Here is a 64,065-nt window from a genome sequence, read left to right as displayed (position 1 = left end):
AAGCAGTGGTATCAACGCAGAGTACTGAGAGAGTTAAATTTGAGGTTTCAAAATGCTTTTTGATTTTTTCTCTACGATAATTTTTCGCTAAGTTTCAGCGATTTCAAAATAGCACAATTTTTAGGGTATAAAAAAGTATTATCCTTATCTTTTTTTAATAGTGTACGATTTTTAAATTTTACATATATATAAATTGTTTATAAACAACTGTAAGTTAAATTATCACAAATAACTCGACTTAATCTTGATTTTTAAAAATATATCTTACCAGGAGACGTCACCAATGATGTCTTACCAAGTACTGGTTTAATAAGCAGTTCATATACTACACTCTTATCCAAGCAACTGTTATTTAGTAAGATGGCCTATAATGTCTCATACAAATTTATTAATTTATCTCTATTGCTTATTTATTTGGATATTACATATATTTTAACATATTAGATTGCAAAAAATTATTTAAGTTAAATTAAAGAGAAATCGCATTAATTGTAAAATTATAATATATAATACAGATATTTTTTTTATTGAACGTGTATAAAAGCTATTGCTCTACCTTTATTTGATCCGGCTCGTATATTCCAATAAACAATTTATTGCCCATCCAAACTTGAAACGGGGACGAATAATCTCTCGCAAACTCAAATGTAGGACCCAAAATTTCTAAAAAAAAAAATTTTTTTGAAACAGAAAAATATATTTGCCCATATGTATACTTTATTATATTGAACTAAATGCAATATTAATTAATTTTGTATTCCAAAATATCGAAATTTTGAGAGATTTTTAAGATGCCGATTCTTTTGTTATTTTATTTACTTCCTCATATATAGAGGAAGCTTTATTTTCGTAAAAAATATTTCTCTTTAGATTTCTATGCCGGTATATTCAAAATGTTCCAAAACATTACATGAAAAAATCATATTTTTATTTTAAATGTATGTGTGGGTGTATATATGTATGTATGTGCCCACTCACATTTCCGAAAATTCCAACGTTTCAAGAACTGTTTAAGCTCAATATGACATACAAGTAAAGTAGTACAATCCTTTTATTTATTGTCATTTTTATAAAAATTCAGACAGTGTTTTAAATTTTAATGCAACTTTTATTTTTCAAAAAATGTCTGTGGTTGCTCAAACTTCCATAAATTATGATATATCGGGATAAATTCTTTTACACGAATAGAGTATCAGTAGAAGATTTTTGATATTAAATTTGGCGAGGATCGGTGAAGGGGTTTATTTTTTATGAAATTTTGAATTTTTTAAAAAATGTAAATTTTCGAATTTTACAAAAGAAACATACATATGTAAGTACATACATATTATACATACACACATACATATACGTGACAAGAAATGTTATTTTATATGAAGAAAGTGTGAAAAATTGCAAACTTGCACATTACTTCCTTGCCATTCTATTTCACTCATTAAGTTTTCATTATGAGAAAGCCAAAATTGAAAATTCAATTTGCTTTTCCAATTTGCACACTTTTTAATATTATTTTTTTTTACAAATTAAACATATTATTATTGTCTCTAGTTACCCCGAGGATTTTTCCGTACAAAAGATAAGGCACTTCCGACAAGCGGCAAAGCCTTTGGACCGGGCACGTTTTTCACCATTTTGATGGAAACCAATCGGCGAATATTACAGTAGAGATAAATTATGGCGATACATGCAAAAGTCATTAACAGAATACTTTCGAATGCCATTATATACGTACTGGGCAGTGACAATGAACAAGTATCGATATCTTAATTTGCGATTAATGTCACTAACTCGTGTGCAAGCACCATCGAGCGATATTGTCGCTTTTTTCTTAGTCTTTCCCGCTCTGTGGAATATAATATTTACACAATGATCAAATATTGGTCAATTGTCAGATATATAAATAGCGAAAATAGCGGTGTATGTATTGTATCTATTAGATTGGGACATGTTTAATTAATTTAACTAGTTTGGATAGCTTTTAAATTATTAACGTTACACGGAAAAAACAGTATAAGTTTACATAAATCTCATTTACTATGATATCTGGTTGGCACGATCAGATTTATGTGTGAACCTAACATATTGTCTTATTTACCGTATAGTTTTACTTCGCTTTTACGATGGAAATTTTGTTACTTCGACTCTAAAGCTTCGACACAGCTAATAAAAAAAAATATATATATATATTATTGTATATACAATACAATATAATACAAATGGGGTGTTTCACTTTAATCTTAACAGGAAAATATCTCGAAATGACGGTATTTTAGAATAAAAAAATATAGTAGGCAAATGTTGTTTCGAATGGGGACCTATAATTCGTGAATAACGTGATCTAGAATTGCCTTTGATATTTTTCAAGATTATTTCGAGATTAATTTAGGTTTGTTTAAATGGCAGCACCCTAATTTTTTTACATAAATCAATTCTTCGCAATAATTTGCATAAAATCATATCAGGATAGGATGGTCAATAAATGAATGTTTTACGAGAGATATCTTATATTTTTTAATTTGATATAATTTTACATGAAACTATGAAATATATCTCCTAAAATATTCATTTTACGATGATCTCTTCAATATTTTTAAGCACAAAATAATCAGAAAGTATCAATTGGTGTAAAACGTTTATAAATATCAACTAGCAGCTACATATTTCCCTTTCTAAAAAAGGCATGTTAAGTCGTTTCTCGTAAGTATTGTTGCCTTTTTTCCACGATACTGATTTGCTATTGGCTGTCTCGATTCGTGTTATGCGTTATATTCGTAGCATCGAGACTGTCATCGCGAGGGTTAGTGGACAGTGTGTTAATAATAAAATTTCTTAGCATCGAACAGTTGTTATTGCGAAGGTTAGAAGTTTAAGAGTTTGTTCAAAATAAAATAAAATAAAATAATAAGTTTTAAATAATATGTTATAATTCTTTAAACCCGATTAATATTTTTGAAAGTTATATCAGCTGATTTCTGTTAAAAAATATTATTCGCGGATAAGGTATAATATAACATATTACTATTTTAACATATTATTTTAAAACTTAATTAACGAATCAATTCTTTATTAATGTATTTTTTTTACAGAAACCAGCAAGACATTAATTTGCTAATTAAATTTTAGGGTAAACTCGAGTAAAATGGCCATAATTTTTTACAATGCAAAATACGTAATTTATTTGTATTTTTCAAATATATTTGGCACATTACTTCATTAAAGATTAAAGTACGTGCTATCAAAATTAAACAATAAATATTTAATAGAAATTTTATATTATCAAAATATTAAAAGATGAGCAGTGGCCATTTTTCCTGACTTTGAGAGAAGATGGTCATAGTATTATAGGACGGTTGATCATACATACATTTCACGTTAAAATAATAAAAGAAACTTATGAGAGATTGTACATAGTTAGCTTTTATTAGTTAGTTTTATACATTGAACATATAAACATTAATAAATTTTTTAAATATAAAATTAAAACTTTTATAAAAGAAATTAAATTTTAAATATAATCTTTTAGATTGATTTTTTTTAACTATAAAAATAATCTTTGAAACAATTTTTAAAACAAAACAGAAGTAAAATTTTACACATGATTAAACAAAGTACATATTATTTTAATAATAAATATTTTAATAATGAAAGTTGGCTATCTTACACAAATTATAAAGAAAAGATTTATAAAAAATTCAGATTTGATCTTGAGGCTTTTTCCAACTGAAAAAAACATCAAGGTTAAGTAAATACTAGTTTTTTTATTTCGACGGCTTAGGATGGAAATTCCCTGATGGTATGAATATGATATTAACAAAACGAGAAATATATTTCTAAACAAGATACAATTTTTATTATATATATATATATATCCGAAAATGTGATTTAATAAGAAAAAGTCTTTCTAACGCATCATTAAAGCGGAGTTTCGAGCAACGTGTGATTACATATATACTGCCGCGAAGGGCCTCTAATATCGATACATTACATTGGATTTTAAGTAACAAAAAATACTTATCAGATATGCACGCTGCTTTCTCCGCGCTCTCTCCCGCTCCTTTCTGTCTCCTTTAGCTCCCTCACCTGTTCCAGGGTTTTTCCTGAATTAATAGGTCGATCTCTTCCTTTGCTTAGGGATCCACTTTGTCAGAGTTCACGAGAATCAGCGCAGCTAATCCTGAGACAAGATAATGTCTCTCGCCAAATATGTTGGCATGGTCAATGCTGTGTTCCTGACAAACGTGTGGTTACGCTTGAGTCCCCGGTAACTGTATATATAGGTAACTGCATATATATACATTTATAATACATCAAATTTACGCCGGTTGTGGAAATATCATCGATATATAGTATGGATTACGCAATCTATCAAAAAACTTGACCGACCAAAAAGAAGAGATAGCGACTGGTAGAGGTCAAGATCTGTCTCTTTCTATTTAGTAGCGTAGTAAAACGTTTGTACACTCCGGGATCAACAATTTCTTACGTTATTATTTGATTAAATGTTATTATTTTTTCCATTATAACGATAAATTTATTCTCATTATTCATATACTTTAAGGAGCATTTATAGATACTTAGTTTTATACAATTTTGGATGGCGAATAAATAAAGAAATGAATCTTGTGATTTGTCTGATCTTTTTCTGCAGATGAAACACGTGAACACCATTTTGAACAAAAGTATTTTTTTTCTTTTTTTAGAATTAATGAACGATAAATTATTCACGATAAATGATACTTTCATCGATGATCGACTTTGATCTTGACAGATCAAAAAGACGGGGTTCCTCGTCTGTCAATACATCCCTAATATCTTCTGGGCGGTAACAAAAGCAACCAATAGAAGCACTAGAAAGAGAGAGCAATTGACCTCTACCCCGTTTCCTCTTTGTTTAATTCTGCCGGACACTTTTTGAAAAATTTTTCAAAGGAAGGCTCCTTTTTATATTAATTCTGGTAGATGGATCGACATGCGCATTTTGGTAATCACGAGAGAGAGATTGCGACTGCCGCGAGCGCGTCTTCTGTTCGGTTTTATACCTGGAATTTTGGAGTCTTTTGAAATTTTAGTCTTTTATCGTCAAATATTTTTTTACATATCTTAATCTGATTGTATATAATTAATTCAGTGTAGAGTAAATATAAATAAGTATGTTTTTAAAATAATTAATTTTAATTTTTGAGCTTTTTTATAAATGTATTCATGAATAAAAATTTTAATTTTTTTTTGCATATAGTTGAATTGATAAGATCGGCTCTCGAAACGATGGTATAATATAAGCGGGCAATATATTGCTACTAATTTTCTCAAATTCATTGCCATTAGATTCGTAAACTTGTGCAGAAACATAACATGATGCATCATAATTTATATAAATACACTAGATAAATACACATCGATAAAATAATATAATGTTATATATTGTAACACACAACAATCACTTTTATTCTTTTATTTATTACAAATCGTCGTTGAGCAGTCTAGCATTAACTACGAAGCTCTTCAGAACACAGACCATACAATATTAAACAAATTTTTGCAGTATCGTTGTTGGTAACCGCGATAAACCGATCTTACTTTATTTAAAAAAAAATATATATACATATGAATACATTTTACTATTAATAATATTTCATTAATAATAAAATAATGAAATAATAACTATATGTTATTATAATTTAAACGTGAAAAAAACAATTTTTAAATTACATAATTTTAAAAACATTTTTGTCGAGACGTTTATTCTTATTGGTTCATAAACGGTTAAAAAACTTTGGCTACATCTAGGAAACATATCTGAAACGAACATGTGCTGCATATGATGATGATACAATCAAATACAGCATTTCAGTTGTACAATTTAGTGTGATTGTGTTGCTTATATATATATATATATTGCTGAAAAGCATCCTATGAAATATAATAGAATTCAGAATTTTTGAATTTACAGATATTTTTTATAAATAATAATAATTTTAGAAATAATAGTACGCGCAATGTTCACAAAAAGCATAAATGTATATTTGTAGTAGCATTAATAAGGCTCCTGGGTACTTACCGCAGTCATGTTGGATTGTAAGGTTGATGTTATAATTTCAAAACATGACTGGCGAAAGCCCTGGAGCCCTAAAAGTCGATCGTTTAGAATATTAAGTTTATATATTTTAATTCTTATTTTTTATACTATTATTGTATTATTCTATAACTCATATTTATCTTTGTTCATATCTGTTTCTATCGTAATTATTTTTTTATTATACATACTGCTTTTATATGCAAATATTGTGAAAATACTTTTTCAGAAAAGATATCAGAATATGTGATATCATGAAAATATTCAGTAATGAGATATTTTAAATATGACAAAAATTTGCCTATGAAATGATATCTGATTCAAGCCTGAGCCATAATTTGCTGCGTGGCTTATAAATTATCTTTGCTTAAATCTAAATTGTGATGAAACTTGCCAATCCGGATTGAGAATGCTTTGTTAATGATTATATATGCATCTATGACATTCATCCGAATGTTAATAAAAAGTTGTTGAAATATACTGACGTCAAGACACGATTAAATAGGCGCACGTGCTATGAATTAGCACTGTTTCTTTTAGCAAATAATCACTAATTATCAGAATATTTTTATATTTCCTGATCTTGGATTCTTCTGTGTACAAATTATTGTCTTGATGTAGAAGGGATGATATCTCACCTATTGCTGACGATAAATTTTAATTTACCTCATAAATTGGTAAATTAATTTTCAATATAATGTTGATTGTCATTGCCATAAGAAAGAGCATTAGGCATTATTATTTTAATAAATTTAATTAGCCTTACCGAATTTTAAATGAATAGAGTACGAGCACAGAAAAATGTTTGACATTGTGAACCCTGGGTAAATAAGATAAAAATATTAAAAAATATAGAAAAAATGCAATCGGAATCATGAACTGATCAAAAAATACGATCCAGGGCCAAATGCAAAATTCTGCCATATATTTTTTTCATAGATGACGTACAGTCGCGGATTAAAAGGTTGTCCGCTGAATTATAAATTATGAATTATGAATTATGAATTATGAATTATGAATTATGAATTTTATGTACATGTGTACGGTTATGCATAGAAGATTTGATATTGTAATATTCATATGTTTATTATCTTATTGTTATGTATAAAATATAATTCCTTCTAATAACCAGACTTCGACTTGTAGTTATATGTTTAATAATATATTATTGTTATTATGTGTCACTTTTGTACGTCATGTATATTGAAAAAACGAACAATACAGAAGCAACTGTTATCCGTTTAAAATTCAACTTATTTGAAATTTTATCGATATTTGTTTCGTGAACAAATCCAACTAAATGCGAATAAAAAAACGCAGACAAATTTTCATTACTTTTATCGTTATATTTATACATATTTTTCTATTAAAATCCATTTTTTGTTTCTCTTTTACATTTATTACAAATTTAATTCCACATGGAAGACATTGACTCTAGACTCTAGATGTTCATTACGGAAAAATATGTATCAAAACAAAGCATACGAAATGTGTTTTTAATTTTTAATTTGTTATATATAAAAATGATCAAATGGTGATGCTACAATTCACGCCTAAATATTAACTGTAAGATGTAGAAAATAATAATTGAAGTAGATAGGAACATATAAATGTTTCCTTCAAAATTAAATAATATATTTTAAAAAATTAAAATTTTATCGTATCTTATTTTCTCACATATTTTTATATATTCAAAAAATATCTAAATGTCTTTATTTAACTTACCTTGATTATTGAAAATCATGACCCGTTTCTAATAATTAAAAATGCTCTCACTTTTGATCTGATTGCTTTGCCGGAAGACCACCAAAAATTGACTATTAACGACGTTTACGGTATGATGACATATGAATAAATGTCATGTAAATAACTATCCAAGATATATGTAACAAAGAGTGTTATTCGATCATTACTAGATTCATGCAAATCAATATACATACCTTGAAAACGGCGGTCTTCTAGATATATTTTGGGTTGTATATTTAAAATAATTTTTCTTGAATATATAAAAACTTAAGAAATTCAATCACAGATAACGCATTATATGTTTTTAAAATGTAAAAAAAAAATATTTTTTACTTTCCCCTGATTTTTATACAGAACTATTTTATTGTGATAATAATTAAGGTTCCTGACTCCTCACCGACCATGTTAGAATTGTGACGTCAGAGGCGAGAAAACATACGTACGCTAAAAATTCTTAAATGCCAAATTCTTAAATGCCAATTTCGAAATAAAAAAATATTTCGATGAAACAGCACTTCGGATGACTTTAGCACACTCTTAAAATACCTCGAAAATTATTCTTTTATCTCAATCAGCAGCTGTAAAATGACTGTAATATGAAGCCCAGTCCGTCTGGTCTTTGCACATGCGCAGTCATTTCGCATGACAAAGTCTGATATCACGATCATTTATTTACGGTTGTTGATTGATTGTCAAGGGAAAAGAATAGTTTTCGATGTATTTTAAATGTGTGCTAAAGCCATCTGAAGTAATGTTCAGATCGAAATATCTTTTCATTTAAAAATGACATCTTACTACATAGTCACTTAATTTAGACAAAAATGGAGCGAAACCTAGAAAAAAATCTTGGCAAGATGAATTTTGGTGCAGACCTTTGTTTTTGCATAAGATTGAAGGGGAAAAAGTTTACCATTGTACAGTAGCCGCTAAGAAAAATAATTAAACAATTAGGACTAAAATTCCGTTTTTTTACAAATATCTCGTTAAATATTGATTTTACAAAAAAAATACAAGAGTAGAAAATTAAAGAGTGGACAATTTTGCATAAAAAATGTTGTATAAGTTTTTATCGTACAAGCAATACTTTTCACGTAAAAAATTTGCAAGATGTACGCTGCGCGGTGAATTGACGGAATGCGATGGAGTGCACCGATAGACGTTACGTGAATTGAAGCGCCACACGCGCGCACAAAAAATGTCAACTTTTGAATAATTTATCATAGAGAAATGAGCGAAGAATCATTGAGATAAAAGCTGAAGATTTCAGCTTTTTAATGCATTTTGTTTCGTTATTCTACGACAATTTTTAAAAATTCTACGATGGTTTAAACAAAATTTTTGAATTCTTTTATAAAATTAGTAACAAATAGATTCCAAATTGTTTTTAAAAAAATGCCTTTAGGATATTATAGTATATACTTCATATTTTGATTCCACGAAAGGAAAAAAATTACAAAATTTTTTTTCTTTAAAATTAAAAGCTATTGACATTTTCAATATTTTTTTTTATTTATTTACAATCTAAACTGCACTAAATTAAATTGATAAAGATCCTGATAAAAATTTTTTTATATACATCATATATAACAATATAAAATTATATTGAAATATATAAAATTGTATATATGTATAATTATATATAATTCTATATGACTTATTATATAACATTAATATAAAATTATATATAATTATATAACAAAGTCATATAAAATTATATATAATTATACATAACTTATGTAGAATGTTATATATTTCAATATAATTTTATATTGTTATATATTATATATTATACATGTATATAAACAATTTTTACCGGTGAGATATTTCTCATATACTTTAACAGGAAAAGAGAATACAAAAGCATATCGTATTCTTCGAGTCGTTATAAATATATAGAGAAAAATTAAAAACTTAATTTTACGTAAGATGAGTATATAATTTCACTCCTTCAAAATTATAAATTCAACTATAAATTTATAAATTCAACTATTTATCTGTTTTATGTGTGCAAAGTTTGTTTAAAATTAGAATTTCAAATTCACGAGGTTCTATTATGTGTATGTAGCTTATTAATAATATTAATATTATCTCAAAATACATTAATCAACAATTTTGATAAAAATTCTCGTTTTGCTTTAATTTAAATCTTTTCATTTATTGACATGCAGATAGATTGAATTATAAAAAACATTGTTGATCTCTAATTAAGAAAAATATAGATTGTACATAATAATAATAAAAACATGCATAATAAGATATTAAAGATATATATAACAAAAACTTTCTAGTGAAAAGAAATTTTTATCATTAATACTATGTAAAATTCTTAGAGTTCTGGTATTTGATTAATTGAGTCAAATTCTTAATGAAAATGCATTCAATGTCTTTCAAATAAGTAATTAAAATGATTAAACTTATCACACATCTAATTTAATAAATTATATAAATATTCAGATGAGACCAATATCGTAAAAATGAAACTATTAAATAATTAAGCAAGAGTCAAATTTTAATGAAAATGCATTCAATGTCTTTCAAATAAGTAATTAAAATGGTTAAACTTATCGCACATCTAATTTAATTAAATTATATAAATATTCAGATGGGACCAATATCGTAAATATGAAATTATTACATAATGAAGCGAGAGTCAAATTCTTAATGAAAATGCATTCAATGTCTTTCAAATATGTAATTAAAATGATTAAATTGATCAAACATCTGATTTAATTAAATTATATAAATATTCAGATAGGACCAATATCGTAAAAATGAAACTATTAAATAATGAAGCAGGAGTCAAATTCTTAATGAAAATGCATTCAATGTCTTTCAAATAAATAATTAAAATGATTAAATTAATCAAACACCTAATTTAATTAAATTATATAAATATTCAGATGGGACCAATATCGTAAAAATAAAACTATTAAATAATGAAGCAAGAGTCAAATTCTTAATGAAAATGCATTCAATGTCTTTCAAATAAGTAATTAAAATGGATAAACTTATCACAAATCTAATTTAATTAAATTATATAAATATTCAGATGGGACCAATATCGTAAAAATGAAACTATTAAATAATTAAGCAAGAGTCAAATTTTAATGAAAATGCATTCAATGTCTTTCAAATAAGTAATTAAAATGGTTAAACTTATCACACATCTAATTTAATTAAATTATATAAATATTCAGATGGGACTAATATCGTAAAAATGAAATTATTCCATAATGAAGTGAGAGTCAAATTCTTAATGAAAATGCATTCAATGTCTTTCAAATAAGTAATTAAGATGATTGAAATAATCTTAGATATCAGTTATTTAAATTATATAAATATTTAAATAGAACCAATATCGTAAAAATAAATTTATTACATAAGGAAGCACCAGTCAAATTCTAAATAAAAATGCATTCAATGTCTTTCAAATAAGTAATTAAAATGATTAAACTTATCACACATCTAAATTAATATAATTATATAAATATTCAGATGGGACCAATATCGTAAAAATGAAACTATTAAATAATGAAGCACGAGTCAAATTCTTAATGAAAATGCATTCAATGTCTTTCAAATAAGTAATTAAAATGATTAAATTGATCAAATATCTAATTTAATTAAATTATATAAATATTCAGGTGAGACCAATATCGTAAAAATGAAACTATTAAATAATGAAGCACGAGTCAAATTCTTAATGGAAATGCATTCAATGTTTTTCAAATAAGTAATTAAAATGATTAAACTTATCACACATCTAATTTAATTAAATTATATAAATATTCAGATGGGATCAATATCGTAAAAATGAAACTATTAAATAATGAAGCAAGAGTCAAATTCTTAATGAAAATCCATTCAATGTCTTTCAAATAAGTAATTAAAATGATTAAATTGATCAAACATCTGATTTAATTAAATTATATAAATATTCAGATAGGACCAATATCGTAAAAATGAAACTATTAAATAATGAAGCAGGAGTCAAATTCTTAGTGAAAATGCATTCAATGTCTTTCAAATAAATAATTAAAATGATTAAATTGATCAAATACCTAATTTAATTAAATTATATAAATATTCAGATGGGACCAATATCGTAAAAATGAAACTATTAAATAATGAAGCAAGAGTCAAATTCTTATTGAAAATGCATTCAATGTCTTTCAAATAAGTAATTAAAATGATTAAATTGATCAAATATCTAATTTAATTAAATTATATAAATATTCAGATGGGACCAATATCGTAAAAATGAAACTATTAAATAATGAAGCAAGAGTCAAATTACAAATGTTTTGGTCTTAAACGTTTTGACGGTAGTGTACATACAGCTATATAGATACAGGTGTATACATATAGCTGCGTACATACAGCTGCATACATACAGCTATATAGATACAGCTTAATTATATTTAAGTGAATATAAAATGATATTTTAATTGAATTACATCTGATAACAAATCGAGCATCTGACACAAATCGGATATTTATATCGTTATCTGATAACAAATCGAACATCTGACACAAATCGGATATTTATATCGTTATCGTGTATTAATTAGCAAAGTTTTGATCGACAGTGACGCGATAAACAAGCAACGATTTAAAGTATTTGATCATCTGTGACCTTGTGTTTTACGAGAAATACACCACGCAAAAAGTGATTGATTTCGATATTTTACAACAGAGGCGCCTCCACTAATCTGTCTGATAACTCATAAATAATTAATAACAACTTAAGAGTAAAGTACATAAACCTGCTTTTAAATTTTCTCATGAATATGACGCAAGTTAGGATAGAATTAAATATTTTACGAATAAGTTCAAATGTGTATGTGCATTTGTTTCAAATTCTCTATGATTACTTCGAAAAAGAAATACTTTTAAATAGACTCAAATCTGGACGAAATAGGTTCTCTATAAATATCTCGAAAAAGCTACTTCTAAGTACATTCGATCCTAGATCAGGTATGTTCGCAGCTTTCATATGTACTTTGAAGAAAATTGAGGTAGGTGTGAGAGTGGGATCTAATTAAAATTCAAATGTAACTGCCAGATTCGGTTACTTCGTAAGTACTATATATAAAATATTATTTTTTCTGAATTATTCGAATCCTAGAAAGTAGAAAGTAGAAACTTGATTATTGGATTTGACTCGGATTTTTAAGTATATATTGAACTTGATTCTATTTCTAAACACGAGATAAAGATGAACCAAGTTCTTCTAAATCTAGCTTCAAACGTTTTCACGATCGCGACACGAGAACAATATAATAGCGCAAAATCCGTCAATTCAAACATTTCCACGAAAGCAACACGAGAATAAGCACTTTTTCAAAAATCCATAATAGTCCAGTCAAATTAGATCAAAATATAGCGATTTAAAAAAATAACCGGTAAAAAGCTATAAATTGGTGGAGACCTTTATCTTGGCATACTATTGAACGTACTGAAAGTCCGGACCTCTATCTGCAGGATTCGATCCGCCATCTTGGAAAAAAGGTGCTTCAATTCAGTTTTTTCCTCATATCTCGGTAATCGTTGATCCTATCGTTTTGAAGGTTATAATGAAAAATGAAGCTCATTAAATTCTTTATAAAAAAGGTCGAATACATTTTTTTCATATCTTTAATAGTTTCTATGACGCTGAAACTAGCAGCCGCTAAGTGATAACGGCGCGGCGCGGCGCGGCGAGTCAGACGCGTGTATCGCGAGTCACAAATGTTTGAATTCGCAGGTTTAATTTTTTTGCAGTAAAAAAATAAACACACATTTTTATAATTATTGATCCACTTAATTGAACAGTGTATGTTAAAATCGGGTGCTAGATAAATTTATTAATGTTTTAAGTGAATAAACAGCATTCCAGTTCTCCGATCTTTACATGCCTTGTTCGATGTTTTTGCAGTAAAAGTAAATTATGAAAAATATAGTTTCTTATGGTTTTCGATCTTCTGAATCGAATGGTGTATGTTAAAATTAGAGCTGACCGAATTTCTTAATGTTTTTGGCAAATAACCGACATAGCCAATTTACACGTTCATTGTCTGCGACAACCGAGGAGCGCTGTCATTAGCGGAGAACTCGGTCTATCATTCGAGGTCAAAACACATCGATCTGAGGCATCACTTTGTTCGAGACGCGCTGAAGGAGGGCTTCATCGGGCTCGAGTACTTGAAGACGGAGGATATGCCCGCAGATGTCCTGACAAAAGGATTGCCGAGGGAAAAACACTTCAAGTGTATGAATCTTCTTGGAATAAGACGATCACTTACGGAGTAATACCGCGTTCGATTTGAGAGGGGGTGTTGAGAATCCAAACGCTCGCGTAATACTATTCACGGAGTTCTGATTGCTACCGATAAAGTCGATCTTTCTTATCGACCGCTCTCCCTCAAAGGGACTTCGGGTGTCGCTTTTGTCGTCCCCTATATCTCTTACATATATATATATATATTCTAACCGCGCATTGTTGTTTCTCTGTATCGCGTACATAATAAACCTTTTGTACTCTTGATATAGATCTCGTGAGTGATTATTATAGACACTATTGCTGCCCTAACAACGTCCTACTCAACACGCTGATTATATTAACAATAGTCGATTTTATACACATAAAATGAAATAATACATATTAATATGAAAACATTTCTGCACACACACACACAATAAATATACGCAATACGATTCATCTGAATCAGCTACCTGATAAATACGGCTGGCGACGTCGTCTCACGAAGTAGATCTCGTCCTTTCGTTAAGGAAGTCTCTTTTTCCGCTCTCGCAGGCCTCTAATCTCGTCGCGCGCTCGCCGAACCGTGACGAGCGGAAAGCCCGCAGAAGTCTCGCCGGCAAATTATTATCTAACAATAAGTAGGCCACGAGTGACGCTATCGGGGCCCGTCGCGCGGCCTTGTTGATCCTGCCGGCTGTCGCGCTTCTAGACTATACAGCCGACTATTTCCGCTAATGATAGATTATTATCGCCTCTTTTTATTGTATTGAAAGAAGTTACAGTTTGGTCCAAAAGTGCAGGAAACATTATTTGAAGCGCCTAATATTTTTGTTATGGCTTCAAAATCAGACAAATTAACATCAAATCGTGTAAAAACTTGGTTAAAAGATGTATTTTTTTCGAAAGTTAGACCAAAATTGGTATTATTATTAAATTCGTGGAGTGGACATTGTCCTAATATAATTTCAGAAACTAGACCAAATTCTGCAACAGATATTGGTTATTTAACTATTCCGGCGGGTACAACGGGAAAAATACAAGCATTAGATGTATATTTCGATTATGAAAAAATTTTATTAAACATTTTTCTGATACTGTTATATTGTTAGACCTCGCCATAGATCTTCATGTTAGAAATAATATTTTGAAATTGCAATTATTAATACATTATTAATTCTCATCGTCCAGGTTTCAAAATTTATTTAAATTTGCGTGGTTTAAAAGTCGATATATACAGAATAGACCGAAAGAATTTCAAACACCAATTGAATTTTGTTTCAAAAATCATTTAAAACCAACATGCGACATTTGCGGCGAAGTTGCTATAATTGCATGCGCATGGTGTAAAAAATCTCTTTGTATAAAACTTTTCTTTCACGATCATCATTTTTGTAATCAAACAATATGGACCATAAATATAATAACTAAAACAACAAAAAAGGGCAATGAGAAGCAATAAATATAATGTTCACATTACTTATATTAACTTTTCTGATATTTTATACACTATATTTTTGGTGTGGGATATCATAATGTACAGTGTATTTTATGTATACTTATAAAAAAATGTCATATAATGAATAAAGCACTTATTAAAGCATTTTATATTATATTATATTATATTATATTTTGTATTATATTTATTTATTTATTTTTCCTTTCCTTTAAAAATAAATATTATATTTAATATATTTATAAAACGGAATCAATCCTTAATTGTTCAAATATACTATTTTTGAATATTGTAATAAAAAAGAACAAATTTACAGGTACAGATATCCTATCGAGTGTAATATAATTTAACATAATTAATCTCAAAAAGATACAATAAAAACGTATTTATTAATATATTAATTAACAAAAAATAGTAAATTAAGAAATATTTTTATCAGCTCTCAGTATAATAACAATGTGATTTTTAAATCCGGCCTATAGAGCCACGCACGAAAATTAATTCTAATTTTCTAGAACTGTATCTCTTGGTTTGAGAATACTAAATAGTAAAGTTGAAAAATACTAAATAGTAAAAAATAGTAAAGTTGTATGTAATTATAAATAAAAATATGCTATTGCGTCTATGTCATAGAAATCATAGATGAATCACAGATTGTGTAGTTTGTACATAAACATATCTATTTAATCTCTGATCTTTAACATCGAGTCAAAGAGATTTTCCTTGTTGATTTTCCTCTATCTATTTTTAAGTGCATAAAAACATATTTTCTCATTCTCAGCTCACATATATGTAAACTATTTATTGCCAGATAATTGCTCTACAATATATTAATACAGTCGTCAACAAAATTAACGCATATGTATTTTAAGTCCAAATTTCGCATAATTTCAAATAAGCATAACTCCGCTAAAAATGATCGGATTTGAAAAATTTTTTTTTCACTGTCAAGCTTGAAGTCTCTACTTTAAAAACCATTCGTCAGATTTTTAATTTATCCTCCTCCCCCGTACGCCACTGCTTCAAAAGTAAGGACGTGTTTTGTTTAAAAAAAATTGCGTACTTCGACACACTCCACGGAGTGAAATAAATTTTTTTCGCAAATCTTATCATAACTATCGTAAAATGTGGACTTTTTACTACAAATTTAAAAAAAAAGCAAAGTTTGTACGATTTTTTTTCGCGGAGTTATTACATATGAAAGTTACCCATACATTTTTTTCATTTAATGACTCCAAACCCTCTCTGCTGTGTGTGTGTGTGTGTATGTGTGCGTGCGTGCGTATGGTTAGGAGAGGGAAATGATATATCAATACTTTCAAAAATACTTTAAATCAATACTTTAAAGAAAGAGAGAGAGAGAGAGAGAGAGAGAAAGAGAGAGAGAGAGAGAAAGAGAGGAAGAGAAAGGGAGAGAAAGCAAACAACAAAATAAATTATATATACAGGGTGTCCCATAATTCGCGAACCACCCGTCAGTTGCAGGTAGAGTAGGTTAAACTGAGTAAAAAAGTCCTCTACCATTTTGCGATTTTCTCAATAATTAATGAGAAATAAATTAAAGAAAATCAGCCAATTCGAGCGATGATAAGCGTGCAGCGAGAAGAGACAGCCCACTCGGGGGTCCAGAGTTAGCGCTACTCGTATGTAGTTACTGTCTTTTGTAAAGCGCTCCTCCCCGCTTCATCGCGCGCCAAGCAACCGTGTAACATTATACTGTTTCTTTTCGCCGCATGCTTAGTAACGATATGAAACTGGGCTGTCTTTTCTCGCCGTCGTCACGCGAATTGGCTGATCTTCTTTAATTTATTTCTCATTAATTATTGCGAAAATCGCAAAATGGTAGAGGACTTTTCTATTCAGTTCAACATGCTCTACCTGCAACTGACGGGTGGTTCGCGAATTATGGGACACCCTGTATATTCAGATGGGACCAATATCGTAAAAAAAAACTATTAAATAATGAAGCAGGGTCAAATTCTTAATGAAAATGCATTCAATGTCTTTCAAATAAATAATTAAAATGATTAAATTGATCAAACATCTAATTTAATTAAATTATATAAATATTCAGATGAGGCCAATATCGTAAAATTGAAACTATTAAATAATGAAGCAAGAGTCAAATTCTTAATGAAAATGCATTCAATGTCTTTCAAATAAGTAATTAAGATGATTGAAATAATGTTAGTTCTCAGTAAATTAAATTATATAAATATTTAAATAGAACCAATATCTTAAAAATAAATTTATTACATAATGAAGCGAGAGTCAAATTCTTAATGAAAATGCATTCAATGTCTTTCAAATAAATAATTAAAATGATTAAATTGATCAAACATCTAATTTAATTAAATTATATAAATATTCAGATGAGGCCAATATCGTAAAATTGAAACTATTAAATAATGAAGCAAGAGTCAAATTCTTAATGAAAATGCATTCAATGTCTTTCAAATAAGTAATTAAGATGATTGAAATAATGTTAGTTCTCAGTAAATTAAATTATATAAATATTTAAATAGAACCAATATCTTAAAAATAAATTTATTACATAATGAAGCGAGAGTCAAATTCTTAATGAAAATGCATTCAATGTCTTTCAAATAAGTAATTAAAATGATTAAATTGATTAAACATCTGATTTAATTAAATTATATAAATATTCAGATAGGACCAATATCGTAAAAATGAAACTATTAAATAATGAAGCAGGAGTCAAATTCTTAATGAAAATGCATTCAATGTCTTTCAAATAAATAATTAAAATGATTAAATTGATCAAATACCTAATTTAATTAAATTATATAAATATTCAGATGGGACCAATATCGTAAAAATGAAACTATTAAATAATGAAGCAAGAGTCAAATTCTTAATGAAAATGCATTCAATGTCTTTCAAATAAGTAATTAAAATGATTAAATTGATCAAATATCTAATTTAATTAAATTATATAAATATTCAGATGGGACCAATATCGTAAAAATGAAACTATTAAATAATTAAGCAAGAGTCAAATTTTAATGAAAATGCATTCAATGTCTTTCAAATAAGTAATTAAAATTGTTATACTTATCACACATCTAATTTAATAAAATTATATAAATATTCAGATGAGACCAATATCGTAAAAATGAAACTATTAAATAATGAAGCAGGAGTCAAATTCTTAATGAAAATGCATTCAATGTCTTCAAATAAGTAATTAAAATGGATAAACTTATCACACATCTAATTTAATTAAATTATATAAATATTCAGATGGGATCAATATCGTAAAAATGAAACTATTAAATAATTAAGCAAGAGTCAAATTTTAATGAAAATGCATTCAATGTCTTTCAAATAAGTAATTAAAATGATTAAACTTATCACAAATCTAATTTAATTAAATTATATAAATATTCAGATGGGACCAATATCGTAAAAATGAAATTATTACATAATGAAGCGAGAGTCAAATTCTTAATGAAAATGCATTCAAAGTGTTTCAAATAAGTAATTAAAATGATTAAATTGTTCAAATATCTGATTTAATTAAATTATATAAATATTCAGATGGGACCAATATCGTAAAAATGAAACTATTAAATAATGAAGCAGAGTCAAATTCTTAATGAAAATGCATTCAATGTCTTTCAAATAAATAATTAAAATGATTAAATTGATCAAATACCTAATTTAATTAAATTATATAAATATTCAGATGGGACCAATATCGTAAAAATGAAACTATTAAATAATGAAGCAAGAGTCAAATTCTTAATGAAAATGCATTCAATGTCTTTCAAATAAGTAATTAAAATGATTAAATTGATCAAACATCTAATTTAATTAAATTACATATATATGCATATGGGACCAATATCGTAAAAATTAAACTATTAAATAATGAAGCAAGAGTCAAATTCTTAATGAAAATGCATTCAAGGTCTTTCAAATAAGTAATTAAAATGATTAAACTTATCACAAATCTAATTTAATTAAATTATATAAATATTCAGATGGGACCAATATCGTAAAAATGAAATTATTACATAATGAAGCGAGAGTCAAATTCTTAATGAAAATGCATTCAATGTCTTTCAAATAAGTAATTAAAATGATTAAATAGATCAAACATCTAATTTAATTAAATTATATAAATATTCAGATGGGACCAATATCGTAAAAAAAAACTATTAAATAATGAAGCAGAGTCAAATTCTTAATGAAAATGCATTCAATGTCTTTCAAATAAATAATTAAAATGATTAAATTGATCAAACATCTAATTTAATTAAATTATATAAATATTCAGATGGGATCAATAGCATAAAAAAGAAACTATTAAATAATTAAGCAAGAGTCAAATTTTAATGAAAATGCATTCAATGTCCTTCAAATAAGTAATTAAAACGGTTAAACTTATCACACATCTAATTTAATTAAATTATATAAATATTCAGATGGGACCAATATCGTAAAAATGAAATTATTACATAATGAAGCGAGAGTCAAATTCTTAATGAAAATGCATTCAATGTCTTTCAAATAAGTAATTAAAATGATTAAATAGATCAAACATCTAATTTAATTAAATTATATAAATATTCAGATGGGACCAATATCGTAAAAAAAAACTATTAAATAATGAAGCAGGGTCAAATTCTTAATGAAAATGCATTCAATGTCTTTCAAATAAATAATTAAAATGATTAAATTGATCAAACATCTAATTTAATTAAATTATATAAATATTCAGATGGGACCAATATCGTAAAAAAGAACTATTAAATAATGAAGCAAGAGTCAAATTCTTAATGAAAATGCATTCAATGTCTTTCAAATAAGTAATTAAGATGATTGAAATAATGTTAGTTCTCAGTAAATTAAATTATATAAATATTTAAATAGAACCAATATCTTAAAAATAAATTTATTACATAATGAAGCGAGAGTCAAATTCTTAATGAAAATGCATTCAATGTCTTTCAAATAAGTAATTAAAATGATTAAATTGATCAAACATCTGATTTAATTAAATTATATAAATATTCAGATAGGACCAATATCGTAAAAATAAAACTATTAAATAATGAAGCAGGAGTCAAATTCTTAATGAAAATGCATTCAATGTCTTTCAAATAAATAATTAAAATGATTAAATTGATCAAATACCTAATTTAATTAAATTATATAAATATTCAGATGAGGCCAATATCGTAAAATTGAAACTATTAAATAATGAAGCAAGAGTCAAATTCTTAATGAAAATGCATTCAATGTCTTTCAAATAAGTAATTAAGATGATTGAAATAATGTTAGTTCTCAGTAAATTAAATTATATAAATATTTAAATAGAACCAATATCTTAAAAATAAATTTATTACATAATGAAGCGAGAGTCAAATTCTTAATGAAAATGCATTCAATGTCTTTCAAATAAGTAATTAAAATGATTAAATTGATCAAATACCTAATTTAATTAAATTATATAAATATTCAGATAGGACCAATATCGTAAAAATGAAACTATTAAATAATGAAGCAAGAGTCAAATTCTTAATGAAAATGCATTCAATGTCTTTCAAATAAGTAATTAAAATGATTAAATTGATCAAATATCTAATTTAATTAAATTATATAAATATTCAGATGGGACCAATATCGTAAAAATGAAACTATTAAATAATGAAGCAAGAGTCAAATTCTTAATGAAAATGCATTCAATGTCTTTCAAATAAGTAATTAAAATGATTAAACTTATCACACATCTAATTTAATTAAATTATATAAATATTCAAATGGGACCAATATCGTAAAAATAAAACTGTTAAATAATTAAGGAAGAGTCAAATTTTTATGAAAATGCATTCAATGTCTTTCAAATAAGTAATTAAAAAGATTAAACTTATCACACATCTGATTTAATTAAATTATATAAATATTCAGATGGGACCAATATCGTAAAAATTAAACTATTAAATAATGAAGCAGGAGTCAAATTCTTAATGATAATGCATTCAATGTCTTTCAAATAAATAATTAAAATGTTCAAATTGATCAAATATCTAATTTAATTAAATTATATAAATATTCAGATCGGACCATTATTGTAAAAATGAAATAATGAAGCTAGAGAAAGTCATCAAGATGTTGGCCATATAATTTGTAATAAGGACAGCTTAATAATACATTCGTCAACAAAATTTTTAAAACAAGAATGAAAATTTTATTGCATCCTCTCAGATTACAATTATTATACAACGTACAGTAGCGTTCGTAACTTATTCACTTATACTAACTCAATTGAACAACAAAAAAGTAGTTAATTTTGATCGCGTACCTTGATTAAGACATTAAATCGACATTTAATTCCGCATTCCTGATAGCATTCCAGCGCTTACTTATATATATAATTTTTAAATTATATTCTCGGAGAGATCAGATTCCGTTGCTGCGGACAGTCGAGAGTGATTTCTGCATACATTTTTTTTGCGGCAATGAAAACGTAACAATTGTTATGCTATTTTCGAATATTTATGGCATTGGAGAATTAACTTCGATTGAGATTATACATTTCTGACGATTAAAAAATGCGTAAGATGCTTTAATTCGGATAATTACATTCTATTTAAAATAGCCAATCTTTATTGGCTCTCGAGAGAATATATATAAATTTGCACAACTTTTATAATGTAATAATTATTTTTTCACATACGATTGAATAAAGTGAGATACAATTTTATCCTTGCAATTAATGACTTTGACATTTGAGTCAATTTCTAGAACCTATATATTAAGGAAATATGCTATTTGAATTATCTCCAACTAGCTAATAAATTACGAATACAGGAGTGCTCCGATAAGTATATTGCGCACAGAACACATATCACAAAATTACAACTATATTACACTTTTACACTTAATTGTCCTTCTTCATTCGGTTCGACGTCATTCTGTATATGATAGAGTCCCGTCCTGGGTCCATATCTGCGATTGCGACTGAAAATATCAAGATTTTATCGATTTCGAGAAAGTATTTTATCAAGTTTTATAATATAATTAGATATAGCAAAAAAAGTTTATCAGCATACAATTTTTGAATTTTACTTGTGTACACAATTCTCGGCTTCTCTTTATGAAAAATCTCCCTAAATCTTTTCAATATTTAAAGCTAATATCTTTCAAAGCAATTAAAACTATTAAGCATTTCAGATTAAAACTCTTGTTTTTTTTCACTGTAATAAAATTAAACTGTAATAATGTCAAGAACGAGAAATTATATGAATTTTTTATTATCAATTTCTTTTTAGATGTTGAAATATATTTTGTATATCATCCCGTTCATCCCGTTCAATATAATATAAATTTATAAAATTATAAATTTATAATTTATTATATCGTATTTTCCTTTATTCTTGTATTAATGTGTTTCTCATAATTGTGCAATACAATTAGAAAGAGAGCAAAAATAAATGGAAAAGATAGAATAATTAATAAAAATAAAATATTCTTTTATGCATAATTTTTGTTTTCGAAAAATACGTTTGAAGTAAAAAAATTATTTCTCTCTTTGCACTTTTCTAAACTTGAATGATCTTACATCCCTCATACATCAAGCTCTTAAAATGATGATGATATAATAGATATTAACAAAATATTAAATATTAAATATATTAATATTAAAAAAAAAATGTTCGATGTAACAATCCAAATAAAATAATTCAAATTATTGAACAATTAACGTGTAAAATATCAAGATCACTTTCATTTTTTCTCTAGAAATGTATTTTCATAGTTGTTAAATTTAAAAACGCAAAAATATTTTCACTTATTCAATTTTCAAAATCGAAAATAAAACCTTGTGTAAAATCATTCATTTTTGCGTGAAGAATTATTTACTTTCCGTTTGTACCATAAGTTATGAGAGAAATGTTAAATTTTGGAGATTTACAAAATACACATGATGATTTTTTGCTTGAACATTTTTGTTGGTAAAAATTCAGACTCAAATCCATAAAAAAATCTGTGATTCGTAACATTTACAGATTATCTTCGTAAATTATCTTAAAAGTGAAAATCTAAGTTAATTTTGAAACCTAACATAACTAGATGTTAATAAGCGACAAATTCAATTCAAATCACAGAAATAAAATTGTTCGAATTTACAATTTACCAAACCTGAGATGATTTATGGATGTAAAAGTGTCTGATACGATAGGAAAACACTCGATTCGCGAGTACTGATAATTCGCGTCCGCGCCGGCTGAGAGTCGCGACGAATCTGCGAGCGAGAACCTGAGAGGGATCGTGACGTTATATATGCTCGAACAATAGGGGGAAAATGTTATTTCCGGCATCTTTTAATTTGACAGGTGTGTTCGATAAATTTTTTACCGAGAAAAGAAATGTCGCAAACTACGATGCGCTGCTATTATCGGTTTTCGAGATATATCGGGATGTTTCGAAATTTATTATTATTATTTTTTTTTTTTGAAAAATATATTGAGATTTCAAAATTTTTTAGCAAGAGATCCTTTTCATAGAGATTTTTCTCATCAAATTTTTTAAAATAACAGATCTAATATCAATTTAATATTAGAAATGGGTTTGGATTAGGTCAGAATTTTTTGTGGTAGAGATGCAGAGGACATCTTTGCGATTTTTAAAAATCGATATCTCTAAAACACGCATTGTGATATTCGCGGTATTCTTCTTTTGATAAAAAATTCTGTCAAAATGACTTATCAAATTGAGGAGTTCCGGAAATAACATTCTTCCCAATAATAGCAACAACAACAGCGCAAAACAAATGCAAAATTTCAAAGTTCTCATGAATTTTCGCGACGCTACTTCTGAAGGTCATTCAAACGCGAATCGAAAAGACTCCACGAGGAGAGCCTGATGATATCTAGACAGGAAAAGGCACTTACGACGTCTTCCGCAAGCAAAGTCCAAGTATCGCCTTCGAGCTTATATCGTCTTCTTCGAGAGAATGTCTGATAATATCTTTTCCTTCAGCTTTTCTTCGATTTCTTTTTCAGAAACGCACGATATCTTCTTATAATTATCTCAGCTTTATTTCCGTAAAGATTTAAGAGAACCAATGTTTCGGTGTCCGTTTGAATTGAAAGCAGAAGATTAAAATATCGATAATCAGTAGAAGAAGAGAGAAGAAAAGAATCGAGAAAACGTGTTTGCTTCCTTTTCAATATTTGAAAAGTTCGGACCGGGAATTTAAAAAAAGAATCATCCTATGTCTCGATATTCAATTAACATTTTTCAATTTCTCAATTTCTTCAATTTTTATATTTTATTTTCCTTCTTCATTCCTCCGCATGCCATCTCTTGATTCAATATATCATCGACTTTCTCACTTCTCATTTGTTTTCTAACCTCTCGGATTTCCTTATTTCCTAATGTCTTAAGACTCATCGATTTCCTAACTTTCCTAATGTCTCAAAAGTTTCTTTCGTTTCTCTTTTCTTTATTTCTATTAGTTTTCTTCGCAATCCCTTAAATCTCATTAAATAGCGAATTTGGTGATTAGGTTTTTACTTTCTTCGATTTCTTCGAGGGTCTTCGTTCGACTTGCGAAACACTTGGTTTTTTGTTAGACTGGTGTGTCAATCAATGGTAGGTAGCTTCAGACACTACGGCGTCTCGTTACGGGCCTGTAGTGCGTTTTCTGCGACCCGTGACCTTGACAAGTCCCCCCAACTTGGTGTTGGTGAGCAGCAACGTTGGCCAGCAGCAAATCGGCATTACGTAAAACCAAAGTCGCGACGACGCTTGATTCGTCGACCCAGCGTCGCGACGTCTCGCGGTGTTCGCGCGAACAACTTCTCGAGTGTCATTCTCGTGTCATCTGTCAGCGATTACAAAGAAGAGGTATCCAATCTTCATTCCAATCCAGAAATAGAAAGCGATCAAGAAGGAACGATCAATCGAGATGCAAAGAGTAGGATAGCTTTTCGGAAGCTATATAGGATAAATTGACTTCTCGGAGCTCCTCAAAAAAAGGTTGTTTTCTCAAGAGAATCTAGGAAATGAGGTAATTGTTAATCGAAAAAGAAAGAGAGAATGTGTATCTTCTTCTTTGATGTAGACTCTTCACTCTGATAGTTCTTCAAAATATTCTTAGAATCTCTTCAACAGACTTCTTTAAAATAGTCTCTTCGTAAATAATTAATTCCTCGATGTTCTTCATCCAAACATATGTTTCCAGCAAGTATTTTTTACAAAATTATTTCTTCAGAAGCTTCGTTTTTTGTGACTTATTTTGTCAAGTATCTTTTCAAGAGTGCTTTCATAAAAAATATGTATGTCTTATAAACATTTCTGTTTCATTTTTATGTATTTCAATTTTAATGAAACTTTTTTCATGAATTTCTTCTATTTTCCACAAAGCCTCCTCGATCATCACTTTTTCCCAGAAGTGAGTCGAGAAATCACGCCGTCTCGATATTACAATTCGATATATCGATCTGCCTAAATTTCTTCTCCAAGTTGTACATCAGCTGTTTTTCGTGTGCACGCCTAAGTTATTTCAAATAATTCGTTGAAGAACCAATTATTATTACCGGTAAAAACACTAACTCTTACGCGCTATTAAATCGTTCTACTATAATAAATTATATCGTTTTCCTTATTATTCGACATGTCGAAGAGAAGAAAGCAGCGCTTATTCAAGAGAACATTATCTCTTCAAATATTGATCCAATAAGAGATAATATTCTCTTAGATCGTCGATGATCGCCGGTGAAATAAGTATGTTTACATGATTGCGATCGACCACGTGGTGGATGTAGAATTACAGGTATGACTGGTCTCGAAGTAGCACGTCAATGTGCGTATCACGTGATTCGAAGGGAAATACACAATGCGCTTTTCTGCGATCGATCGATCAATCTCTAATTTACAATCTTCAAAATTCTGCAATAAATAAATTTTTCCGTAATAATTAAAATTATTTGTGTAATCTTTTATTTTTATACAACTTGATGAAACTTTCAAAAACGCGTAACAGAAAGAGATATATATTATATATATATATTGTACACAAACAAAGATTGTTGGGGGTCGATCAATCAAGTCCCTAAAGAGAGTAAGTTAAATATTTGAAAATGTAAATATATATATGCGGAAATTTAGTTCAACCTTATTAGATTCGTATAATATAAATTGGTTATTATTTAGGATCTATTAAAATAAATCTGTAATGAAAAAAGTCACGCGGCGATCATCTGTCACGCTTGATTCATCTTATCCGGCAAACAAATTTCTTGCACCCGCACATGATTTTAAGACGATCACATCAATCTTAAATTTTTGAGAGAAATTGTCTTTTTAAGATTCTGTGATTTGTGATCATAAATTCACTTTTATTTCCTCTTTCGAAACTTTGTTCCACACAACGAGCCCTTATTTTTCCACACTATCACTGATGGGACATTCGCTCGGATCGAAAGTGTCTTCGTGATTTTCGGACACAATTTTCCGTACAAAAAAAAAAATAGATAAATAAATAAAAGAAAATATAAAAAAATCCACGAGAACAATAACACATCCGGCTGACAGCTTTGTCGCGAGGAATAGATAAATCGCGCTGGAAAAAGGAGAACGCGATGCACAATGAATGCAGATGACAGGACTCACTGTGCACGCGACAAGAATCTCGGGAGAACCTGCGACAGCCGTATATACGTCAGACTAGCGGAAAGCCAGACGTTCGCCGTCGTAACGACAGGTGCTGTGTTGGAGAACCTAAGGTGGGGTGAGTACGAGCAACGAGAGCGTAGGTAGAGGGGACCATCGTATCATATACGGAAAGTGGGGTGAAAACCTTCGCCGAGAGGAGTTGACCTCAGTTGTTACTGTGCGCGCAGCATCTATATATCACGGATCCTTGATACGACTCGGCGATCTCAGATATAGAGATATTTTGTACCGAATTGTATGAGAAAAGGAAATGGAAATTAAGAGAGATGATTGAGAACAGAAAATTGCACATTCCTATATGTACGTGCGTTATTGTCCTTTGATCTTCGCGATTTCTTTTTTTTTTACTATTTCAATTTTTTAATTTAACTTTATCTCGTATTGTTCAGGTGTTGATTATTAAACATATCATGGAAAGATACTAACAATCTAACGTATTAAAAAAATATTTATAATTAATATTAATTAATTAATATAACATATTAATTAATTAATATAATAATATAACATATTAATTAATTAATATAATAATATTAACATAATAATAACATTATCATTTATTCATTAATTAATTAATATTAATTATTATTAATATTTATAAATTATATATATAAATTATATGTATTTAAAGATTATATTTAAAATTAAATTACACCCACGTACACAAATACGTATATATATATGAGAGACTCCATGGATCCTTGATAAAGGATCTGAGAGATAGAGATATTTTGTGTAAATATCAGAAAAGGGGCAAAAGAAAAATTAAAAGAGATTTGAGAAAAGAAAATTGCATTCCTATGTGCATTATTATCTTTTAATCTTCTTTTTCGATTCTTTTTTACTTTTTTAATTCTTTTTCCTTTTCTTTTAAATTTAACTTTATCGCGTATTTGTTCAGATATCGATTATTAAGAATCATCACGTCACAATAATAACAATATATTGCTTCCTCATAGAGAAAGCTTTGTGAAAATTGTTTCTTTTTCAGATTTCAATACCAAAATGTGAAAATGTTTCAAAACACTCAAAATCACATGTTTTAAAAATGTAACCACTTTCAAACATCTATAACTCAAAAATTATTTAAACAGAGCTCCAATTTGGCATACAAGTAAAGTAGTACAACACTTTTATTTACTGTCATTTTTATAAAAATTCATGTTTTAAATTTTAATGTAGTTTTAATTTTTCACAAAAATGTCTGTGATTGCTCTATAACTCTTCCGTAAATTTTGAGATCACAGCAAAATTTTATATGAATAGAGTATCATAAGATGGTTAGTATTGAATTTGACGAGGCTCGATAAAAGGGTTCATTTTTAATTATAAATTTTTTTGAGGAAGATTGCTCTTCCATAATAAACTTCCATAAATTTTGACATATCGAATTAAATTTTTTATATGAATAGGGTATTATTAAAGAATGGTTGGTATTAAATTTGATGAGGATCGGTGAAAGGGTTCATTTTCTATGGAATATTGAATTTTTCAAAAAAATATCTGTACACGCTCTAACTTTCGTAAATTTTAAGATATCGAGCTAATTTTTTTCTTTTTATAAATAAAATATCATTAAAAAATGATTGATATTGAATTTGGTGAGAATTAATTAAATGGTTTTTTATAAAATTTTGAATTTTTTTAAAATGTAAATTTCCGAATTTTGGAACATTTTGAATACATTGACATATAATTTAAATGTCGAATTAAAAAAAAAAATATTTTATGTGCAAATTAGAAACTTGCACATTGTTTCCTCACCATTTTATTTCGCTCATAAAACTTCCTCTATAAGCAATTGGCTTTCTCATAGAAGAAGTCGTATGATTGTGGAGCTTTATTATATATATATCGCTAAAAATGGATAGAAAGAGTTTCAAGTGGCGGATATCATAGTTGAAGATCATCCATAATAAAAAAAAAAAAAAAAAATAATTGATTGTCAATCATTAAGAAGTCGATAAGGATTGTATATTGTTATGAACATAAAACGTGATAAAAGGCGATAAAAAATTATTGATTATGTTTGATTTTTTAACACTTTGGAATTTAAATGTTTGAGAGATGATGTGTTATAACTAATAAAATTATATAACGAAGAAAATTAATACTGTAGTAATAATAAAGCAAAAATAAAATTATAAATCCGTTAAAATATAAAATGGCATTCATCGAACTAACAATAAGTAAAGAGTAATAAATCTTATATAAATTAATTTATGTTAATTAATGTATAAGTTTTATAAATTAAAGTAGAAATTTATCAAAAAATCTGAGAGATGTAATTAAAATTAATTGATTAATTGTTTAGAATATACAACTACTATACAGGGTGAGTCAGTTAAAGTATTATATCTTATAATAAGCGTTATATCAAACTTATATCTCGGAAACAAAGCATTTTAAAGAAACATGTTTCGTATAAAAAATTTTATAATTTTGAGGGGGAAAAAGTTGGCGCCTCTGATTTTCAAAGTTATTTAAAGGTCACTTATGTTTTTTAAATAAAACTATCTTAATTTTTTTATATAAATATAAAAAATTATAAGGATAAGATTTATATATTTTTTTATTTATTAATAACACTTTATATGTGGGACACTCCGTATACTATAATATATTATATTTATATTAAACACACATATTCAAAATTTATTTTAATTTAATTAAATTTAATTATTTATTAAAAAAGAAATAAAACTCATTGAAATTAATGCCTTTAAAATATCAGAAAGAGATTTGTTATCTAATCAGATGGAAATGTGAATTAAAAAATGCGCGATGTAATAATTTCGTAAATTTATCACAATATTTATATATATAATATATATAGATACGTATAGAAAATCGTGGCATTGGTTAATAATATAAGAATCCAACACAAGTAAAACAAGTATTTCAAGGTAAGCTATATGCTTAGGAATTGGAAAACCAGAGATACATTTATAATTAGTTGCGCACAATCGCGAGGTATATCGTTTATTAAAAATACTATTATAATACATTCAGCGAAAAATACTAATGATTCAGCGAAAGTGTTCTGGCCGCAGTAAGGATCCAAAAACAGAGCTAAAGATTTTATTATTTTATTTAACACTTCTCTTTCTCTTCACTGCAACGCGATATATAGGTATATAACATTGCTGCCCAAATTGAAGTCCCAATTAAAGTCAAATGTCAAAAACCGAAGGGTCCAATTCTGACTAACATTCAATTTTTGACTTTTTGGGTCATGTTGAATATCATTCCACACACACACACACACAGCTTCATAATTTATATATATACTTTTTAACTCTCTTAACACAAGCTATATATGCGCGCAAAAGTGCTGAAAATTTTTGTTTAAAATGTTGAATAATTTTTGACATTTGACCTCATATTGACAATGATATATATTGTACTTAAAAATAATAGGACCTTTCAGTAATATCTACACATTTGTAAGTAATAGAATTCACTATTTCAAAGAGATTTAAAATTTTTCATGCATTTTAGAAAGTTTTTTTTATGATAAACACTAATGACTATAATACCTTTTTGATGATTAATACTCATCGAAATGATCGACATGATAACATTCGAAAACTTGTGACGATTTATCATTGGAGGAAATATTGACAGAGATTGCTATGACTTCATCACATTTGTTAGTTCGGCTAGTTAAATGTTTTTTAAATAAACCCATCAAAAATATAGAAAAGAAAGCATAGTTGTTATTAGAAATAAATGTAAACTATCCAAGCATTCCTTTAATTTTCCATATCTCTATCTCTTTATCTTTTGGAGAAACAAAAGTCTTTTGTTTCTACTGAACAAATTTTTATTGATATTTGTATTTACGTTTTTTTTAGATTGCTGATTACGAAATTAAAAGTCAAATTTTATAATCACAAAATAGTGGATATAATATGGCAAACAAATTTTTATAAAATGTTTTATTTTTATTTAAGTTTTTGGTCACTTTTTGGGATATTTATTAAAAATCTAATAAAAATTAAAATAATGGAATTTTTTATGGCGGATTTTTTTTTAAATACAAATTTTATTATTTTTTCTCAAATTTTGTAGGTTCTTTGTTTTTCTTTTTACTAATTAAAAAATAAGTATATAGGTAAAAAATTTTCCATAAATTATATGTATATTGTATAATAAGATATGCTTAAATTATTTCTTTAAATATTTAGTCTCCTAGCTGTATTTTTACCATGAAATCCTTAAGCATGTGAACGGTTTAGAAGTCTGTGATTATCAATAATTACAGCAGTTTGTTTTCAATTTTCGCTTATTACTTTCTTATTAACCAAGCTTTTATTTAGAGAATACCATTATTATTGATTACTTTGTTAATAAAAACGAAAAAACAATATTTTTTGTCTATACGTTCCCTCATTAGCTGTCAAGTAAATCTAACGTTAAGCAACAATTCATCGATGAGATTCGTTGTAAGCAAGAAATTTTTCCTATCCATATATCCAGTAATCAGTAATTCATATTTGAACTTAATGACGAGCAGTGTAAGAGAATAAGATACAAGATATTAATTTGACACATTAAATGATGATAATGCTTGATATTGAGCAATATTATTAACATGACGAATAAATTTTTAAAAGATGAATGAAAATTTTATTACAGTTATTTACAATTATTATACAACGTACATTAGCATTCGTAACTTATCCACTTATCCTAACTCAATCGAACAACAATAAAAAAATAGCTAATTTTGATCGCGTACCTTGATTAAGACATTGACTCGACATCCAGTATTTCTGACAGCATTTCAGCGTTTACTTATATAATATATGTAATTTTTAAATTATAATCTCGGAGAGATCAGATTCTGATGCTGCGGACGAGAATGATTTCTACATCACATTTTGTTTGCGGCGATAACAATGAGGAGAGTCTCTATGCTGTTTCTTGAGAAGCACAAAGCGGACGTTCCTCATCTTGCTGGCGTCATTCGTGAATACTGAGACCTGGGACAGAAATTCAAATGTATTTAAATAATAACACTTTATAATTGTGTATTTATACACGAAAATGAACACGAAAATAGACTAAAAAATTAGTTAAAAATTAAAGAGCCGATATAGGTTAATGATTGTTATGTAAAATTGCGAGTAAAATTGGTGCACCTTAAGGCCATCATAAGTATTCACAAAAGCCTTGCATTCCATTGCGTTATTCAGTAGAATATACGCCTCTTTGGTAATCATTGAGGTGTCCCTATGAAGATCCGAGATCTGGGTTAAGAGCTGAAATGTAAACAAAATAAAATTAAAATATAAACAAAATTAAAACAAGTGTGCAAATTGGAAACTTGCACATTGCTTCCTCACCATTCTATTTCGCTCATTAATCTTTCTCTATGAGCAAGCTAGTTTTTCAATTTTGGCTTCCTCAGAGAGGAAGCTTAATGAGCGAAATAGAATGGTGAGGAAGCAATGTGCAAGTTTCCAATTTACACATTTGTTTCATATAAAATAACATTTTTTGTCACGTATATATATGTGTGTATGTATGTATGTATGTATGTACTTCCTTTTGTATGTTTCTTTCGTAAAATTTTCATTTTTTGAAACATTTAAAATTTCATAAAAAATAAATCCCTTTACCGATTTTCGACAAATTCAATACCAACCAACCTTTAATGATAATCTATTCATGTAAAAAAATTTAACCCGATATCTCAAAATTTACGGAAGTTAGAGAAATCACGCCATTTAAAAAAAAAATTAAAATTAGATTAAAATCTAAAACACTTTATGAATTTTTCTAAAAATTACAGTAAATAAAAGTGTTGTACTACTTTACTTGTGTGCAAAATTAAAGCGCTGTAGCTCAAGCAGTTCTTGAGTTATGGACGTTTGAAAAATCCGTAGATGGATACATACATACATACATGCAGATATTTTGTAAAAATGTGATTTTTCGATGGTTTGGAACATTCTAAACACATTGGCATAGAAATCCGAAAAAAAAATTTTTTCACGAAAACAAAGCTTCCTCTATGAGGAAGCAATATTGATTATTAATTGTAAGTCTTCTCTTAGGTGAGAGAAAGAGATAAAGGTAATAAAAATAAAAAAAAAGAAGGAAGGAAACTAAAAAGAGAGATTATAATATCAAAACCTTAATAAAAAAAAAAAGCATATTCTTTGAATAATGAAGATATTAATGCCTACATGTGTGTTTCATAAAATATTAAATTACTTAAAAATGTTTTGTTGAAATATTTTGAAGAAAACTGTCTTTTTAACTAGTTCTTTATCTATTTTAATACTTACAGCACCACTCAAGTTAATCCAACCAAGGTAGTATCATCGCTTCGTTCCTTTACTCTGCTTTTAATTGCTTGCCAAGTGGTCTCTTCTACTTCATCAACAATCCAAGGATACATGATTGAAGTTCCATCTTTTAGCAGGTTCTTTATTCCATCAATTTCTGTAACAACCAATGCTTTAGGCATCGCAAATGGATCCAATATAGTGATGTTACGATCAGCGTTCTTCTATAAAGCATGTTAAAGATCTTCAAATATATATATATTTATATTTGAAACAATAATATTTAAAACATAAAATAATTTAGAGACTTTACGTTTCAAAGATGGAACTTTGAAAGATTTAGGTTTTTTCCCCTTATTTATTAGATGAAGAAAAAATGGAAAACTTTTTAAATGTTTCTCATATTTTTAAAGCTCTGTAGCTCATCCAAGAATTTATATATGGTCAAGTAGTTCCACAGAGACTAATGATTAATTATATACCTGCTTCCAAGTATAACCAACAGCTGCAGATAAGATTTTCTTGAGACTGCTTTGCTCGATCTCTCCATTCACAGTGAATTTTACACTATCAGGTGAATGAAGAACGATGAATTCGCCATTGGCACAAACTAAAAGCAAAGAAACACTAGGATGATCAAAGTGTAAGAACTAGTACGTATGAAATAAACAAAAGCTAATTTTTAACAAATGTAAATTTTAGAATATTTGTAAAATCCATGAAAAAAAAGCTGAAAAAAATTTTTTTATAGTAAATTAATTAATTTTCGCAACCAGAAATTTAATCGCAAACTTGAAGCAGCATTTCAAAATTGTTCTTCGAAAAGTTCTATTAAAAGTAAAGAAAGAATTACCTATGACAAAGATGGCGAAAAGAAGTGACGGTTGTTGAAACATTGTTGAGGGTGAGATAATTTGAAAGATACTCTCTCGACACCATTCAATTTCGGACATGATCATGTGGTCACAACAAGATTACTTCTTCTTCTTCTTCTTCTTCTTCTTCTGTGTGACTAATTATAACGGCTTCCATACAGAATACACCTATGCGCCTGTGGATAATAACAAATAAAGAAATAAGCTGCAGGTTATAAGATTAGTTAGATATTTAGATTAGCCTTGTTTACAAAAGCATGCAATGCTCCAAGTGCAGGATGCTTAATATTTATTCTTATTTCTAATATTTTTCCTATTGTGTGCAGGGCCTTAGGCCCTATTCCATTAGGAATAAGAATTATTTTAAAATAATAAAATCGGAAAAACTCTAATATAAAAATACAAATTCGGGTATAAAGGACTCTTAATAGTTTATTAGCCCTTACTAGTCCCTTATACTTGAATTTGTATTTTTATATCAGAGTTTTTTCGATTTTATTATTTAAAAATAATTCTTATTCCTAATATTTAATATTTGTTCCTAAATTTTCTCTATTGTGCGCAGGGCCTTAATCACACGAAAACATGGAAAAGAAAACATCCGATTCGATTATTTTCTCGGACTCTCGTAGTGTTCTGTACAATTTGCTGTCATGGAAAGATTCGAAGAATATATACACCTAATACTATTTTCAAAATTAAATTTGTTCTTTATTGCTGAACTTTCTGCACTAGTGTACACTAGTGACACCAAAGCGTTCTTTATTGCAGTGCAAGATAGCACTGGTCCGTTCTTTATTGCAGTGCAACGAAATTTAGTGCAACAGTTCACTGTACTCGTTGCACTGGGTCTTGAGGAAGAACAAGCAGTGCAGGAACTGATAAGTCCAATAATGGTGGCGAATTAAATTTTATAAATAGTAATAGAAAGTAAAGTTCTGCGCAAAATAGGGAAATCATTGGAAATAAATATTAAATATTAAAAATAGAAATTATTTAAAAATAAAAGCTAATTTTGTGTATATACATTTTTTGAAGAAATATAATTAAGAAATAAAGAAAAATTGAAAATTAATGTATTATATTGACTTTTTAGGAGGGGGACAGAATTTCAAGTTCTTTACAAAGAGATTGATTTTAATTGTGATACTGTAAATTGTACTGTGTAGTCAAATAAATCAATATTTATTAAATTACATGAAGATACAAATATGATGAATAACATTGAAAACAATATAGAAGAAAATATACAAGAAAATATACAAGAAAATAAAAATGATAAAGAAAATACAGAAATATTTGCATGGACGAATGCTGGTACCAAATTATTTTTATGTTTATATAAAGAAAAAATTAATTAAGTTATAACTAGAAAAATTAAAAATAAAAAAATCTTATGGCATAAAATATCAGGCATTAGATTTAGGCCCTGCGCACAATAGGAAAAATATTAGGAATAAATATTAAATATTAGGAATAAGAATTATTTTAAAATAATAAAATCGGAGAAACTCTAATATAAAAATACAAATTCGGGTATAAAGGACTCTTAATAGTTTATTAGCCCTTACTAGTCCTTTATACTCGAATTTGTATTTTTATATCAGAGTTTTCTCGATTTTATTATTTTAAAATAATTCTTATTCCTAATATTTAATATTTGTTCCTAATATTTTCTTTATTGTGCGCAGGGCCTTAGATCTTCTTCATCTGAAGAATCTAACAATTCATTTATTATTACGTGATGCGCCATGTTGATCACTGCACTAAATGGCACTGAAACGTTCTTTATACTTGCTTACACCAGCTTGTCCCCGCTTGCACTAGTTCAGTTCAGTGCAGTGCACTGTGAACTCAGTGCAGCAATAAAGAATAAACCTATTATAAACATCTTATACCAGTGTAACAAAATAGAATTATTAGTTAAACTTGTATGGATCCCCGGTCATTGTGGAATTCCGGGGAACGAGCTTGCGGACTCTATGGCCAAGCAATCCCTACATCTACCAGATCCTTTTCTTTCTAGCAAATGTCACTACACTAATCTTTATTCAGAAAGACAACAACACAAACCCACCCTGTATTGTTCATCCACACCTGAATGCGAGCCATCTGATTCTGGTTAAAGGATTGTGACCCTACGCGACTTTTGGTCATCAATTGATAGACTTTCGTCGATAAATTATAAACTATTTTCAGATCGCAGATCTGAGGATACTTTCCAAAAAATATACTTCACACGTAAAAACGCGGTCCGCACACGTCAACGGACTCAATGCGAGCCATTCGCCATTCACAACAGATCACATGTGAGATGCTGAGATGTGAGTGACCATAAACAATACATCAGTATAGATTGTCTTCACTAATATATACCACATACCACGTGATATTTTTGCGCAAGCGCAGTGGCGGTTCATTTGAAAAGTAGAAATCAATTACTCAAAAATTTGATATCCTAATGTTTCGTTTTTAACACATTTGATCTATTTTTAAAAATAAAACTGTGATTTTATTCACAATTTAATTGAGATTCATGGAAAAACGTACACACGATTTATTTGATTAATAATCTGATTAATTAATAAATGATACTGAAGATGGTTTAAAAATAAGATCGAAATGTAACTAAATAAATATTAATTTACAAAGAAAGAATAATTTGCATCCTAATTAGCGAGGCAGGCTCTTAATTAGGCCTATCATTACTAGTTACTTACAATTTTAAATTTATATACAGGGTGTTCTAACAATTCTCAACAGTACCAAGTTCACATATAGGTGTAAAAAATATGTCATTTGAAAAATAAATTAGTAATAGTACGTAGTATCTCTTTCTTATCAGTAATTTTGCCACTATATACATTCAATAGTTCTATCTCGGAAATCGTTCGGAATAGGACACTCGTTCATATAAACTGTTTTGCTTAAAATAACCTATATACTATCACCTCCTATAGTAGTGACCTTTCCTCCCGGGACACCCTGTATATGTATAAACATATATAATAATAAGATATAAAGCCGTTTCATTTTCCGTATTTTATGCTTATGCGATTTTTCACTTTCTAATATGATTGTAAAACAAATACGAGTAGTGCAAAAAGAAATATTAAAGAAAAAGGAATTAAATTAAAATAAATAAATAACTAGCTTTCTAAAAAAATTTTTTAATATAAAAATTTTATATGCATATATAACAGAAAAAATTAATATTATTCAATAATATTTATTTTATTTTAGCCGATACAAGAAATTTTCTTAGAAGATATGAAAAAAAAAAAACATACAAAAAATATATTTTTAATATTGAAATTATTAATACATTAAAACTCATTATGTTGTCATTATTTTATAATGGAAATAAAAAATAAATAATTAATATACAATATTAAAAATACATTATTAATGAAATTATTATAAAAATTAATATATAAAATAGTAATGCTAATTATATTCATATTAATATTAATTATATTAATATGAATTATTGTATTAAGTTGTACATTTATTAATTATATTAATATTAGACTATTACAAAATATTAAAATGTTTATATCTTATATACAGGGTGCTTCTAAAGTGGAAGATCAATTGCTCGGAAAATGATTGGAAATACAAAAATAAGAAAAATAGTTGATATGAAAATAGTTGATACAAGTCTGGAAATACGTTGATTTTGCGGTAATGATGTCATTTTTATATTGAAATTTTAAATTGCTTTACTTTCGATTTTTTGTCAAAACTTTGTCAAAATTGAAAGAATAAGGCCCTGCGCACAATAGGAAAAATATTAGGAATAGAAATAAATATTAAGCATTAAGCTTCCTGCACAAAATACAAAAGTACAAGCAATAGGAACAGAAAATAGAAAATATTCATCAATAGAAGCAAAGAATATCTATTGTTATCCCCTAATATCTATCTACTTCTGTTGATGCATGGATATTTTTATTTTCTCTTCTTATTGTCTATATAGTCTATACTTTTATATTGTGCAGTAGGCCTAATGCTTAATATATATTTATTCCTATTCCTAATATTTTTTGTATTGTGCGCAGGGCCTAAAGGCTGGTTTATAGAGGCCGTAAACTTTTTCTGTAACCGTAAATTTAAGGATTCAACCAATCGCGTTGCTTGATTCGACAACGTGATTGGTTGAATCCTTAAATTTACAGTTACGGAAAAAGTTTACGGCCTCTATAAACCAGCCTTAAGTGATGTCGGTCAAATAATAATATATTCTGAGTTGTATGTTAAAGCAGCCCGCAATTTTTATCTGATTTTAATTATATATGTTATATAAAACTCATGGAAACCATTTTTTGTTAAATTTTGACAAAAAAATTCGAAACCAAAAAACAATTTGAAGTTTTAACTTAATAATGACGTTATCTTAAAGTCAACGCATTTTCTGATATATGTTAATGGTAACATTTTTTCATTACGAGCGATTGATTTCCATTTTTGAAACACTCTGTATATTAAATTTAATATCGCATTTCGGGTGTAGTTGCGAAAACCAACTACCTCCGATTTCGATAAAATTTTGTGAAAAGCTTCCTTTTAGCTTAAAATGGATGCCTGTAAAGGGAATTTTGTGTAATAATAAAAACATGCATAATAAGATATTAAAGATAACATAATAAACTATATATATATTACTTCTAGTAAAAAGGAATTTTTATTATTAATTGTTGTCATTAATATTATGTAAAATTCTTAGAGTTCTGGTATTTGATTAAGAAAAAGTCCTCAGGATGTTGGCCATATAATTTGTAATAAGAACAACTTAATAATACAGTCGTCAACGAAATTTTTTAAACAAAAATGAAAATTTTATTGCATTCTCTCAGATTACAATTATTATAAAACGTACATTAGCATTCGTAACTTATTAACTTATACTAACTCAATCGAACAACAACAAAAAATAGATAATTCTAATTACACGCCATATATATTTTTCTTACTAGCCTTTTCCACGAGATTGAAGAAACATTCGCATCAATAAGATATACGGTATTTCTGCCATTAATGTCAATACATAAGCGCAAACGTAACTAATCACAACGTATCCTATATACATAACAGTCTGAAAATTGACAATAAATAATAAAAAGTTCTTTGTCGATATTGGAATATATTTTAGATATAATCTTTACTTACTAAAGGCAGAAATTCCAAGTGAACGGATGATTCACTAGCTAGGCGAATCCATTCTATGATGAAGGCATTTATAAGATAAGCACAATAAGTCAATTTGCTAAGAGGAATCCAGACTTTGAACGATAATAATTGATTAATGATGCCTGTAACACAATCAAGTACTTGTATGTGTGTCAATAAAAATAAGATTTTTTATAATTATATCATTATTAAAAAAATTATATGCACACACGCACGCACACACACACACACACATATGTATATTTACAGAATATATCTCGATTACAAATATACATATATATAGTACAAATGGACGATTAAATATTTTGTATATATAATGCACTTAAAAAAAGTTTCCTAAAGTCGTAAAATATAAAGCGTTGAATTTATCGGTGATTTTGATTTGATTTGATCTTGGACGGATGTGTTATGTCAAAGTCATTTTTATAATTTGTGGATTAAAACAATTATCTTGAATAATAATCAAAATTATTATTGATAATAAGTATTTCCAAGAGAAATGTTTTAGATAAAAGTTGTTTGATTTTTAGTGTTCTTTCTAAAAAATGCCATTTTAATTTCCTTTTAAAAATTTTTTATTAATTTCCTTAAATCCACCTAAAGAGAGTAAAGGACGCGCTACAATAATATCATCAAATGGATTTCTTGAAACTTAATAACTTTTGTAGAAAATATTTTTTTTTTAAATGTATTGTTTACATGAGATATTCAATTGTCTCGACATATTTGTATCACACTCTGTATGTGCATATACACACACACACTTATATATATGTATATATATATATATATTTATATATTTATATTTTATACTGACCACCATGCTTCGTAACGCACGCTATTACAATCCATGCTATACCAATGGCCCAAAGTATTCTACTCAATGCAATGTAAAAAGCAGCATACAGAACAGGTATATTTTGTTCATAAATGCCTAATAATATGAAAGCACTGCATGCGCTACCAAGACACCAACAATAAATTACAGTTTTCTGAAAAAAATTGCTTTAGATAAAATATTAAAGTATAATAAGAATAATAAATTTAGTGCTAAGGCGCCTGGCTCTTCCCCGATCATGTTGGAATTGTGACGTCAGAGGCGAGAAAACACGCTAAAAAGATATTTCGATGAAACAGCGCTTCAAATGGCTCTTGCACACTCTTAAAATACCTCGAAAACTATATTTTTCCCTTTATAATCAATCAACAGCTGTAAAATGACTGTAATATGAGGCCCAATTCATCTGGTCTTTGCACATGCGCAGTGATTCCGCATGACAAAGTCTAATATCACGATCATTTTACGGTTATTGATTGACTGTCAAAGGAAAAGTATAGTTTTTGGACTATTTTAAAAGTGTGCTAAAGCCATCTAAAGTTGTGTTTCATCAAAATATTTTTGTATCTAAAAATGGCACGCAAGAATTTTCAGCGTGTATTTTCTCGCCTTTGACGTCACAATTTAACATGGCCGCGGCGAGGATCCAAGAGCCTTAACAGTTTCTAAAGTAACATTACGAATATTATATGCCGCTTATTTTTAATTTTAACGTTATATGCATTAGAGTTTCACCATCTCCAATTATCTCAATTGACCGATTAAATTTAGGAATTGCCATCTGCAAAGCACAGACATTATAAATGTGGATAAAGTTGATCAGTTTTAAACTATGCAATTAGTAATTCTTAAATTTAATCGGTTAATTAATTAATTAAAAAGCCGATAAAATTAATTGGAGATGGTGAAACTGGCCCTTAAAAAATAAAAATGCACATAGTTTGATGTTTTAAACGCGAAATGAAATCTAAAAATGTATATGTAGTCTCTATCAGAACGTAATCCTGAAATATTTTACGGAAATTATAAAATCATTTTGAAATAGTAATGAATTATATACTGAAATCTCACTCAATTGACTGTCAATAACAATTTCAATACATAAAAATTAAAAAAATTTTTGAATTTAAAATGTTTTTAAATAAAGCAATTTTAGTAAAATTTCATAAATTTCAAAATAAAATAATTTTTTGTAAATTTATCATTTATTATTTTCAAAAGAATTCAATAATTTTTCTAAAAACTCATAATATATGATAATATTTTATTGTAAAAATTATATTTTATTTTATTAAATTATGATTTATTAGGTATTGAGATATATTCAATACTCAGCCATTTACTTCAGCCATTTTCACTCGCATTTACAATAAAATTCAATAAAGGCATTATAATTTCAATAGAATATTTTTATTACATTCTATATTTCCATCAAAGAAATTTTTAACGTTTTAATCTAAAGGAGATCTATACCACCAATACTTCAAAGGTAAAATAATTTCCTTTCATTGCACTAACAATAAGTAATATAAAATAAATGTCGCTTCGAAAAATCGTTACCTGAAAAGTCAATAAATTATAAAAAACTGTATATTTTTAAATGTCGTTTTGCATTTGAGTCATCGGGCGATGTGATAATTTCATTTTGTGCGGAAAGTCAAAAACTTATGCGGAACTATACATTTTTAAATCTCGTTTCACGTTCAAAGTACCGAGCTATAAAATTGCTTATTAAAAAACTAATATTGTAATCAATTATATATAACATTGTAATAATCAATTAATGACAACTAAAATCTTTGAATGTATCTCAAATTCATGATCTTGATCACAGTTCAAACATATATCTCAATTTTAATATTTATTTTTGCTTTATAAGTATATTCTATATATTAAAAAAATTCTATATAAAATAATATAGATAAATAATTAATCAGTAATCTAATATTTATGTACATTCTCTAACTATTTTAATAATTATGCTTATTTTTACATTAAATTCATATAAAAGTTAAATTATATTTTACTTTTTTCAAGGCCAATTTTTTATTTAGTCTTCTTACAATATAAGCTGTAATTATGCCAATAATATATGGACCTATTCTGATCCATGGGGCGTAATACAAGACATCTGAAAGTCTGAATTGTTCATCAGGTCTACAATAAGAAAAGGACTTATATAATTAATCTCATAATTAACAAAATATTTTTATAACTTACGTCGGAACATATTCATAAGTATATGAAATATAACCAGTAAGCGCAATAGAACCTATTAAAAATACACCCAATATAACAGCAGCCATATAAAAGTATCTGAAATTAGCAACTTATATTTATTTCAATACTGAGCACATAATGATTATAAATTATAATATACTATTAATACATTAACTTACACAGTTGACAAGATCATTATCACTGTACCAATTATAAAGTATTGCATATCATTGGCCAAATACCAACTCCAAACCATACACTACAAGAAAATAAAAATTTGTAAATAGAAACTTGAAAATGTAAATTTTAATATTTTTTTAGCAATATTAAACTAATTATAATTTCATATACGTTCATACCAGTGCATTAAAGTCGAACAGATTATTTATATATAAAAGATTTCTCCACCAATATTTTGTGCAAACTTCGTACGGTCTAAAACTTGAATAAAATTGTGAAGTTTTGTTGTACCAAGCAGAGTTTAATTGCCATATTCCTAACATCATCATGTAAGCAGGTGTTAACCTTAAAATTAATTATTTTTATAAACATATTAAAAAGAAAAACATTATTATATAGTAGTTCACTGTTAAAAATTTTATTTCTAAATTATTTTTATGTGCATTTTGTCTTTGTTTATTATCTTATATTAGTATAAATAAGATAATGAAAAACGTACCGAATAAATCTTGTTATTATTTGAATAAAAAAGTAATTTAATTTTGCTTTATAATTAATCGATGTAGTTCTTTTTGTGTCCATTTTATCTTTCAGATGTAAATAGGCTAATAAAAATCCACTTGAAAAAAAGAAGGTATCTACTGGTACGGTTATATTTGCTGTTACTCGAATTATGAAATTAGGAATGATCTTCCACGCAAATCCTTTATTGTCTATATATACAAAAAATTTTTGTTATACGTAAAAAATAAGGCATATACACATATATATAAATTTTACAGTCTTATCCGAATTACTCACTGATGGAATCCATCGTAAAGAATGCGGTATGAAGATAAATTATCCAACACATGCTTAGAAATTTCAAACCGTGAATGACAGGTATAGCATCAGCATTCAATTTCGTGTTGAATATTATTCCTGTATTTGTGTATACGGAAAAACACACTAGAATTTTTCCAATTCTATTTTCTCGAAGTAAAACTGGAGCTTTTTCCATTTTCATTAATTCCTCGGGCATATTTTTCACATCTGAATCAAAGTACAGAATTTTTAGTAGTATATTTATATAAAAATTAAGATGTACTTTAATTAGTTGAGAGAAAAAAAGAAAGCATTATTTAACTTTAATAGAGAATATATATGTATATATACTGGGTATGACTATATATAGGTAAATTTTTGCTGATTTTTATTAAATGAACTGACAATTGACTTTAAACAATACTTAAATATTATTTTAATACAGGAAGAGTATAATCGTGATTTTTTAAATTACGATACATGATAATCAAAATTATGAGTAATCTGTTATTAAAATTGAAAAAGTTTAAGTGGTTTTAGAGACGATACTTACCAGCGATAGTTTGATTTTTTATAATTATATATTTTTGATGCACAAATATATCGTATGTTGTTCCAATTATCATCATACAAAAGGTAAGTGCTAAAACACTGCAATTATAAAGGAATGCAAAATAAATAAATAAAAATCAATATAAAATATTGGATGATTGCAAAAGTTCGTGCCCGATTTGAAGTTATTACCACCATCTATGCAAATCGGGCACGAACTTTTGCAATCATCCAATATATCTGTATTATTTCAAGAAATTTTTAAACACTACATAAGAAAATTTGCATATTATTATATGCTAATAAAGTTATCATATATACACACACACACACATAATTATATTCTATATATATTATTAATTTATATATATTAATTATATATTTCGCATTTTTTAACATACCAGATGAAAAATATTAAATAACCATTATTGAATAACCATTGCTGATCGCCTTTTAGATCTTTAACCTCAACCAATTTGAAGTCCATGGAATAAAGGTCATTTATAAAGAAAGCTCTGTCATAAAATATTTTTTCCAGAATTAAATTTAGGTCAATTATAGAACACGATGCTGGTAAACAGAGGCCGAGTATAATTAAATCCTAAAGCAAAACATTCTATATAGTACATATATTAATATATACTGCTCACAAAAATTAAAAGAACACTTAATTTTTCAGAAAAAATAGACAAAATTCAGGCTGCTGTAACTTTGGTAAAAATGAACAAAATTTAAATCCAAAAAAGAGATTTTAAAGCTTGAAATCTTTACTTTACTACTAAAAGTCTTTATTTTTTTTGAGTTTCTTTAAGTTTGGTAATTTTTACATGAAGAAAACCACGACCTGGACAAAATAAAAAATTTTTGTCCCACTGTGTGTGTCTGTAACTTTCTTCAAAAAAATTAGCGACAATTTTCAATTTTTCTATGTAAAAGCTTAAAGTTTTCCCTACAAAATTGTTTTTTAATAATATTTCTAAGATTTTTTTTATACTGCGTTATTTCGGATTAAGTAAGAAATGAGCATTTCTACTTTGATTGCTCATAACTCCGTTAAAAATTATCGTACCGCAATTCTAAAAACAGATTCTTAAAGCTAAAACTTAGCTCTATCTAATGGTATAGCTGCCCAATTTTTTTTAAAAACATATAGACATGATTCTAATGAATGAAAATAATATAAATATTAGCGATTTTTCAATTTTTCATTTTGATTCAAAAAACAATTATAAAGAACAACAACAAAAATTTATTCTTCATGTTTCTTTATACTCTTAAGTACCCTGCATTTAAAAAGAAATATGCCGAATAGCTATGAAATTTCTTTCATGGTGGCTACTATATCTTTTTGGAACAAAAATGGTGAAATTGCTTACTTTCAGTTGAAAATAAAGTTCAATTAACATTAAAAAAATTAATTTTCAGTGCTCTGACACTATGTACATTGAGCTTTACTAAGTGTCAGCTAGAACAAAAAAACTTTACTTGTTTTTTTCTAAAATTTGAAAAAATACCGCTGGCGTTAGCGTTATCAAAAATCTTAGAAACATTTTTAAAAAACAATTTTGTAGGGAAAACTTTAAGCTTTCACATAGAAAAGTTGAAACTTGTCGCAAATTTTTTTGGAGAAAGTTACAGACACACACAGTAAGACGAAAATTTTTCATTTTGTCCAGGTCGTGGTTTTTGTCATGTAAAAATTACCAAACTTAAGGAAACTCAAAAAAAGCAGAGACTATTTGAAGTAGAGATTTCAAGCTTTAAAATCCTTTTTTTGGATTTAAATTTTGTTCGTTCATTAAATCGTGTCGAGATATAAATATGTATAATATCCTATATAAATATGTATACCTATATGTTTAAAAAGGAGAATTCAAATTTTATTTTAAGATGTAAGAATGAGTATATAATTTATAATTAGCTTCTTACATATCATTGTTACAACTCGATAAAATAAAAATTTTTAAATCTATATAAATTCACTTTAATTTAATTTATAACTTGAGATACTCTCTTTCTATAATTAATTTTATGAAACTTATACATCTCATAAAAATGTTATAACTTACTTCATTGAATAGATTTATATGATATTGAAGAGTACTGTTGTGTTTAAATTGAGCAACGAAGTAATTTACTTTGAAAGGTGGAAATTCCTTTTGTGGATCACGATATATCGTATTATTTAATATATAACGCTCTGCCATCTGTAGAGTAGCTGTATTCATTAAATCGAGACATTGGCTACGACTACCCAGCCAATAATTATTTCCATAAAGAAAGCCTGGTTTATATCCACCGCTAGAGTCCAGCACTTAAAAATATAAAATAAGTTTTATTAATTATTACTTAAGCAATATTTTTTATTCATTAATCAATCATAAATATTTTAATTAATTATTAAAAATAAAATGTTATTTTTAGATGTCTTACATTATTTAGATTATTAAATATATTCGTTGAGGTTCTTGCATGGGGCTCCTCGTCGACACTATTGTAATTGTGACGTCAAAGGCGAGAAAACACGCTAAAAATTCTTAGATGTCATTTCGAAATAAAAAATATTTCGATGAAACAGCATTTCAGATTGCTTTAGCTTTTTAGCACATTCTTAAAATACCTCGAAAACTACCTTTTTTTTTCTTTATAACCAATCAACAACTGTAAAATGACTATAATATGAGGTCCAGTCCATATCTGGTCTTTGCACATGCGCAGTGATTCTGCATGACAAAGTCTGATATCGCGATCATTTTACGGTTGTTGATTGGTTGTCAAAGGAAAAGAATAGTTTTTGAGGTATTTTAAAAGTGTGTTAAAGCCATCTGAAATAGTGTTTCATCGAAATATCTTTTCATTTAAAAATGACATCTAAGGATTTTAAGGGTGTGTTTTCTCGCCTATGACATCACAATTCAACATGGCCGCGGCAAGGACACAGAAAAACCTTAATGTTGTATTATACTTGTTTATTATTTACTGTTTATAATTATGCTAATTATAATAAATAATTATTGTAAAATTATATTTTTGCGAAAAGTAATAGAAATGAAATAAAAGTATATAATTAACTTATTATGTTAATTATATACTTTTATTTCATTTCTTCTTTTTAATATCTAATTATAATTTTATAATTATTTATTTATATATTATTCTTTTCTCCTTTTTCTTATTATCCGATAACATTTTTGTAATTACTTATATATTGGGCTGAGAAGATGATCCAAAGAAAGGGTGCAAACATCTATTAATGTTTTAAATTTATAGATATAATAAACAATTTTTTTTGCACCCCAACTACTGCGCTTGTGATGTTATAGCCATCCGTTAACTTTTTATTAAATTATCAAGGACCTTATTTCTGCTAATTATTAATATTTATAGAGATAGATGTTTTTTTTAAATATTTCTAGTATGTAAATATTTGTTTAATTCTAAACTTTACATTATTAAATGACCTTGTATATCGGTTTATTAATATTTATATTAAAGTTATATTATATATTTATTTATTTCACATTTTACATTAAATAAAACACTTTGTAATAATAATATTTATTTTTCTTTAAAATTCTCCAAGAAAAATAAAATACGCAAATATTTTTTTTAGCTATTGTATTTATACACTACATTAAGAATAAATCAGTCATTATCCTTACTTATATTTCGTATTTTTTATAACTTTTCAATAAAACACTAAAACATTGATAGGGCTTTTGTGAATAATAATTTAAGGTTTAAATTTTTTTCAGGCTATTAAGAGCGTGGATGATAGTGCATAAGTTTCAAGGGAAATTAATTTTTGAAATTATTTGGTTGTACACAGAACACACATTTTTCTTTGTGTTAATTTACGCTAGCGGAAGATGACATTATTATTAAATATACATTCGTCAGAAAAAGCGGTACAGTGAGAAAATAGTAAGAAAATTGTGAAACATCAAATATTAATAACGCAGCTAATAATTATGATATTGAGATGCTTCAAAAACGAAAAAGAAACTCGAAGTTTGTATTTTGAAAAAATTTTAATGTTAATTACGATGTAATGTTAATCAGGATTTAGGATAATCAGTTTTCTAATAGCGGACGACATAATATCTAAGATTTTTTATTTTTTCATTGTACCGTTATTTCTTGACCGAGTAAAATAACTTAATTGAAATAGAACGCAATAATTCGGATTGCGACTGATGAATGCATAGAATGGTACATATTGTGTCATTCACAAATCATATAAATTTAAAATACTGTGCTGACTCGCCTAATTTTTTACTATTATTACTTTCATCAAAACCTTTAATTAATATATTAAATCAATTGTTTATTAAATTTACAAATATCAAAAGATATTTAAAGTGCTGAAGTAATTTCGCACATGCGCATAATGTGCATTTATTATTGCGCTGTGACATTCTCATTAGTTAAAATTAATTATAGCCTAACTAATTTTCTACTCTTTTTACAAACAATAATAGAGAATAGTAAAAAATTAGTCCAATTTTAGTTAATTTTAACTAACATATAGTCTAACTAATCTTTTGCTCTTTTTACAAACAATAATAGAGAATGGTACAAAATTAGTCCAATTTTAGTTAATTTTAATTAACAGTTTATGAAATTAAATAATTAATTCAATGGAGAGTAAATAAACATAAATAAGAATGTTTTTAAAATAATTAGCTTTAATTTTCGAGTTTTCTTATAAATGTCATCATGAATAAAAATTTTACTAACTTTTCAAGCTCCACAGTATTTGTTGATTTACGGCATCTCGGAAATCTCGTAATTCTTTTTTGCATATAGTTGAATTTACAAGATCGGCTCTCGAAGCGATGGTATAAGCCGGCAATATATTGCTACTAATTTTCTCGTATTCACTGCCATTAGATTCGTAAACTCGTGCAGAAACATAAGATAATGCGTCATAGTTTATATAAATACACAAGATAAATACACATCGATAAAATAACATAATGTTATATACTGTAACACACAACAATCACTTTTATTCTTTTAATAGTATTAACTGCGAAGCTCTTCAGAACACAGTTATATATTGTGTGAGACAAAATGTTACGCCCTGTCGACTTATATATGTAGCTAGAAGGCTATATAGCGCGTGCTTTAGAATGCTCGCCAGAGTGCAGAGTCACTTCTTTACATATTAGCACGGCAGATCGGTTATAGCATTCTAAATTCCACAAACTAAAAAACAGCTATAACCGCTCTTCCTATGTTCCTCAATGCTAGCAAGTCGTAATCAATAATGGAAGGGTAAATGTTGTTCTCGATGAGGAAGCTTGTTAGTTCATACAATATCTGAATTGTATCCGAACACGCTTTTTTAATTGTATTGCCTCATAGTAGATTGAGCGTGGCGCACATTTTGTGACAGCATATACTACGCTACAGTAGATCGAAATCGGCTGTACTTTATCGCTCCCGCTTCTATCGCTTTACAGTAGACCAAAAGTAGGTAGTATTTCATCCATGTTTCCTTTAAACTACAGTAGATCATAAGTAATTGGTATTTCATTTCCACTTCTATCGCACTACAGTAGATCGAAAGTAATCTATATTTCATGCCAGCTTCTATCGCACTACTGTACACAGTTGGAAAATGTGTGTTTTCTTGTTAAAAACGGTCCCCGTTAAAATTTTTGTGTTAAATATTTAACACATTCATGTGTTAATTTAACATATTGCTGTTATGTTAATTGGACTCAAATGTTAAATTATTAAAACAACTAAAAAAAGTGTAAAAATAACACAATGTATATCTATTTTTAATTTTACACAATAAATATGTTTCGTATTATTAGTGACAAGATTTATCTTTTAAAATTTACAGAAAAAAATGTTAATTTTACTTTATAATATAAGTGGGGGTGATAAAATGTAAAATTAACAATTTTTTTAGTTAATTTTTACATTAAAACTATGTTAATTTTACACAAAATTTTTATCTTTATTTATGAGGTTCTTTAATTCTCAATTTTTTTCCAAATCTTATTGCCTTTTTTGATTTTTATAAAATATCTTCAAATATTCTCTCCCTTATTTTATTCTATAAGAATTGTTTATTAATATATACATAGATCATGATGTTCCACGACTTTTCAAAAAGATATAATTAAACTTTTCATTTAATTTATATTATTAAAGAAGTATTTTTTTAATGTAAGAAAGATATTAATTTAGTAAAGGGAAAGTGTACGAGATAAACTATTATATATATAAGTTTTTGAGTAAAATAATACAAAGTAGTTAATGATGTTTTATTAAAAAAAAGATAACCAATTAATACAAATTTAAATATATAAAATATCCCTCCGATCTTGTTAAAATCAATAATAATCGCTTTTTACGATATTATTATACTATTATTTTTACAGATATGAAGAATAAGAATATCTTCTTAAACGATTTTTTACCGCAAGCTATGAGTAGCTGCCTCGCAACTATGGATATCTTTTTTCAACAACCGTATTCGATACTATCGTCCATGGTGATAGCCAAGAAACACAAATCTGCAAATAACGGCAGCAAAGTTGATTTTGTTCAAATGTTTGCGAATATTCTTGGTATTGAAAACATTGATTCGAAGAATTTCAATGACAGTTTAGACAAACTGGGCATTGATTCGCTGGCCTATATGGAGATAAAACAGATTCTTGAAAAGGAATATGATATCATATTATCTTTCCGAGATATTCGTGCCTTGACGATAGGCAAATTGCGAGATTTAGTTTCGGCAAATGACGTATCTCGTGATTCTTCTACGAGTTAAAAAAAATGTAAGCATAATTGCAAATTTTTTAATTCAGTTAAAAATTATCGTATCGCAATTAAAAAAAAATAGATTCTCAAAGTTAAAACTTTGATCTATCGAATGGTATAATTGCCAAAATTTTTTAAATATTTTATAAACATGATGTAAATGAAAGAATGAAAATAACGTAATAATTAGCAATTTTTTATTTTATATTTTGATCCAGAAAGCAATTGTGTAGAACAGCAGTAAATAATATATAATTTTACAGAGGAAGACAGAAAAAGATAGAAATAATTAGATATATTTAAAATTAATTTTTGTTTTAAATTCATAATTTGTGTTTGTACTGTATTGATTTTTGTATTTTATATATATATATATATATATATAATTTATTTTGTTGTTTGCTTTCTCTCCCTTTCTCTTCCTCTCTTTCTCTCTCTCTCTCTCTCTCTCTTTCTTTAAAGTATTGATTTAAAGTATTTTTGAAAGTATTGATATATCATTTCCCTCTCCTAACCATACGCACGCACGCACACATACACACACACACACAGCAGAGAGGGTTTGGAGTCATTAAATGAAAAAAATGTATGGGTAACTTTCATATGTAATAACTCCGCGAAAAAAAATCGTACAAACTTTGCTTTTTTTTTAAATTTGTAGTAAAAAGTCCACATTTTACGATAGTTATGATAAGATTTGCGAAAAAAATTTATTTCACTCCGTGGAGTGTGTCGAAGTACGCAATTTTTTTTAAACAAAACACGTCCTTACTTTTGAAGCAGTGGCGTACGGGGGAGGAGGATAAATTAAAAATCTGACGAATGGTTTTTAAAGTAGAGACTTCAAGCTTGACAGTGAAAAAAAAATTTTTCAAATCCGATCATTTTTAGCGGAGTTATGCTTATTTGAAATTATGCGAAATTTGGACTTAAAATACATATGCGTTAATTTTGTTGACGACTGTATTAATATATTATAGAGCAATTATCTGGCAATAAATAGTTTACATATATGTGAGCTGAGAATGAGAAAATATGTTTTTATGCACTTAAAAATAGATAGAGGAAAATCAACAAGGAAAATCTCTTTGACTCGATGTTAAAGATCAGAGATTAAATAGATATGTTTATGTATAAACTACACAATCTGTGATTCATCTATGATTTCTATGACATAGACGCAATAGCATATTTTTATTTATAATTACATACAACTTTACTATTTTTTACTATTTAGTATTTTTCAACTTTACTATTTAGTATTCTCAAACCAAGAGATACAGTTCTAGAAAATTAGAATTAATTTTCGTGCGTGGCTCTATAGGCCGGATTTAAAAATCACATTGTTATTATACTGAGAGCTGATAAAAATATTTCTTAATTTACTATTTTTTGTTAATTAATATATTAATAAATACGTTTTTATTGTATCTTTTTGAGATTAATTATGTTAAATTATATTACACTCGATAGGATATCTGTACCTGTAAATTTGTTCTTTTTTATTACAATATTCAAAAATAATATATTTGAACAATTAAGGATTGATTCCGTTTTATAAATATATTAAATATAATATTTATTTTTAAAGGAAAGGAAAAATAAATAAATAAATATAATACAAAATATAATATAATATAATATAATATAAAATGCTTTAATAAGTGCTTTATTCATTATATGACATTTTTTTATAAGTATACATAAAATACACTGTACATTATGATATCCCACACCAAAAATATAGTGTATAAAATATCAGAAAAGTTAATATAAGTAATGTGAACATTATATTTATTGCTTCTCATTGCCCTTTTTTGTTGTTTTAGTTATTATATTTATGGTCCATATTGTTTGATTACAAAAATGATGATCGTGAAAGAAAAGTTTTATACAAAGAGATTTTTTACACCATGCGCATGCAATTATAGCAACTTCGCCGCAAATGTCGCATGTTGGTTTTAAATGATTTTTGAAACAAAATTCAATTGGTGTTTGAAATTCTTTCGGTCTATTCTGTATATATCGACTTTTAAACCACGCAAATTTAAATAAATTTTGAAACCTGGACGATGAGAATTAATAATGTATTAATAATTGCAATTTCAAAATATTATTTCTAACATGAAGATCTATGGCGAGGTCTAACAATATAACAGTATCAGAAAAATGTTTAATAAAATTTTTTCATAATCGAAATATACATCTAATGCTTGTATTTTTCCCGTTGTACCCGCCGGAATAGTTAAATAACCAATATCTGTTGCAGAATTTGGTCTAGTTTCTGAAATTATATTAGGACAATATCCACTCCACGAATTTAATAATAATACCAATTTTGGTCTAACTTTCGAAAAAAATACATCTTTTAACCAAGTTTTTACACGATTTGATGTTAATTTGCCTGATTTTGAAGCCATAACAAAAATATTAGGCGCTTCAAATAATGTTTCCTGCACTTTTGGACCAAACTGTAACTTCTTTCAATACAATTAAAAGAGGCGATAATAATCTATCATTAGCGGAAATAGTCGGCTGTATAGTCTAGAAGCGCGACAGCCGGCAGGATCAACAAGGCCGCGCGACGGGCCCCGATAGCGTCACTCGTGGCCTACTTATTGTTAGATAATAATTTGCCGGCGAGACTTCTGCGGGCTTTCCGCTCGTCACTGTTCGGCGAGCGCGCGACGAGATTAGAGGCCTGCGAGAGCGGAAAAAGAGACTTCCTTAACGAAAGGACGAGATCTACTTCGTGAGACGACGTCGCCAGCCGTATTTATCGCGAGGGAGGAGACGGCGGAGGGAGGAGACGGTGATGGTTCCCGAAACCGTAGAAATTCGCCTGTGAATCGCGTTAACGGGTCGAGCAGTCGAGAGACCGCTTTAAATGGATTGGCCGATATACACACGACCGGGTTAAAATACTATATTTTAACACGCAGCGCGCCATCCGATGATAAATCACGTGGCCGGCCCTACGTCTCTTTCTCTTAGTCTCTCCTTTTATATATCTATAGAAAAGAAGAGAGATATGCGCTTATGTTAATATTATTCTCAATATAATCTATATTTTGTATTTTAATAACAAACTTAGCTATATATATAGCTAAAGTTATTTAAATACAAGATATAGATGCAAAAGAGAGATATGTTTATGTTAATATTACTCTCAACACAATCTATATCTTGTATTTCAATAGTAAATTTAGTTATACATATGTATGTATATATATATATATATATATATATATATATAGCTAAATTTGTTATTAAAATACAATATATATATAGTCAAATTTGTTATTATATAAAATACAAGATATAGATTGTATTGTAATATTAACATAAACATATCTCTCATTTTTCTAGCCTATATATAGGAGAGAGAGAAAGAGCTGAATTTGTTATTAAAATACAAGACATGGATTGTGCCGAGAGTAATCGTTTTCGTTTGAAACTCGAATATTTCGGAGATAAGCTTTGCATGTGTAATTATCGTATGGCATTGTTGTAACGAAAGTTTGCCAGAGAGATATAAAAAAAAACTTGAATCGTCGAAATTTCGACACTTTTGGCTCTCTGGCGATCCATTTTCTCTATTGTGGTGCAAAGTTAATCCCAAACGTAGCCCCGTCTTACGATAAGTCCATTGTCCGAAACATGATGAATTTCAGTTCCAGTGTACGTACGGGAACCGATGCGGATTATCGATTTTAACAGGCTCGTCGAAACTCGAAAGGCAAACTAGGACGCACCGAGAGTCGTCGAGGAAAAAAGGAATTTTTTATCATTATTATATCCATTATAGCAGAGAATAAAAGAGAAAGAAAAAGACACCCCCTCCCTCCGCCCCCAAGAAAAATAAACTTATTACTGTGAAGACAAAAAATCTTTCTCGATATCTTTTGCTACTCCTTTATGCACACACGAAATAATATGATCCAAGAGTATGAAAAAGGTACAAACTTCAGTTTACTTAAATTACACTCTTACATAAGAGTTACGCCTATCGCATTAACATATAATGGTTACATTTGATCATTTTCTTTCTCAACAAGAGAATGTAGAAAGAAGTGTCTATTTATATTATCGCAATTTTCACACATAATTTTTTCTAACATCACGCATTCTCAAATAAATAAAATTCTATTAAATATAAATATTATATTAAAATATATTATATTAAATATATATTATATATATTATATATTATATATTAAATACCACGGAGAGAATTTTCTCTTAGAATTTACCCTGAAAATCATGGTAATCATGGGACAATATGGTATGGAAAGAATTTAAGAGAATTTCTCTGATTAATATTAATCACAATAAAATATAAAACATGTTTGATTAATTTGACTAAATTGCATGGTAAAATTACTCAAACATGTTTTATATTTTAACGTGTAGATATTATTATGTTTGCTGTGATTAATATTAATCAGAGAAATTTTTATAAAATTCTTTCCATACCATATTGTCCTACGATTACCATGATTTTCAGGATAAATTCTAAGAGAAAATTCTCTCTCTGTGTCTATATTAAATATATATATATATATATTATATTAAAATATAAAATCGATTAAAGTGCAATTTGTATTAAGGAAGTATCGACTTTAAATTAGCTTGAAATTAGAGAAATTTCGACAATGCCCTATATATATTGTACACGCGACAATATGTCATTTATTTAGTATAAATCAAGTAACCGAATGACAATAGCGTGCCGAGCTCCGTCTCGGCTATCTCGGCTTACGCCACTTTCGGGATAAATGAGTATCGGGCAACTATGCAAGCCGCAAAGTGTCGTCGCAGCCCGCATTTGCAAATTTATCGATCGACGGGGCGTCGTCGTGGCATTTCGTTAACGCGCGCTGAAACCCGTTCGCGGAGGAGGAGGCGAACCCAGCACGCGACCTAGACCCGACCTTCCTCAAGGTGTGTGCGCGAGGAGTGAGCGGGACGAGGCTGGGGTGGTGTTCTTGGCACGGGGTCGGGGGTGGGAGAAGAGGGTGCCCGGAGGAGAGTCCGGGATGCGCGGCTCGAGCGGCGTCGAATAATAAGTGCGAAGGACATATCTACAAGTTCCGGAGACATCCTCGACATCAGGTGGGAAAGGGGGAGGAAAAGGGAAGAGAGATTGAGAGAATAAGACGAATGCTTTTCATGATAAGGGCACTCTTGTACCGGGGAATTCATTTCTGTCGGATTTAATGGTATAAACCATCTGCACGCGTTAAAATACTTTATCACGTTAATATCCCGTGTGCGATGCGCGTATAATATTGTAATTCTCCAAGTATAATCATCCTTATATATGCAACTAATATATGTATAAATATATATAGAAACTATATATATGTACTAATTTGTGATGCACTTAAAGATGCACATCAGAATGCCCTTATATTTCTTTTATAATTTTTTCATCGCAGACAGAAAACTTTAGGGAAATTAATTAGATTTTTTATTTGATATACTCAAATTTTTATTTTTATGATTTCGCGATTTTTATCCAAAAATAGATATTTTTTAGAATTTTATTTAAAAATTCCTAAATACTTGAAAAATGTCTGATGAATGTAAAAGATGCGTGTATCTTAATATAAAATAGCAATAATGCGTGTTAATATATTTCTCTCTCTCTTCCTCCAATGCGTTTCTCTTCTGGGAGAATTGGAGCTAATTCTCGCGAAGTTCATCCCTCGGTAATTTCTTCTGGATAAGCTAAGATACACGTTCACGCGAACTGACAGATCACGTCGAGTGCAATAGTTATGTCGGTCTTTGTCAACAATTAGCGTGTTCATGCACTTCAAAGCCTGTTCACGACTAACCCTCGCTATTCGCGAGATGTGCAAAAATAAGATTTTACGTAAGATAAAAAAGAAAGAAAAAGACGCGAAGAATATCATATAGAGATGCTGGAACTATAAACTTAAAGAATAAAATTCTGTATCCATCTGTAATTTTTTTTAATTTAAGATCAAATTGCCTCGATAATTAATAATGTAACAGTGATACAAACAAAAAGAAGTATATACAATATAAGATAATACAAATCGATAAAAAGTGTGATAGCAAAACAATAAAAAAATAAAAGAAATATAATGTTGAAAAGTAGAAAAATCGGATAATACTTTAAAGTGTGTTAAGAATGCATATGTGTATTTTCCAAAAATATATATGTATGTAGCCTACAGAATTAACAAAATCCGATATCAACTTATTAGCGGTACGTGAAAAATAAAAATAAAGTACGGATTAAAGACGTACACAGTTGGAAAATTTGTGTTTTCTTGTTAACGTTCCCCGTTAAAATTTTTGTGTTAAATATTTAACACATTCATGTGTTAATTTAACATATTGCTGTTATGTTAATTGGACTCAAATGTTAAATTATTAAAACAACTAAAAAAAAGTGTAAAAATAACACAATGTATATCTATTTTTAATTTTACACAATAAATATGTTCCGTATTATTAGTGACAAGATTTATCTGTTAAAATTTACAGAAAAAAAATGTTAATTTTACTTTATAATATAAGTGGGGGTGATAAAATGTAAAATTAACAATTTTGTTAGTTAATTTTTACATTAAAACTATGTTAATTTTACACAAAATTTATTTTAAGTTTATTTGAAGTTTGCATTTATTTTATGTTAAAATATTAACACAATATTCGTGTCACCATTTAACATATCCGTATTATGTTAAATTAACACAAAAATTTCTGTGGACCGTTTGGGACAGGTGATATTTGTTAAATTTAACACAAATTTTTCAACTGTGTATATTAAAAATAATTTGTATTTTATGCCAGCTTATATTGCACTACAATTCATTGAATGTACCTCACATTTCTATCTGTCTATACACTATATTAACAGTCCTTTATAAATCTCCGTAAAATTTTATATTTATTATTATTAAATTATATTCATTATATATAAATTGAATATAAACTGTATATAATTGATCTAAATACCTGTACTACGACCTAGAGTCACTTATTTGTAAAAAATGCATTAAAAGTGCAGATAAAAGTAGTCTCTTGGAATAAATAAGATGAATAGGAAAACAACTGTATCTTATTTAATAAACAATAATTCCGACAAGACTGCGATATGTATAAACAAATTAAATCGAGAAAAGGCCATAGACAGTCATAGCGATTCTTGGTGCTCAAATAATATTTGTGTGTGATTATTTTTAATTTAATAAAATCTTATAGATAACCTCTGCGATACTTTCTACGATGCTACTGAGAAGATACTGAAACTTAGCTTTCTTTCCACTCACAGATAAAAACAAAGAAATATTAAAACAAAGAATGATAATACATAATAGAATATGTATAGGACAAAATCAGTTAACAACGGTAGCATGATAATATGATAAAATCCTATATGCTAGAGATGAACACACATTACCTAAATGCGTATAGATCTATAATAATTGGATACATTCCATCAGTATATAGTAATTAAAATGTTTCATCGTTGAACTACAACAGTAGCATGATATTGTAATAAAATCTTATTTTCCCGTAAAGCGCGTATGCATGAAATTAAATATAATCAGGTAGATGCCATCAACAAGTAGTCACTATGACAGTGCTACATTATTTCGATACTGTTACTTCATATTAATGAAATTGTAGCCAATTTTTAGTATGCTCTCCAAATGTTAGGAATAATACACATACACTATCGGATTAGTATATTTTTAATTGAAGTAAGAATATAGAAACTTCGAAAAGTTATATACAGTAGGATACATGTAGAATGCTTTCGGCAGGAAATTGTTGATGAATTTATCGTGCAAGAATTGAAATAATTTAGTAGAACACAAATGTAGCGAAGAAACAGGTAGCTTCTTCATTAATTTACTATGCGTGAAGAATTGTCAAATATTATTCATGTACAGGTTGTGCGTTCTCCTTTTGCTACCTGGGTATAGCTTTCACAAAATTTTGTCTTTCAAGTTTCTTAAAAACTCATTCCCTTGAAATATCACTTTGTAAAAAACTGATATCAATAATGTAAAATGTTGATATTCACGGGATGACGTATAAGGACGTAGAATGACGTAAAATGACGTAGAACGTAGAATGATCTCAGGTAGCACATATTTGTTTCAGAAACGTTTCACAAATGTTTCTTTGAAATGTTTCATAATCGAACTCTCGAAAATGTTTCTAATTGATTAAAATGTCCACTCGAATAACATTAAAGGAATAAACGTTTATTTTTGAGTTTAAGAAACGGTCAAAATACCATTTCTTACTGTTTTATCGTTTTTCTTCTTTATTAATGATAAAGTTTGGTTTTTCACAAAAAGTATATAGTACAATGAATAGATTTTTACTCATTTTCATCGGACATTTATTTGTTCGATTTCTGTGAGGAATCAGTTCAGTACTTCAATATCTAAATTCCCTGTGTTATGATCGAGTCAAAAAAACAAAACTGATATAAAAAAATTTTTTTAAATAATTTATTCAATTTTATTAAAAAAAAATATATATATATATCTGAATACATTTTATTATTAATAATATTTAATTAATAATAAAATAATAATTGTATGTTATAAAATTTAAACGTGAAAAAATACGATTCTTAAATTATATAGTTTTAAAAACTTTTTTGTCGAGACGTTTATTCTTATTGATTCTTAAACGTTAAAACACTTTGGATACGTCTAGGAAACATTTCTGAAACAAACATGTGCTGCACGATGATGATACAATCAAACACAGCATTTCAGTTGTTGTACAATTAAGTGTGATTGTGTTGCCTATGTATGTTGCTGAAAAGCATCCTATGAAATATAATAGAATAATTCAGAATTTCAGAAATTACAGATATTTTTTATGAATAATAATAATTTTAGAAATAATAGTACGCGCAATGTTCACGAAAAGCAAAAATGTATATTTGTAATAGCATTAATAAGGCTCCTGGGTACTCACCGCGGCCATGTTGGATTGTGACGTCAGAGGCAAGAAAATACACGCTGAAAATTCTTGCGTGCCATTTTTAGATAAAATGATATTTAGATGAAACACAACTTCAGATGGCTTTATTAGCACACTTTTGAAACAGTCCAAAAATTATTCTTTCCCATTGACAATCAATCAACAATCGTAAAATGATCGTGATATCAGACTGTCATGCGAAATGTCTGCGCATGTGTAAAGACCAGACGGACTGGGCTTCACATTAAGGTCATTTTATAGCTGTTGATTGACTGTCAAGGGGAAAAAATAGTTTTCGGACTATTTTAAAAGTGTGCTAAAGCCATCTGAAGTAGTGTTTCATTGAAATATCTTTTTCTTTTTATCTAAAAATGGCATGTAAGAATTTGTAGCGTGTGCTTCTCGTCTCTGACATATCATAATTTCAACATGACCTGCGAGGACCCATCAGGGGCCTTAAAAGTCGACTGTTTAAAATATTAAGTTTATTGTATATGTTTTAATTCTTATTTTTTATATTATTATTGTACTATTTTATAACTAATATTTATCTTTTTTCATATTTCTATCGTAATTATTTCCTTTTTGTCTAGAATATAGCTTAGGTAAAATATTTCTCAAAAAAAATTTAAATAATGAATGATAATAATTATATAATAATTATTAATAATACTACTTCAACGGTAAATATGAATATTATATATTATATTATATTATCCCAAGTAGCAAAAAAATGTATAAAGAATGTTTAAAACTCATTAAAAACTCATTTTCAAAAATATTTTAAAAACATTAAAATAATTAGTTAAGTCCCTTTTTATTAATTAAAAAAACTCGAATTTTTTAAATGGGAACCCTCATTTTTGACCCCGGATTCGGAAAGAGCGGGAAATTTTACGTTCAGAAAGGTACTTAAGTCATGGGTCAAGGTGACTTTTAGGAATCATTTGGGGGTCAAATCGTAGGACAGAAGAATCTATCAATAAATAACTTTAATCATGTTTAAGGGGGAAAATCCCTAAAAATTCAAGTTGACCTTCAAATGACTTTACTTGACCTCAAGGTCAAGTTCTAGATCACCATCAAGTCCCTTTTCTTTAATCCTACAACTTTTGTCTAGAGTGTTTTCTCCCTAGAATTCGATAATTCTGAGTTAATCAAGGGTTTCGGTCTTTTTTGAACAGCCCATATATATTAATTTTATACATGCTACTTTTATACATTATAAAAATACTTTTTCAAAAGAGATATGTGATATTATGAAAATATTCAGTAATGAGATATTTTAAATATATGACAAAAGTTTGCCGATGAAATGATATCTGATTTAAGTCTGAGTCATAATTTGTTGCGTGACTTATAAATTACCTCTGCTTAAATCTATAATAAATTGTGATGAAACTTGCCAATCCGGATTGAGAATGCTTTGTATATATGCATCTATGACATTCCGAATGTTAATAAAAAGTTGTTAAAATATGTTGACGTCAAGACACGATTAAATAGGCGCACGTGCTATGAATTAGCACTGTTACTCAGCAAATAATCACTAATTATCAGAATATTTTTATATTTCCTGATCTTGGATTCTTCTGTGTACGAATTACTGTCTTGATGTAGAAGGGATGATAACTCACCTATTGCTGACAATTTAATTGTTATAAGTTTTAATTGACCTTATATATATTCGCATAATAATGATAATCATTTTCAATATAATGTTGATTGTCATTGCCATAAAAAAGAGCATTAGGTATTATTATTTTAATAAGTTTAATATTAGCCTTATCAAATCTTAAATAAAGAGAGTGCGAGCACAGAAAAATATTTGACATCGTGAACTCTGGGTAAATGAGATATAAATATAGAATTAACGCAATCTCGAAATCATGAACTGACCAAAAAATACGAACCAAGGCCAAATGCAAAATTCTGCATATATTGTATTTTTCATTACATGTGTATGGTTATGCATAAAAGATTTGATATTGTAATATTCATATATTATCTTAGTTACGTATAAAATATATATCCTTCTAATAACCAGGCTTTGACTTGTAGTTATACGAGGGCAGTTCGATAAGTCAGTGACTTTTACAAGATATGGCACTCAAATCGCAATCTAATTTTATTTCTGATATTTACCATCTTATTTAAGTATACAAACCAAGTTTCAAGTAGATCTGTCAAATAGAAATTTTTTGACAGCGTTCTAAAGCGGATAAGTTTGTGTTTTTAGCTAAAATGAAAAAGTGAATTTCGTGTACTAATAAAACATTACTTTTTGCGTGAAAAAACATTAAGGAAATTGAAGAAAAGCTAAAAAAGTATTATGGGGACTCTGTTCCGTCGCATGGAATGGTTCACAAGTGGTTCACTGAATTTCGTTGTGGTCGTACAAGCACGCATGATGATGAGCGCCCGGGACATCCGAATGAGGTCACAACTGAAGAAACAGTCAATAAAATCCATGATATGGCAAAAAAGTATCAATTTCTAATATTTTAAGACGAGCCAAAAATTCATCGATTATACATTTTAATAGTACATTGATTACAGAATCTTTTGGTACCAAGCAGACACCAGCGTACAAACTTTTTCATTTGATATACATAAAATAAGGATGCGTCGCATAGGGTCAGCGGCAATAAAGTATAAATTTCTAATATTTTAAGACGAGCCAAAAATTCATCGATTATACATTTTAATAGTACATTGATTACAGAATCTTTTGGTACCAAGCAGACACCAGCGTACAAATTTTTTAATTTGATATTCATAAAATAAGGATGCGTTGCATAGGGTCAGCGGCAAACAGTAATGATTTCTAATAATTAAAGACGGGCCAAAAATTCATCGATTATACATTTTAATAGTACATTGATTACAGAATCTTTTGGTACCAAGCAGACACCAGCGTACAAACTCTTATATTTGATATACATAAAATAAGGATGCGTCGCATAGGATCAGCGGCAATAAAGTATGAATTTCTAATATTTTAAGACGAGCCAAAAATTCAACGATTATACATTTTAATAGTATATTTATTACAGAATCTTTTGGTACCATGCAGACACCAGCGTACAAATTTTTTAATTTGATATTCATAAAATAAGTATGCGTTGCATAGGGTCAGCGGCAAAAAGTAATGATTTCTAATATTTAAAGACGAGCCAAAAATTCATCGATTATACATTTTAATAGTACATTGATTACAGAATATTTTGGTACCACGCAGACACCAGCGTACAAATTTTTTAATATGATATACATGAAATAAATATGCGTCGCATAGAGTCAGCGGCAATAAAGTATGAATTTCTAATATTTTAAGACGAGCCAAAAATTCATCGATTATACATTTTAATAGTACATTGATTACAGAATCTTTTGGTACCACGCAGACAACAGCGTACAAATTTTTTAATATGATATACATAAAATAGCGATGCGTCGCATAGGGTCAGCGGCAATAAAGTATAAATTTCTAATATTTTAAGACGAGACAAAAATTCATCTATTATACATTTTAAATGTACATTGATTACAGAATCTTTTGGTACCAAGCAGACAACAGCGTACAAACTCTTATATTTGATATACATAAAATAAGGATGCTTCGCATAGGGTCAGCGGCAAAAAAGTATAGATTTCTAATATTTTGAGACGAGCCAAAAATTCATCGATTATACATTTTAATAGTACATTGATTACAGAATCTTTTGGTACCAAGCAGACACCAGCGTACAAACTCTTATATTTGATATACATAAAATAAGGATGCGTCGCATAGGATCAGCGGCAATAAAGTATGAATTTCTAATATTTTAAGAAGAGCCAAAAATTCATCGATTATACATTTTAATAGTAAATTCATTACAGAATCTTTTGGTACCATGCAGACACCAGCGTACAAATTTTTTAATATTATATACATAAAATAGCGATGCGTTGCATAGGGTCAGCGGCAATAAAGTATAAATTTCTAATATTTTATGACGAGCCAAAAATTCATCGATTATACATTTTAATAGTACATTGATTACAGAATTATTTGGTACCAAGCAGACAACAGCGTACAAACTCTTATATTTGATAAACA

The 64,065-nt window shown here is 27.9% G+C and overlaps 3 protein-coding genes and 2 long non-coding RNA genes across 13 annotated transcripts in view; 1 reads left to right on the top strand and 4 right to left on the bottom strand.

Moving 5' to 3' along the window:
• The window catches only part of LOC145941045 (cytochrome P450 4g15-like), a 3,971-nt gene extending 1,962 nt beyond the window's left edge, over nt 1-2,009 (bottom strand). The window contains exons 1-3 of the mRNA XM_083046826.1: nt 1,553-2,009; nt 557-663; nt 269-365 (exon numbers count right to left, since the gene is read on the bottom strand). Of these exons, the coding sequence (XP_082902952.1) occupies nt 269-365; nt 557-663; nt 1,553-1,721 (373 nt within the window). The 5' untranslated portion in view covers nt 1,722-2,009. The remainder of the gene's footprint in view (nt 1-268; nt 366-556; nt 664-1,552) is intronic.
• A 19,740-nt stretch (nt 2,010-21,749) lies between these two features.
• Nucleotides 21,750-27,268, bottom strand: LOC145940550 (uncharacterized). 8 transcript variants are annotated; one of them, XR_014426035.1, is made up of 3 exons: nt 26,802-27,268; nt 24,438-26,128; nt 21,750-22,506 (listed from the first exon to the last, which is right to left on the bottom strand). It is a non-coding gene; the product is annotated as an uncharacterized LOC145940550 (long non-coding RNA). The 8 variants fall into 8 exon arrangements; XR_014426037.1 differs by having other exon boundaries at nt 24,438-26,043; XR_014426036.1 differs by having other exon boundaries at nt 26,887-27,268.
• Nucleotides 27,269-31,830: 4,562 nt separating this feature from the next.
• Nucleotides 31,831-36,612, bottom strand: LOC145940551 (uncharacterized). Its single transcript, XR_014426041.1, has 6 exons — nt 36,477-36,612; nt 34,378-34,575; nt 34,007-34,134; nt 33,525-33,681; nt 32,373-32,492; nt 31,831-32,213 (listed from the first exon to the last, which is right to left on the bottom strand). It is a non-coding gene; the product is annotated as an uncharacterized LOC145940551 (long non-coding RNA).
• Nucleotides 36,603-51,243, top strand: LOC145940549 (fatty acid synthase-like). 2 transcript variants are annotated; one of them, XM_083045823.1, is made up of 3 exons: nt 36,603-36,723; nt 50,585-50,986; nt 51,188-51,243. In XM_083045823.1, the coding sequence occupies exons 1-2, from the start codon at nt 36,675-36,677 to the stop codon at nt 50,977-50,979; spliced, it is 444 nt and encodes a 147-aa protein (XP_082901949.1). In that variant the 5' UTR covers nt 36,603-36,674; the 3' UTR covers nt 50,980-50,986; nt 51,188-51,243. The 2 variants fall into 2 exon arrangements, with proteins under 2 accessions (XP_082901949.1, XP_082901947.1); XM_083045821.1 differs by lacking the exon at nt 51,188-51,243 and having other exon boundaries at nt 50,585-51,029.
• LOC145940467 (nose resistant to fluoxetine protein 6-like) lies at nt 39,333-49,205 on the bottom strand. The gene is made up of 13 exons (XM_083045655.1): nt 48,924-49,205; nt 46,253-46,497; nt 44,585-44,784; nt 44,185-44,282; nt 43,629-43,859; nt 43,327-43,540; nt 43,007-43,172; nt 42,827-42,906; nt 42,648-42,743; nt 42,455-42,584; nt 40,407-40,581; nt 39,569-39,711; nt 39,333-39,494 (listed from the first exon to the last, which is right to left on the bottom strand). The coding sequence occupies exons 1-13, from the start codon at nt 49,159-49,161 to the stop codon at nt 39,372-39,374; spliced, it is 2,139 nt and encodes a 712-aa protein (XP_082901781.1). The 5' UTR covers nt 49,162-49,205; the 3' UTR covers nt 39,333-39,371.
• Nucleotides 51,244-64,065: the final 12,822 nt, after the last annotated feature.

The sequence above is a fragment of the Prenolepis imparis genome, unplaced genomic scaffold (genome assembly GCF_030444845.1).
Source record: "Prenolepis imparis isolate NDT839.2.m4 unplaced genomic scaffold, iyPreImpa1.0 SCAF_9, whole genome shotgun sequence".
Lineage (NCBI taxonomy): Eukaryota > Metazoa > Arthropoda > Insecta > Hymenoptera > Formicidae > Prenolepis > Prenolepis imparis.
The sequence above is the reverse complement of the archived record's forward strand: the minus strand, read 5'-3'. Positions and strand labels throughout refer to the sequence as shown.

Bases quoted from the DNA above. Each gene is read 5' to 3' on its own strand.
- LOC145940549 (XM_083045823.1), top strand. From the start codon at position 36,675: ATGCGAGCCATTCGCCATTCACAACAGATCACATGTGAGATGCTGAGA. The intron at 36,724-50,584 runs GTGAGTGACCAT...TTATTTTTACAG, and splicing joins CACATGTGAGATGCTGAGAT to ATATGAAGAATAAGAATATC.
- LOC145940467 (XM_083045655.1), bottom strand. From the start codon at position 49,161: ATGTTATTTTATCGATGTGTATTTATCTTGTGTATTTATATAAACTAT. The intron at 44,283-44,584 runs GTATGTTAAAAA...TTATAATTGCAG, and splicing joins TATTTAATATTTTTCATCTG to TGTTTTAGCACTTACCTTTT. The intron at 43,860-44,184 runs GTAAGTATCGTC...ACTTTGATTCAG, and splicing joins AAAAAATCAAACTATCGCTG to ATGTGAAAAATATGCCCGAG.